This window comes from Camellia sinensis, chromosome 8 (assembly GCF_055761805.1).
Source record: "Camellia sinensis isolate YWXY chromosome 8, ASM5576180v1, whole genome shotgun sequence".
NCBI classification, from domain to species: domain Eukaryota; kingdom Viridiplantae; phylum Streptophyta; class Magnoliopsida; order Ericales; family Theaceae; genus Camellia; species Camellia sinensis.
Genome location: NC_138968.1, coordinates 131,117,635 through 131,189,723, shown reverse-complemented (window position 1 = coordinate 131,189,723; position 72,089 = coordinate 131,117,635). Strand labels below are relative to the sequence as shown.

Sequence of the window (72,089 nt, the reverse complement as noted above, 5' to 3'; positions counted from 1 at the left end):
CGAGACTACTGATGATGATCCAGATTGTTGCTTTTCTTCTTCTTTTTTTGTTGTTTTTTTTTTATTTTTTTTTTGCTGGTAGTTAGATTACCTTGTACTGCCGCGGGCAGATTTTTGTTTTCCTCAAAACTTTGTACTTAAAAAAAAAATATTATGAAATGAAACGAACTTTTTATCTGAAAAAGCGTTATATTTTTTTTTTATTCCACTGCATTGCATCATGTTACACCTCAATGTAAATGAAATTGATCTGTGGTCTGAATGTTGAACACTTGCATTGTAATAACAAGGCAACCAAACCAAGTAACAACAAAGCAACCCATACAAACCACTGCTTAACCTGAACGCACGGTCCATACTCTGTTGAGGATTAATCTACATACAGCCCGTAACACAGCATTTGGCTCATTTTGCACACAGCAAACTTTAAACAGAACAGCCCAATCTGACAAGACGGCCTTCAAAGGTGAAATCGGCTAGGGTTGAAACATGCTCAGATGCCCCAAATTTTCCCTTCCTTCTTTTGGTTCGCCCAAATGTAGAGAATGGCACAGCACTCCGAGCATAAACGATTAACTTTTGGAAAAGGGGTTTTCTTAACCGGGGTATCGAGCCTACAACTGGATACAGCGGAAAAGGACTCAACAAAGGTACACGACCTAAACACAATGAGACACGCTCAGGAAAGACTAAAAACAAAAGGCAAGACCGACAAATCAGAAAGACACGACACACGGACGTGCTTATAAACTGAGAGACCTCAAATCTCGAGGAGCTGGCTCCTCCGGGTAAATTTGCCACCCTTTCTGATTTGTGATTCTCACCTCACTCGACCCTCAGGCTCGGTTTTTCTCTCAAAACCCTTTTCCTCACTTTTTTCTCAACTTACACCTCTTTGTTCTTTGTTCTCTCATTTTTCATCCCTCCCCAGGGTGATTGATGGATAAATAGGAAGGTGTGGGTTCATGCTCAACACCGTTAGCTCACGGCTATTTCTTCTGGTGGATAGAGTGCCCTCCTGGCAAGTACGTCGATGACGGGGGAAAGACAGAACACCTGACTCAACTGTGCCCCTAGTTCATCATTTTGACCATTTTTTCGTTTTGGTTTTCTACTAAAACAGTTTTGATCAAGATGAGAGTCGGATTAACGTACTTGTTCGATTTTTGATTTGAAAACCATGCAAGTCAGGCTGTAAGCACTGAAAATTTTCCTTTTTGGGTCCAAGAAAGTGGTCAAGTTTTGGAAAATGGAATAGTTTTCGAGAAAATAGTCAACCTCAGTAAAAATTTTCAAAAACTATTTTGCGAACAGTCAATGCTCAACGAGCATGGAACTTACTCTTTGAGATGCGCAACCTCGGAGCGGAGGCAATGGGAAATTGCCCCTTGTTTGAAGGACACTGCACGGCAACGGAAAGTTGCCCCTGGTTTGAACGGCGACTCATGGCAACAGAAAGTTGCCCCTTGTCTGGATGATGCCGCAGCATGTTGTAAACAGTCCTTACTAATGATGATCACGACCGAACTTTCTCAGATACAGAGAAGACGAAGATGGTCAAAACCAATATATGGACACAGTCACTTTGAAGGTGTTGAGCGACTGGACTTTGGGACGAAGTTGCCTATGTATCCCATTGTCACAACCGAACTATCGGATTCGGGGAGGGCGAAAATAATCAAAACCATTACATGGACTGAGGCGCTATGAAAGCGTTGAGGGCTGGACTTCAGGATGAAGTTGCCTACGTATCCCAAACATGGGAATCAAGCCTTACGTAGTTCCGGTTAAGGTACACTCGGGTATTTTAACCATCACTTTCTCAGGCTCTAACTTTTGCCAAGGTGCCCGATGCGAGTTTTCGACCTTGCGAGCTTCTTTTCATTTTCCTTTTATTGGTCATTTCTTTTTCTTTTCTTTTTCGCATTTTTTTTTCTTTTCTTTTCTTTTTTGTATTTTTTGCTTTTTGTATTTTTCTCTTGCTCTAACCTTTGCCTGGGTCGCCCTTCCGGGTTTTCGGTCCAGCGAGCCTCTCAAAGGGTAAAAGTGTAACAAGTCCGTGCCAAATGGTTTTTGAAGTTGAAGCCTCTCTGTATCTAGGAGAACGGCTGTTGCAATGATTTACAGAAGAATCTGTCATGGTTGCTTCACGAGCTTCTTCTGGTGAGATCTAATCTTTTTGATTCGGCTTTGGTGCCTCTTGCTCGAGGGATGCTTCTGATCTGGCCATACAGACCTTGCATGACGTTTGACCGTTTGAACTTTCTGAATGGGTTCAAGGTTCGAAACGGACGGGTTGAATCTTGAGGTTGAGAGCGATCCTAGGCTGCACAATCTCAAGAACGGTTCCACACAGGTCTTCACAGGGCCGTGTAAAACATTTTTTTTGAAAGATTTTAAGAAAGCGACGAATCGCTCGTGCCGAAGATAGTGTGGAACCAATCTGAATCAAGCCAGGGTCCTTCCCAGTACTCACGCTGACAAGCATGATTTCATTCATTAAGGGCTTAGCATGCTTCCCTTTCTCTCAAAATGATCAAAATTTTGCAAAACCCGAGGAATTCCTTCCTCTTTGTTTTTATCACTGCAGTGTTCAAAAGGGGTTTTTGAAAAACTTAGGCTAATGCAATGAGTTTGGCGTGCAGGAGAGTAGATGAGATGTACTATCAGTCCATTCAAATCCTCTGGCATAACTAACTTACACTGGAAACAAGCATGAAAATGAGATAGCCACAGCTGTTTCATTCAGATTTGTTGGTATAACTGGCCCCTCGGCAGAAACAGACTCAAAAACAAAAATGGGTAATTATAAAACAAAACGGTGTTCGAGGCAACAACCTCGGAATCACCTGGTATTCTATACAGAGGGGACTGACTCGATACAAGAAGACAGACCCTTAAGCAAGAAGACTGACTCAAGACAAAGAGACAGACTCAAAACAAAAGACTGACTCGATACCCAAGCCAAAATTTACAAAGCTAGCATTCGCAGATGCTCAAAAATGCGTGCCAGACGCCACATCCAAAATATACTGAATGCTGCCCGCAGGTGGTTCACTTTCTGATTACATACTTGCAGTATCTGCGTCCTCAAAATCCAATAACTGGGTGGTAACGGACTTGGCTGAGGTGGGCGGGAGGATAACCTCGTTGTCAATCAAATCTTGCACCTCATGACGGAGGCGGAAACAATTGTCGGTTGCATGGCCTGTCTGCTGGTGGTACGCGCAGTATTGGGCAGCATCATGCATGGCAGAAAGATTCTTCGGGAGAGGCCGAGGCTCCAAGGGTTTAAGGTGTCCCCTCTCGGCAAGGATCTGAAGTGCCTTAGACAGAGGCATGTAGAGAGCATGAAAGACGCTGCACCCTCGGGGCAGGTATTTTGAAGTCTGAGCGTTCTTACTAGACGCACAAGCGAAAGGGTCGGCAGGCGCCACCTTGGCTTTCTGATCTTTCCCAGGTGCAGGGCTGGGAATAGAAGGAACTGTTCTGGCATGACGGGGCCTATCCCAATTTTCTAACTGATTTGAACTACCCTCAGGTGGAGTGGGAAAAGCATCCTTCACAGTTTTTGCCATAACTGCGGATATCTGTTGCTTATTCATCCCCCCGGCTTTCAAAGCCTCGACTGCCCGCAGCAGTTGTTCAATGGGATCGGCATCCGCCTTCGCTTTGTCTTTTCCTCTGGCCTCAGCCTAATCAAGGGTTTGGGTTGATGTTGATATGTCATTACCATAGCTGGAGGCCATCTCCGGTTGGCTAAGTTCAATCACAATTCGCCCCAACAACGAGGGCTCCTGGGGTACAAAACTCCCGGCATATGGTGCGGCTGGAGGTGAAGCTGACATTCCGTAGGCAAGATCCGCCACAGACCTCTGGAGATCACCTATCATCCCCATTAGTTCAAATGTAGTAGGCTCGCGAGCCTGGTATAGCTGGGGGGCCCAGGCCGGGTGCGCAACAGGCGACCTGGGTGGATGTGACATATCAATGTTGGTCTCACTTTGCAGAGTGATCCCTTGATCTAATGCAGCTGTCATAACCACGATCTCTTCTGAATTCTACGTCTTCATAAGTCCTGCCTCAATCAAAGGGGAACACTAGCTATTCTATTCCAATTCTCTGGATACTCTGAACTGAAAGGAAAAACAAACAGCATTTCAGCCCAAACAAATCAACCACAGGTGTAGCCGAACAACTGCACTCTATTGCTGATCACTGTTCCCCAAAATCACTGTTCCCAAAACTGAACCTGATACCCGCAGATAACTGATTCTCATAAACTGATGTTGATGCCCTCAGGTCTAATACTCAATCTTGCAAACTGATATGTATGTTCCTGTAGAGATACACTCCAAAAGCACATAGTAAGTAAAGAGAGCCAAAACACCCCTATGTTGGGGTAGGGTTTCCCTGTCCTATTCTGTCAAGAGCTAGGGTTTCACTATGCACGCAGCAGTTTCCAAACAACCTAACATCGGGTAAGCAACCTGTCCTAGCTTGGAATGGTCACTATGGATTTCGATATGTACTAGGTCGAATGGTCGAAAAGGGTGCCCCGGTAAAATCGGGGTTTGTGTTCCCATACTGTCAGAGCCCATAACCGGTCAGCCTTATGGTCATGCCTTGACAAGACAAGCCTCCGGCAAACCGTTCAGGAATGGCAGATGGCAAACACAGTGTCCTAGGCGCACCAATGCATATGCAATGCAAAGAGACACATAAATGAGATCAAAACAGGATATCATGAGCTCGGGTCAAGCTCTCTAAAATCCCCAGCAGAGTCGCCAGAAACTGTAGACGCGCCCGTGGGCCTCACTACAGTTCGGACTCAATTTGTGTCACGGTTCTTAATCTGAACCAAAGAGTCCAAATCCGGCAAATCATTTTGAGAAACAGATTTTTGAAAAGAAGTGCCAAATATGGACTGCTTTGCCAGATACAGAGTCACCACCTAAATATTTTAAAATGGGGGAATTTAGGAAACCTTGACTCGGTGCCGAAAGCCACATGTCCGTCATCACCAGAGTTGCCTCGGCTCGGGAGCTAGGGTACGATTGGGGAAGGTCAGCTATGAGCACCCCCTTTCGCCCGATCCGAAGATCGGCCTCTACTAATCGTGATATTTGTTTTTGAAAACGTTATGTATTCTTATCCCAGTTATTAGCCTAGAATTACTATGTTATGCGCACAGCAAACAAGTATAGACTAGATTGCCTAATTTGGAAATAAGCATTGCATATCCGTTTGTCTTGAAAAACACTTTGGAATTTGCTACTCGCAAGTATGCTAAAATACGGATTTCAACGAGTTTTTCCAACTCAGACAATACAACCTTTATCCACAGGCATTCAAACAGTTTATCACGTAAGTATCTAGTCACATGGTAAGCATGCCGTCATGATAGCATTCACACGCATGCGATATGCTAAAGCATGAAAATAATTACATCGTACTCCATGCCAAAACAATAAACTAGTTAGCCAACATGCATGGTCCTAGTTCATGTCAAATTGACTAATGCAACACATACAGGATGCAATTAGAGTAGACTCGGCTAACCTAAATATGGCATGTGAAATGCAATCAATTGATGCACGTATTCAATTTGGAATTGAAGTACAAATGTAGTTAGCACGATGTACCGAGCCCGGTGCATGCAAGACAAATGTATGGATGCACGCATGCATAGCATAAGGTATGCTAATTTAAACATGCCCTAATCTACCTTCATAAGCAGGTAAATAAAAGGGAAGAAAGAAGTGGGGATTGGAAGACATGCACACACACGCACACACACTTATTACAGATTCGCCCTCGCCCGGAGGGACCAAATAAATATTACAGATAATTAACCTACAAGCTAATTAAATATTACAGGCCATCTAATTAGCTAAGCAAATTAACTAATCTAGGGAAAACAGATAAATCGCCTCAGGAAGAGAGCCCAATGCAATGCATGCTCGGTCCTGCTCGGAAGTACACTGCCATGCGCAAGCTGCCTCTGTTTTCTCTGCTATACTCCTCTGAAGACTGCCAAAGTCTCAGGATGTGCTTACTGGATGTTGAGGAGTGCCACCGGCTGGTGGGAATCATCACCGGCTGTGATTTGGTGTCCATCGGCACACAATGAATCCATCGGCCGCCGATTTATTGCTGGTCGGCACTCTATGCAGTCGATCGGCAAGAAGTTCCTGCAGAACCTGTTTGACAGCAGCAGAGGACAGAACTTTGCATGGCAATGCAATTCAAGCCATATATGCACCAATCATGTCCCTTATCATGTGAGTGAGTCAAAGGGACATGCTCCTTGGTTCTCAGACCATCAATCGCGCATTTCCATACGTGATGGCCCAAGGGACCAAGTGTGCACATTTTGATGTCAAATGCAATGCAAACCAACAAACCAAAGCCCAATTCCTATCACTAGATCAAAGAACAAGACATGCATGCTAGATGCAATGCAACCTAGGCATGCAAGCTAAGGATGCAACATGGGAATGCAAGATGTACATGCAAGCATGCAAACAAACATGCAAGGTAAGCATGCAAGCAAGCAAAGGATGAACTTAAGCATGATTTAGGCAGCTCTAATTAGGCCCGAAACAGTGGCCATGAGTGCTATGAAATGAGGACTAAACACACATACACACATGCACATGTTAAAGGGCTAACACTCAAGCACAAAAGGGCAACTCTCAAGCACACTTGAAAGAGGCATAACATGGACTAATGGCATGCAAGGTAAGCATTGAAAATCATGTTACAAAAGGTGCTAAGCCAATTAAATAAGATAAACAAGGCATGCAAACAAAGCCAAAAACCCAAGACAAGCCAAGAGGCTTAAACCAAGACTAAGTCAACCAAGCCTCGCAAGGCTAAGAGGACTTAAAATAGGTCTAATGCGAACCTAAACAACACCCAAGGGACACCTAGACGGCATCTAAGTGGCTCAAATTCAAAAGCATGCACAATGACCAAAACATGGAGCATGCAAGACAAGCTTCCAAAGCTTCAAAGAGGCATCCAAGGCAAGCATACAAGCATGTTAAAGGGACTGAAATAACATGACAAATGGTCCCAACCCACTAAATCAATGCAAGGATGCATGCTATACATTCACACACTTAAGGCCAACAAACCAAAAATGCAAAGGGGCTATACTAAGCATGCCAAAGTCGACCCAAACAACTATGGACAGACCTCAAACATGGCAAAATAAGCACAAAAGCTTCACAAAGCTAGGCCTAAAACATGCTAGAACAATGGTTTACAACCTAAGGCATGTTAAGGCCTACACATGACATTACAAGGTAGGTATGCTAAGCATGCATGGTGTACCAAAACCAACTAAAAACAGAGGCATATTATGACATAATAAGCACAAAAATCAGCTAAGGCATGATCAACAAGAGCCTAAGCTAGGTGCTCCCTCAAGAGGCCAAAAATGGTCCTTTTCAAGGACAACAAGGAGAGAGGGTGACCCTCTCCTTCTTGGGACTTCAAGGCACCATCCTTACCACTGAAATCCCTCAAGATTTCAGTGGTGAGGAGGGCCAAACACCAAAATCCTGGAGCTCACTCAAAGTGGCACAAAATGCAGCCTCTCAAGGCTTAAGAGGGGTCAAAAACCTCCAAACCACAAAACACTCTAAACAAACTATTTAGAGGGCCTAAAAACAGAACTTTTTTATATTATACACTAAGCTCAAAAACAGTTCTAAGATAGGCAAAAATAGTATGCAAAAATGGGGAATAAAGGGATTAGTTTCTTACCCTTGTAGACCCTCTTCACAAATGAAGCTCCAGCAGCTTCTTTGAGCTCAAAACTGCTCCCAAGCTTCAAGAACAAACCTCTGGCCCTTCAAGAATCAAGCAAAGGTGTAACACTATGTGTTTGTGTGCAATAGTAAGACACAAACACACTTATACACACACAAGAGAGAGATATAGAGATAGGATATGTATGAATCCCTAACCCTAGAACTCAAACCCTAAAATGGCTGTCTAAAATGTCTAACCCTTTTTTTTCTTACCCTCAAGCAAGGAGAGGAGGGCTCCTCTTATAGAGAAGCCAATCTTGTAAAGCTTACTCAAGAAGCTAACAAGGAAGCCATCCCTCCATACACGTGTATGGAGGGGAACAAAATGCAAGCCAGCTATATTAAAATATCTGTAAAAGCAGATGAACAGTAGTCGGCTGCTCAAAATTGCCATTTTGACAAAATTGACTGCCGACTGGCAACAAAGAATGCCGACCGGCAATATACATCGCCGATGGCAACAAAACACCAGTCGGTGGCCTTTGGCCATGGCCGATGATGTGTGGGGATGCCTCACAAGGCATTCCCTGCCCCCTCCAAGGCAAAACGCAAGTGTTTGGTGCAAAACCAGACACTAAACAGTCGAGTTCGGAGATCCTGAGGCAAAGCGCGTAGCCGAGACCTCCGGGAACTCCAAACGAACACAAACATGGATGATCACCGGGTGTTCAAACGGTGACGTCCAAGTCTTGAGGACAGTCAAAAATAGGGTGTCTACAGTAGTGCCGCAGCTTCCTAGTAGCCCATACCAAGGCCAGACAAGTCTTCTCCAACGGAGTGCAGCGGGTCTCGTAATCCAGCATCTTCTTGCTCAAGTAGTAGATAGCTCTTTCCACCTTGTCCTCAGACTCCTGTGCAAGCATGCAGCCCATTGTAGTTTCAGTCACTGAAAGGTACAAAATCAATGATTTCCCCGGCTCAAGCGGTGACAACACGGGTGGGTTTTGTAAATATTATTTGATCTGTTCGAAAGCAGCTTGACATCGGCCGTCCCATTAGAATTTCTTTCCTTTCTTCAGGAGACTAAAGAGTGGTTCACAAGTCAAGGTTAATTTTGTAATAAACCGTCTTATGAATTGCACTTTACTCAGAAAGCCTCGCACCTCCTTTTCAGTCCTTGGTGGTGGCATTTCTAAGATGGCCTTGATTTTGGAAGGGTCGACTTCGATACCTCTCTTTGTAATCAAGAACCCCAGCATTTTCCCTGCTGTAACACCGAACGTACACTTCTGAGGATTCAGCCACAACCGAAATTCTCTGATCCTTTGGAAGAACTTTTGCAAGGCGGTGTAGTGGCCCTCTCTTTCCTTGGACTTGACAATCATGTCATCCACGTACACCTCAACCTCTTTGTGGATCATGTAATGCAATATCGTGGTCGCAGCCCGTTGATATATAGCCCCAGCATTCTTCAGCCCAAACGGCATCACCCTATAACAATAGGTCCCCTTAGATCGGGGGAGCGGGAATGCTCATTGCATGACCTTCCACTCTCGTACCCAAGTTCCCGAGCTGAGGCAACTTTGGTAATGACAGACACGTGGCTCTAGGCACGAGTCAGGGTTTCCTAAATTTTCCAAAACAAAAATATTTTGGTGGTGACTCTGTATATGGCAAAGCAGTCCATGTTTGGCACTTCTTTATAAAAATCAGTTTTCCAAAACGATTTGCCGGATTTAGACTCTTTGGTGATTTATCGATCTTGCATTATACTTTGCGAGATTAGATTCAGAACCGTGACATTTGAGTCCGAACTGTAGTATGCTAATGAACAAAATGGATTTTGCGTTGTATCTCGCAGCGCGAGGTTGGGACAGTCGGGCACGTCTACAGCTTCTGGCAACTCTACTGGGGAATTAGAGAACTTGACTCGAACTCATGATATCTTGTTTTGACTACACTTATGAGTCTCTTTGCATTGCATTCGCATTGGTGCGCCTAGGACACCGTGTTTGCCGTATGCTATTCTTAAACGATTTGCCGGAGGTCCGCTTGGAGAAACGTGCCATAAGGCTGACTGGTTACGGGCTCTACCACGACGGGAACACAAACCTCCATTTTTACCGGGGCACCCTTTTTTACCATTCAACCTAGTGCATATCGAAAATTGTAGTGACCATTCCAAACTAGGACAAGTTGCTTACCCGATTATAGGTTGTTTGAAACTGCTGCGTGCGTAGTGAAACCCTAGCTCCTGACAAAATAGGACAGGGAAACCCTACCCCAACATAGGGGTGTTTTGGGTCTCATTTTCTTGCTATGTGCTTTTAGAGTGTGTCTCTACAAGGAATGCACGTATCAGTTTGCAAGTCTGGGTATCAGGCCTGCGAGCATCAGATTCGAAGAATCAGATTTGGGGAATCGGTTTTACCCGCGGGTATCAGATTCAGATTTGGGGCAGTGATTTGGGGAACAATGTTCAGTGGTTGAGAACAGCTCTTTCAGCTTGTGTTTGCCAACTGGTGTTGTCTTTATTTAAGTTGTTATGCTGTCTGTTTTTCTGTTCATTATTTCCTTATTATGCTTTATTTATCTTTTTGCAAGGTAGTTTAGCACCATTGCATCTGACCAGGAAGATATCCCCCGAGCACTCTAGGTTAGAGGTCGTAGACTTAATCGATTCAGGGATCTGATAAATGGACAAGCAGTGTTCCTTTCTTTACCCACGGTTACCAGACGGAGGTCAAAAAGGCGCAGTGTGTCGGTACATCGGTCGCCAGATCCGTGGTCTACCCCACCAGTGAACAGTCAGACTGAGGTCTCAGCTTCTACTACAGGGACATATATACTGGTAGTTTAGGTAGATTAGGACAATATGGCAGGTCTGGAAGAGATGATGTGTCAGCTCCAGGAAAGTATGAAAACCATGCAGCAGGATGCTGCCCGTCAGGCAAAGTTTTCCGCACGCCAAGCCGAGGTTATGGCCCAATAGATAGAATTAATTGCCAAGTTACAACAGCAAACGGGGTGTCTACTTCGCACCAAGTTCCTTCCCTACCAATAGTTCCAATACTTGGGGAGACAGCTAACGTCCAGGACAACACAGACGACCCAACGGGGCCGGCTCTACCCCCGATCCTACCCCAGCTATCCAAAGCGCATATCAACCTATTGGATTCTCCCTTTGAGTTCGAGGTGGACCCTACAGCACTGAAGGTGAGCAAGCTCGAAAAGCTGTTCAAGAAGTCCCAGGGCGTGAATTCCATTCTGGATATTGAGGATGGGTATACCGACTCGGCCGTGACCCTGCCAGATCGATTTAAAATGTCGCATATAGACCGTTTCGACGGGTTTGGAGATCCTATGGTGCATTTTCGGCTGTTTTCGGACATACTAAGGCCGATGGGCCTCTCTAGATTGCAGAAGCTTTCTTTGTTTGGTCGGACCCTGTCAGGTGTAGCAGCTATTTGGTATGCAAAACTGGAGGACTCCGTCAAGAGGAACTGGAAGGAGATGGCTGAGGCCTTTGTAGCCCAATACTCCTACAATACACAGATCGAGGTCACAACTCGTGATCTCGAGACAACTAGGCAAGAGCCGAAGGAGAGCTTCTCCGATTTTGTGACCCGATAGAGGGCCAAAGCCTCGATGATGACCATCAGGCCTGTTGACAAAGATCAGATTCAGATGGTAGTGCGCAACCTCCAGCCCAAGCTTATGTAGAAGATGACCGTTCTCTCACTCCCCACCTTTGCAGATCTACATGAGATAGGGGTACAGATCGAGGACGCTATGAAACAAGGGCTCATTGATCATGAGAGAGAACAGCCCAAGAGGACGTTCAACCGCAGTACAAATGCAGGCACAAGTAGTGCTGCAGCTGCCAGAGCTTCAGATGTGAGTATGGTCACCACCACCACCACCACCCCAAGAACCCTTTCAACTACACCATTCACCGGTGGATCCGGAAGTAGCTCGCAAACAACCAAGTTTCCATCCCGAGGCCAAAGAACCTTCACCCCATTATACATGTCCCTGTCCAAGGCGTTGGAGGTTTTGATCAAGAAAGGGCACTTGAAGCCCCTAGAGCCGCGGCCACTACCAGATAGACTTCCTGCTTCCTATAACCCGACCAAGTATTGCGCCTTTAACCAGCAACATGGTCATGAAACCGACCTTTGCTTTAGATTGCGTCACGAGATTCAGGATCTCGTCGACAACAGGGTGATCGTGCCTCCGGAGAAACCGAATGTCACAACCAACCCAATCCCACCACATAACCAAGCTCCACCTCCCAAACGCATCAATATGATCCAAACTGGGGTTGTGTCATACGACCCTAGCATATATATCACCCCTTCTCACCTACCCAAGCCGGAGGTGTTCATTCCTGACAGCACTGACTTGTGTATGATAGACATTTCCCAAACCCAACCTGAAACGGTGGTGGTGGCCATTGAAGATAGAAGTGGGACAACTGTGGGGGCAGATAAGGATGATTCTACAGAGCCTGAGGGGTCTACGAGCTTCATGTACAGCCCGAGCAGTTACATTACATCAGCAGGCCAGGCTAGGCCGAATGTGGAATTGCCAGTGGGGGCAGGGATTTGTGTAGTACGGGAGGATAGACTTAATCAGGGGCTAGATGACCTAGCGGATCTGGAAGAGGACATTTCTAACCTTTAGTTTTTCAATGAACGAGATCCGGGGGACATGACAGTCAACTGGTTTGATGTAGATAGATCAGCAGAGTCTACTGGGTGGCTTGACGACTAGTCGGATGTTGTTGAACAACCTCAGCTAGAGCAAACTCTATCAGGGACAGGGACATCAACAGTGGCAGGAAGGGCCGGGAATCAGGATGCATCGCTGAAGAGCACCGGTGTTAAGAATTTCGCTCGGGAGCCGGGCAATTTGAATACAAGAGATGTTGAATAGCAGGCTACATTGAGACAGTTTGAGTGGGAAAGGATCGAAGATTCTGAGAGAACCAGAAAAGCCAAAGTCCCTGTCGGGACAGAACGTGTTGCGTGCATAGGAACGGAACGTGCTGCGGGCACAGGAACGCAAGGTGCTATGGGCATAGGAATAGTTGCAACGGAGCCGGACAGGTGTATGTCGACTGCCAATGGCATGTGGTGGGAAGATGACGACCTATGTCTCGCCCACACAGATGAAGACTGAGGAAATAACTAGTCGGATGATACTTGGTATATTGGTGAAGTTGACCACATGACTAGGAGCGGGCGGTATTTCAAGCCCCCACACTTAGATCAACCAGAGGCGTCCGGAAAGGATACGGAGGCGGAGAAGCAGAAGGATAAATTGCTCGAAGAGGAGGCTGTACTGAAGCAGCTGAAGAAGATACAAGCAGACATCTCCATCTGGGGACTGCTTATAGCTTCAAGAGTTCATCGACAGGTTGTCCTTTTTGCTATGGACAAGGCCAAACTTTCAATAAACACCACGCCTGAGCAGCTGGTATGATTGATTTTTTCAGGAGGAGCTTCCCCGACGTTGACCTTTTCTGACAAGGAACTGCCGCCTGAGGGTGCAAACCATAATAAACCTCTCTACGTCTTTGTCGATTGTAAAGACAAATGGATACCGGTAGTTCTTGTCGATACAGGATCCGCCATTAACGTGTGCCCGTCGAGAGCGGCATATGCAATTAGGTTGAAGCCCACGGATTTTGTGCCAACTGCCCAGGTGATAAGGGCCTACGATAACACTAGCAGAGAGGTGATGGGGACCGTGAAGATTCAGACTCAGGTTGGCCCAGGACAGCACGAGATTGACTTTCATGTCTTAGACATTCCCACAACCTTTAATCTACTCTTAGGGCGGCCGTGGTTGCACCAAGTAAAGGCGGTCTCTTCCACCCTACACCAACTATTGAAATACCCCCACGGGAAGGGGGTGACTATAGTTTTTGGGAATTCGTCAATCCATCTGCCGCCGGAGGTGTCTACACCAGTTTTGGAAATCGAGCATGGCACGGTGGATGTGTTCCTATCAGGATTTACGCTAGTCGAGGCTCTGGTTGTACAGAACATCTTAGTTGCTGATGAGGGGTTGTATGTCAGCGCACAGTCAGTGTACCTCATGAACAAGCTCCAGCACATCCACGGGATAGGACTAGGAAAAAGTGACCGGAAGGGCATTACTGTATCGGCTGAAGTGCCGCATAACCCACATACCTTTGGCTTAGGCTATCTTCCTACCAAAGAGGACTGGGTGAGGAAAGACCAAGAAATGATTGGGAGAGCCAGAGCCAAGCAGACCGGGAGGCATTTTGAGTTGATGCATCGGCCTATCCAAGGCACCCTGAACGGACTCTTTGTCCGGGAGGGGGAAGACTTTCCATTCTGCGGCTTCCCAGAGCCATGGCTAAACGCAGAGAAGAGGCGCCTGCCGAGTTTTGAGATATTCTTTGACTTACAGTTGTCTGGGGATGATGAGGCCGAGGAGCAGACAAACCCATTAGCTGAGGTTGAACAGTGTAAGGAAGTGGATTCCGAGAGCACCGAGATTGAAATGGGGTAGCACTGGCTAGTCTACTATCAGATCCTCCGAATCGTACATGAGTGCTTGGGGGGATGACCTCTCAGTGTCTATGATCAGGAATGAAACGGCTGCGAGCGCACTTTCAAACATTCTGGATGCTTCCATTGCACCCTCCCTTGTCTGGCAGTACGAGGAAGGATTCTTATCGAGCAGCACCGGGTCAGGTAGTGAGCTGGAATCTGATTCCACTGAGTCTGTGGAGTCGGAATCAGGTTCCAGCTCGTTTGAGTCTGAGTCCGGTATTCCTGGGGGTGATAACCCGGATGCCACAGTCTTGTCTAGGTCGTCTTTTTCTTTTTCCTTTGAGTCTACAGTAACAAAGGAATCAGGTGACTTGAAAGTGATTAATAAGAATGGAATGGCTATGGCCTTTGAGTATTTTTCTGTGCCTTTGATTTATTACATTAATTCAGACTTTCAAAATTTTGATGAAAACGAAGAGGAAGAAATTCCTCCGGTTTTGAAATATTTGCTAGAACAAGAGCAGGAGAGGTTTGTAAAACCGCTGGTTGATGAAATCATCCAAATTAATGTTGGTACTGAGAAAGACCCGCGGCTGGTCCAGATCGGGTCCATGTTGTCTTCGGAGGAGCGCGAGCGCTTAGTCACTTTATTAAAAGATTTCAAAGATGTTTTCGCGTGGTCCTACAAAGACATGCCTGGAATTGATTCTGAGATTGTACAGCACCGGATCCCTCTTGACCCAGAGACCCGACCTGTTAAGCAAAAACTCAGAAGGATCCGCCCGGATTGGGCTCTCAAGATCAAAGAAGAGGTCACCAAGGAAATTGACACAGGGTTCTTGCTGGTATCTGAATACCCAACTTGGTTGGCCAATATAGTTCCAGTGCCAAAGAAAGACAGCCAGATTCAGGTATGTGTGGACTTCAGGGATTTGAACAAAGCCAGTCCGAAAGACGACTTTCCTCTGCCGCATATCGACGAATTAGTGGATTTTATTGCCGGGCACGCATTGCTCTCATTCATGGATGGCTTTTCAGGCTACAATCAGATATTGATGGCGCCCGAAGACCGGGAGAAGACAGCTTTTACTACCCCGTAGGGGACCTATTGTTATAGAGTGATGCTGTTTGGGCTGAAGAATGCTGGGACAACATATCAACGGCCTACGACCACGATATTGCATGACATGATCCACAAAGAGGTTGAGGTGTACGTGGATGACATGATTGTCAAGTCCAAGGAAAGAGAGGGCCACTACACCGCCTTGCAAAAGTTCTTCCAAAGGATCAGATAATTTCAGTTCCGGCTGAATCCTCAGAAGTGTACGTTCGGTGTTACAACAGGGAAAATGTTGGGGTTCTTGATTACAAAGAGAGGTATCGAAGTCGACCCTTCCAAAATCAAGGCCATCTTAGAAATGCCACCACCAAGGACTGAAAAGGAGGTGCGAGGCTTTCTGGGTAAAGTGCAATTCATAAGACGGTTTATTGCAAAATTAACATTGACTTGTGAACCACTCTTTGGTCTCTTGAAGAATGGAAAGAAATTCCAATGGGACGGCCGATGTCAAGTTGCTTTTGAACAGATCAAACAATATTTACAGAACCCACCCATGTTGTCACCGCTTGAGCTGGGGAAACCGTTGATTTTGTATCTTTCAGTGACTGAAACTATAATGGGCTGCATGCTTGCACAAGAGTCTGAGGACAAGGTGGAAAGAGCTATCTACTACCTGAGCAAGAAGATGCTGGATTACGAAACCCGTTATACTTCGCTGGAGAAGGCTTGCCTGGCCTTGGTATGGGCTACCAGGAAACTGTGGCACTACCTGTTAGCTCACTTTGTAATACTGGTTTTGAGATTAGATCCCATCAAATATCTCTTCGAGAAATCGGCACTTATGGGTAGGCTAGCTCAAGGCTTTGGCCCTCCATCGGGTCACAAAATCAGAGAAGCTCTCCTTTGGCTCTTGCCTAGTTATCTCGAGATCACGAGTTATGACCTCGATCTATGAATTGTAGGAGTATTGGGCTACAAAGGCCTCAGCCATCTCCTCCCAGTTCCTCTTGACGAAGTCCTCCAGTTTTGCATACCAATTAGCCGCTACACCCGACAGGGTCCGGCCAGACAAGGAAAGCTTCTGCAATCTAGAGAGGCCCATCAGCCTTAGTATGTCCAAAAATAGCCGCAAATGCACCATAGGATCTCCAGACCCGTCGAAACGGTCTATGTACGACATTTTAAACTGATCTGGCAAGGTCACGGCCGAGTCGGTATACCCATCCTCAATATCCGGAATGGATTTCACGCCCTGGGACTTCTTGAACAGCTTTTTGAGCTTGCTCACCTTTAGTGATGTAGGGTCCACCTCGAACTTAAAGTGAGAATCCGGTAGGTTGATATGCGCTTTGGATAGCTGGGGTAGGATCGGGAGCGGAGCCGGCCCCGTTGGGTCATCTGTGTTGTCCTGGACGTTAGCTGTCTCCCCAAGTATTGGAATTGTTGGTGGGGGAGGAACTTGGTGCGAAGCAGACGCCTCGGTTTGCTGCTGTAACCTGGCAATTAATTCCGTCTGTTGGGCCATAACCTCGGCTTGGCATGCGAAAAACTCTGCTTAACGGGCAGCGTCCTGCTGCATGGTTTTCATACTTTCCTGGAGCTGACGCATCATCTCTTCCAGACTTGCCATATTGTCCTGACCTACTTGAACTACCGGTATATCTGTCCCTGTAGTAAAAGCTGAGACCTCAGCCTAACTGTTCACTGGCGGGGTAGACCACTGATCTGGCGACCGATGTACCGATACATTGTGCCTTTTTGACCTCCGTCTGGTAACCGGGGTAAAGAAAGGAACAATGCTTGTCCGTCTATCAGATCCCTAGATCGATTAATTCTATGACCTCTAACCCAGAGTGCTCGGGAGATATCTGCCTAGTCAGATGCAATGGTGCTAAACTACCTTGCAAAAAGATAAATAAAGCATAATAAGGAAATAATGAATAGAAAAATGGACAACATAACAGCTTAAATAAAGACAACACCAGTTGGCAAATACAAGCTGAAAGAACTGTTCTCAAGCACTGAACATTGTTTCCTAAATCACTGCCCCAAATCTGAATTTGATACCCACAGGTAAAACCGATTCCCCAAATCTGATTCTTCGAATCTGATGCCCGCAGGCCTGATACCCAGACTTGCAAACTGATACGTGCATTCCCTGTAGAGACACACTCTAAAAGCACATAGCAAGCAAATAAGAGCCAAAACACCCCTATGTTGGGGTAGGGTTCCCTGTCCTATTTTGTCAGGAGCTAGGGTTTCACTACGCACGCAGCGGTTTCAAACAACCTACAATCGGGTAAGCAAACATTTCCTAGTTTGGAATGGTCACTACAGTTTCCGATATGCACTAGGTCGAATGGTCAAAAAGGGTGCCCCGGTAAAAACCGGTTTGTGTTCCCGTCGTGGCAGAGCCCGCAATCGGTCAGCCTTATGGCACGCCTCTCCAAGCGGGCCTCCGGCAAACCGTTCAAGAATAGTATACGGCAAACACGATGTCCTAGGCACACAAATGCAAATGCAATGCAAAGAGACACATAAGTGTAGTCAAAACAAGATATCATGAGTTCGAGTCAAGTTCTCTAATTTCCTAACAGAGTCACCAGAAACTGTAGACGTACCTGAACGTCCCAGCCCCACGCTGCGAGATACGGCGCGAAATTTGTTTTGTTCATTAGCATACTACAGTTCGGATTCAAATGTCACCGATTTGAATCTAATCTCGCAAAGTGCAATACAAGACCGATAAATCACCAAAGAGACCAAATCCGCAAATCGTTTTGGAAAACTGATTTTTATAAAGAAGTGCCAAACATGGACTGCTTTGCCAGATACAAAGTCGCTACCTAAATATTTTTGTTTTGAAAAATTTAGGAAACCCTGACTCGTGCCTAGGGCACGTGTCCGTCATCACCAAAGTCGCCTCGGCTCAGGAACTTGGGTACGAGAGGGGAAGGTCATGCAATGAGCACCCCCACTCGCCTGATCAAAGATCGGCCTATACTAAGCATGATATCTTGTTTTTGAAAACACGTGTTCTTATTCCGATTTATTAGCTAGAATTACTATGTGATGCGCACAACACACAAGTATAGGCTAGATCGCCTAAGTTGGAACAAAACATTGCATATTCGTTTGTTTGAAAACGGTTTGAAGGTGCTACTCATAAGTAGGCTAAGATGTGGATTTGCCACCCTCAAGTGGGCTTAGAAAAACATGATTTTGCCACTCTTAAGTGGGCTTAAAAACTCGCATTTCGGTGATTTGTTCCAATTCAAGTAATCCAACTTTCACCCACAGGCATTTAGGCAGTTATATCATATAAGCAGTTAGCCTCATGGCAAGCATGCTATCATGGCAACACTAACACACATGCAAGATGCTGAAGCGAAAACACTTACAGTGTACTCCCAGCCAAAACAATAGCTAGTTAGTAATCAATGCATGATCTTAGCTATGTTAGGATGGCTAATGCAACACATGCAAAATGCAACTAAAAATAGGCTCGACTATTCTAAAATGGCATATGAAATGCAACTTGATAATCATGTATTCAAGTAGGAATTAAATACAATGCAGTTAGCATGACGCACCGAGCCCGGTGCATGCAATACAGATGAATGGATGCAAACATACGAGCATAGGAATGCTAATTGAAACATGACCTAGAACTAACCATCGAAAGCAGGTAAGTAAAAGGGAGAAAGACGTGGGTTTGGAAGACATTCACACACTCACGCACACTTATTACAAAATTGTGCCCTCTCGACGGAGGGTTCGAATAAATAATACAAACCAACTAATTAGTCAACTACCTTAGCTAATTAATTATTATAAAACCTTAACTAATTAAGCAAATTAATTAAGTTACAAAATAGACTAAGTATGAAAACTAAAGAGGCTGCCACAGGTCTGCCTCGGAATGATTGAATGATGCATGCTCGATCGCTTCGCTCGGAAACTCGTTGTCGTGCCTCATGTTGCCTCTGTTTGCACTGTTTTGCACCTCTGAGAACTGTGAAAATACCTGTGATGCTTCTGAACCACTCCATGACCATGCTGAGAGGCCATCGACCAAATGGTGAAGCCATCAGCCAAAGGAAAGGTGTTATCAACTACTTATGAGGCTATCGGCCAAAAACTTTTAGCCGATCGGCACACTAGATAGCCGATCGGCCATCTCTTCCTGTAAAATGCTCATTTTGTTGCAACAAAGGACAAACAGAGGTATGGCAATACATTTGCAAGACAATGTTTGCAACTACACCCCTTATCATGTTTAAGACTCAAAGGTGTGTAGTGCTCGACCCTCGGGCCACCAATCACGCATTTTGATGCATGATAGCCAAAAGAGTCAAGTGTGCAACAATCAATGTGGAATGAATGCACAAAACACATGAATGCCTCACACTCTATCATGTTGGATCAAAAGTGTCAGTAACCGAGGATTTGAGGCACATTTCGTCACTTCAAGTACGAAAAGTCCCTCAGTCCTTGTGGACGTGCCCGAACGTCCCGGGAAAATCTCATTTTGTTCATTTGGGCTCACTACAGTTCGGACTCAATGTTACAGTTCTTAATTTGATCTCGCAAAGTGCAATGCGAGATTGATAAATCACCAAAGAGTCCAAATCCGACAAATCGTTTTTGAAAACTGATTTTTGTAAAGAAGTGCCAAACATGGACTGCTTTGCCAGATACAGAGTCGCCACCTAAATATTTTATTTTGGGAGAATTTAGGAAACCCTGGCTCGTACCTAAGGCCACGTGTCCGTCATCACCAAAGTTGCCTCGGCTCGGGAACTTGGGTACGATTGGGGAAAGTCATGTAATGAGCACCCCCGCTCGTCCGATCAAAGATCGTGTAACACCCCGTATTTTGAGGTATTAATATTTAGTGAATGGTATTGGTGGTTTATTATAATAATTTAGTGGTGAGATTTTTATATAAGAGTTTACTTTTAAATTATTTATTTGTATTTATCTCACCTCTTTTATATCTATCATATTGTTATTTAATAAATCAATTTATCATTCCCCATCACGTGAGAAGAAAAAAAAAATACAAACAATCAAACCATGGGCAAACAACCCACAGTTCCTGACTTGCCACACCAAACCCACCATCCATCATTCCATCTTTTCATTTACTTTTAATTTTTTAATTCTCTTTCTCTCATTTATCCCTCTATAAACTAGCAGAGTGAGGGCAGTTCTCACAATCCTTTCTTCATTCGACTCTCCTCCTCTCATAGATTGTGTAGAGTAGAAATATTAAGTTTAGATATGGGAGTGTTTTGAGTGAAATTAAGTATTTTATAAAATAAATAAATAAGTTGAGAGTTGTAGATTTTATTAAATTATACATACTTTATGTTTTAGAAGTTTGATCAAAGCTATTTTTGGAGATCCATGGAGCAATTTCAGATTTATGGTGATGGAATTAATTATTTTATGGTAAATTCGAGTTGTATACAATATGCTCTATTTAAATCTCTTTGCAAAGAGTTCTCTATTTTTAATTATCGTCAATTTGTAATCCACTTGATTTTTGTGGTTATTAATAGATTTTGTAAAATCATCTCATAGTCGAATCGTTGATATTTTGATCATTTGGTAAAATTTCTTACAAATATTTATGTGTTAAAATAGTGATTTGTCTGACTGGATGACATGGAAATACTCTGTACATGGATCGAGTGAATCTTATTAATTGTTTACACCAATATGCCCGGATAAGCATGGAGCTTGGGTGAGGTGGGTGAATAAATGAATCTATTCACTGGTCATGTACTGAGTAGGACCGGGTATTTGGTCCAGATAAATTATAGTTGATTTGTTGTGCAATTTGATAAATTGCTTGATTATCATATCGTTGATTAATGTCATAAATTGCTGGATTCTTGTTAATTTATTCTTTATCTGAGCCTTGTATTCTTGTCGTATTGTATACTTCCCGGATTAATTTATTTTTCAGGTGCGGAGCAGACTTTAGTGGAGCTCAAAATTGAGATTAAAAAGATTTATTAATATAGAGATTTGGGACCCACCACTGTAATTATTAAATTTGGAGATAGTTGTAATATTGTTTATTTTGGAGGTAATTAGAATATTTGGAGGATATTGTACCATTTGGAGACGATTTTGTAATTATTATTTTTGGGAGAAAAACTTGTATTTTTTTTTAGGCTATTTTAGTGTGTTTAACGGCCCGGGAGTGGGGCGTTTCAGATCGGCCACTACTAAACATGATATCTTATTTTTGAAAACATATGTGCTCGTATTCCGGTTTATTAGCCTAGAATTGCTACGTGATTCGCACAGCATATAAGTATAGACTGAATAATCTAAGTTGGAACAAAACACCTCATGTTTGTTTTTTAAAGCGGTTTGCTACTCGCAAGTAGGCTAAAATGTAGATTTTTCCACCCTCAAGTGGGCTTAGAAACCATGGTGATTTGCCACTCTCAAGTGGACTTAAAACTCACAATCGATGAATTGTTCCAATTTAAATAATCCAACATTCACCCACAGGCATTCAGGCAGGTATATCACATAAGCAGTTAGCCTCATGGTAAGCATGCTATCATGGCAGTCACTCACACACATGCAAGTATGCTAAAGCATAAACACTCACCGAGTACTCCAAGCCAAAACAGAAACTAGTTAGTAATCAATGCATGATCTTAGTTCATGTTAAGATGGCTAATACAACACATGCAAAATGCGACTAAGATAGGCTCGGCTATTCTAAGATGACATATGAGATGCTACATATAACATGTATTCAACTTGGAATTGAAATACAATGCAGTTAGTATGATGCGCCGAGCCCGGTGCATGCGAGACAGATGAATGGATGCAATCATGCGAGCATAAGGATGCTAATTGAAACATGCCCTAAAACTAACCATCATAAGCTGGTAAATAAAAGAGAGAAAGACGTGGGGTTGGAAGACATGCACCACTCACACGCACACTTATTACAAAATTCGCCCTCTCGACAGAGGGTCCGAATAAATAATACAACACCAACTATCTAATCTAAGCTAATCTAATTAAGCTAGTTATTACACAGCCAAAATGAATAATAAATTACAGCTAATTATTACACAACTCTAATTAATTAACAAACTAACTAAGTAAGCAATTAAACTAGCATGCAAACTACATGAATGTGGACTGCCTCAGCTCTGCCTTGAATGATAAATGATGCATGCATGCTCGAGTCGCCTCGTTCGGAAATCCTTCGCGACGCCCCAACTCGCCTTTGTTTGCAATTGACCTCAAAACACTGCACAAGGCTCCAGAAGGCTGAAACTCTACCCTGGGAATCTGTAGGAAGGCTGCCGACCAGCTATTAGCCTTGGAGACCATCTGCCGACCACCTTTTGTGAGAGAAACCAAAAGGGGTGGTCGGCCTGCCAAAAAAGCTGGTCGGCCGACCCGTTTCTGCCTCTGGTTTCTGGTTTTCTATAATAAGGAGCAAAAGAGAGGCATGGCAAGGTATTTTCAACATGTGTGTGCACGACCACTCTCCCCATCGTTGTACAAGCTCAAGGGAGTGTAGGTCTCGATCCTCGGGCCACCAATCATGCATCTCGATGCATGATGGCCGAGGAACCGAATTGCACAACTTAATATGGAATGAATGCACATATGAACACATAAATGCCTAACTCCATCATGTGTAGTCAAGAGTGTCGGCAACCGGGAGTCGAGGCACGTTTCGTCACTTTGAGTACAAAATGTCCCTCGTTTCCTGTGTTTGGGCTAACTCCTATCCCAAACACAATGCAAAAAAAAATGCATGCACAAATGCAACCCTAGCATGCAATCTTAATACAATGCAACTAAGTCATGCAAACATGCAAGGGATATCATGCAAACATGCAACTAGTATACACAATGCTATGAACTAATAATGGCATACTCAATGCACATGACACTTAGCATACACAATGCACGTGGAAACTAACATACACAATGAAATGAACAAGGCATGCGCAATGCAATAATCAATCATGCGACAACATGGCATACTCAATGCTATGAACTATAATAGCAAACTCAATGCAAAATGGACTTAAACCAAGATGGATAGGCCTCAGTCATGTCCAAATCAGTGGCCAAAGATGATAAAATCAAGGCAACAACACACATGCAAGCATGCACAATGCAAGAGCTCCAAGACTAAGGCACAAGATACAACTCTCCAAGAGCATTGAAAAGGTTAAACATGGAATGCAATGGCATATGTTCCAGCTCTGAAATGGCATACAAAATGGCTCTGAATCATGCAAACAACTCATGCAATGCATTTTGAAAGACTCAAGCACCGAAACTAGTGAAGTGCATCATACTAGAGGTATGCAATACAATGTCCAAATGACCAAACCAACCCCAAAAAGACCCTATGAAGGCCAAAATAGTAGCAAAAATGAGTTGGGATAATGGCTTGAAAGGCACAAAAATGAAGCTCATGCAATGGCTCACAAATAGGGCATACAAACACAACTCTCAAACACATTGAAGGAGTGATAAACATGAGAATATGGCAACCTTATATGCTCTGAAATATCATGCTCAATGATGCCAAAACATGAAAAACACCTCAAGTTAAGCATGCAAGGGACCTCAAAACTCGAAGCTAGTCAAAGCTATTACACTACAACCATGCCTGGCAAGCATCATTCGACCAAGGGACCTCAAAACAGAGCTAGGGCAACCCAAAATATGAACAAAATCATGTTGGAGCATGGCCAAAATATGCTAGCATAGTGAGCTAAAACATCATGCATTCTAAGCTAGTGAACATGATTTGCACTACAAGCATATGAAGCATGTGAGAGGCTACCAAACCAGCTAAAAACAGAGTCATGGCATACCAAATGATGGCCAAAAACCCACTGAAACATAGTCAAAACATGCTAGAATGACATGCTCCTTTGATAGGCCAAAAAGGGGGTTACTCTACACATGCAAGAGGCAAACTCAAGGTGACCAAACCAACCCTAGAAAAAGTCTAGGCAGGCCCTAAAAGTCACCAAAAAGGGCCTGAACTAAGCCTTGGAAGTATGAAAATATATGCTCCTTTGATAGGCCAAAAATGCAAGTAAATGAAGCAAGAAGAGAGGGGGTCACCCCTCTCTGATTTAGGGCCTCAAAACTACATGCCAACCACTGAAAATCCACTGGATTTCAGTGGCTAAAAGGGCAAGAAAAGATTAAATCAAAGGTCTTATGTCATGGCACAAAACAAGGCCAAATAAAGCATGCAAGAGGGTAGAAGACCCTTAACACCAAAAGGGCCTTAAACAAACATGTTAATTACGCAAAAATAAATCTTTTTTCAGTTGAAAGTTAATCCAAAATAAGCATGTAAATATGGCTAAGAGTGTAGTCAAAATAGAGCTTAAAAAGGGAAAAAAATAGAGTTACCCTTGAAGCACTGCAAAACCAACCCAAAATCTAAGCCAAGACCAGCTTTTGAAGCTCAAAATGGACCTCAAAGAACCTCAGCCCAATGGTGGTTGACTTTGATGAAGGATGCCTAGGCAAACTAGAAACATTTCTTCACTTTCAAGCACTTTTATGCACAAAATGGGCAAGGGAATGGAGTATATAGAGAGAGGGGCAGAGATTCAGCCCTAGAAGTTGTAGAGAGAGAGAGACTTTTTAGAGTGAGAAGCTCCCAAGCTTCTCCAAGAAGATTGTCCCTTGAAAATGAGAAATATAGCCTCATATATAGCAAAAATGAGAGTTGGCTCGAAAATATTTGTCTATGGGACAGCTGGAGGTTATGGAAGACAGCTGGAGGATAAATATCTGAGTTTGGGACCTGTAGACCACTTTTCTAGTCGGTCAACCACTTTTTCTGGTCGGCCGACCACTTTTTCAGGAGAAAGTGGTCGGCCAGCCACCTTTTCTGGTTGGCCAGCTAGTTTTTCTAGTCGGTAGGAAAATTTTGCTTTTCAAGTCCAACTTCAAATGGCCATAACTCCTTCATCTGAACTCCTTTTTAGGTTATTGTTGTGTCCAAATTGAAGCCTCGGAAGTTATTTTTCCAATGGCACCATCCTTGCATCAAAATTCCAACTGTGCAAAAAGTTATTCCTATTTTGGTGAAGCCGCACAGTTTTGGTCCTACCCGAATTCATGCCGAACTTCTCCCTAACTAGTTTTCTTCTCTCCTTTCCTCTTTTCTTCAGCTCCAAACCCCTAAACAAAGTGTTTTGAAAGATTTTTGAAAGATTTTTCAAAGATTTCATCTCTCTTTCATTCATTTCTACTTTGTCCTTGCTCGGTTTACCGAAAAGCACAACATTTAACGAAATACGAGCATCGAAACATCGTAGGAACTTCATTTTCAAAACATTTTGAAAGAGAGGGTTTCAAGGTCTAAAATCTTTTGATTAAGATTGTTTTGGTCAAAAAGGGGTATGAAGTTGAGATTTGACTCTCTCCTTACCGAAGAAACTGAACCTTTGCCCTACGCACCTTCATCATCGAGTAAACCATTAGTAGTGCCCAAGTCTTAAGGGCGGTCAAAAATGGGATGTCTACAGTCCTCATGTTTGGATGTTTGGTTTGACACCCCAAACCAAACATAATGCAATGTACATGACAAGGAGGAGCTATGCAATGCAATGAGGTTAATGGTATGCAAACAACTCTAATGCAATATGAGCATGCAAGTAACCATGCAAACAACTCAAGCATGCAACAAGTATGCATCAATGCCATACAATGCAACTAATATGCAATAGGCATGCAACCTAAACATGCAAACATGTAACAAAATAGGCATTCAACGACAATATCAACAACAAGCATGCGACAACGTATAATGCGATAAGCATGCAACAACACACAAATCGCATGATCTATGGGCTTATACTGAAAATGGATAGGCCTTAGCCATACAAAAACAGTGGCCAAAATGCAAAAAAATGAAAACAAAAGCACAAACAAACATGCATACACTTTGGTCGCCAAAGAAGGCATGAAGATACAAACTCTTAAGAGCACTTAAAGAGTGAAAAGCATGCAAGTGTGACAACACTACATGCTCTGAAATGATGCTAGGAATGGTGCCAAACCACACAAACAAGTCAAGCATAACATGCAAGAAAGCTCAAGGCTTAAGGCTACCCAAGGAGCTTGTACTAAGGTCACATGAGTCAAGCCCCAAAGAGCCAAGGACAACCAAAACAGTCCTAGATCTTGCTAAAAGGAGTCTAAAACATGTAAGGGCCAAAGCTAAAATAAGCCAACACGAAGGGCGTAAGGCATGATGCAAGTAAGGCCAACAAAGGGGATTGCACTACACTTATTACAACCAAGCATGGCATGACTTAATCAATTAAAAACAGAGTTATGGCATGTCAAAATAAGCCCAAAAACTCATTGAGTTGGCATCCTAAAGACCTAAATATGATGGCTTGCACAATGATCCAATCATGAGGCATAAAACACCAACTCTTCAAAGCTTTGAAAGGATGACAAATGCAAGTGTATGGCTATACTACATGGACTGAAATCACATATGAGATGATGCCAAATCATGAGAAAGGGTCCAAGTAGTGCATGCTAATGACTTGGACACTCAAAGCCAACAAGCTAGAATGTATGGTAGCTATACAAAGCAATGCTTGTATGATCAAAACAACATGAAATAGAGCTTTAGCATGCTGAAATATGAACAAAAACTCCTTTGGGTCGAGCCAAAATCTTGCTAAAATCATAGCTTAAAGCAAAAAATATGTTAAGGCAATAGAGAAAATCACACTACAAGTGTATGGTGCATGCAAAAGACCACTAAACCAACCTTAGATAGAGGTATAGCATAACAAAATAACACCAAATACTTGCTGAAATGAAGCCAAAATCAGCTAAGCAAACATGCTGCTATTATGAGTCATCAAAGCAAGCAAATGAGACACAAGGAGAGAGGGGTGTCCCCCTCCTATACAAGACTCCAAAACCACCTCTCCACCACTGAAAATCCTCTGGATTTCAGTGGTAGAAAGGTCAAAGCAAGATGGTTCCAAAGCTCAAAAGGGAAGGCACAAAATGAGGCCAAACAAGGCCTAAGAAGGGGTAGACTACCCCCAATCAAAAAGTGACCTTAAACAAATATCTCAAGCACACAAAAACAGAACTTTTTGTAGCTTCGAGTTAAGCTTAAAAAAATATGCAAGTAGGTCTAAAAGCTTAAGCAAGAATGGGGGATCAAAAGGTTAAAAACTCACCCTTGTAGAACCTTTTCAAGAACACACCTCCAGCAGGTTTTCTGAGTTCAAACTAGCCCAAGAACACCAAAACCAACTCATAAGGATCTCAGCAACCAAAGGATGGTGTATTACTAGGTGTTGTAGTGCAAAAGTGAAAACAAAACACCCTTTTAGGCACAAATACACACACAAATATAAAGAGATATATATATATATATATAGAGAGAGAGAGAGAGAGAGATATTCTATATCAATTTTCTGAACCCTTGAGAAGGGAGGAGGAGCTCCCTTCTTATAGGAATTCAATTCCAAAGCTTCTTGGAGAAGCTAGAGCAAGGTGCAAATCCCTCCATACACGTGTATGGAGGATGGGAATTGTGCATGCCAGCTATGACAGCTGGCATAAAATATCTACATAAAGCAGATGAACAGGGCTCGGCCAAAAAATATGGCCGATCGACCAACATAAGTGTCGACCGACCAAAAAAAGTGCCGATCGGCCAAAACTCTTGGCCGATGGCAAGAAAACAAGGCCGATGGCTTCATGCCTTGGCCGATGGGTTGAGGGGATGACCAACAAGCCACCCTCTTCCCTCAGAAGTAAAAACACAAGTGTTTAGTCCACAACCAAGCACAAAACAGACAAGTTGACAAATCTTGAGACCAGGTGCGTGACTGAGACCCCCGAGAACTCAAAACGAACACGAGCATGGATGATCATCGAGTGTTCAAACGATGACGTCCAAGTCTTGAGGACGGTCAAAAATGGGGTGTCTACAACATGGTTCATTTCCAAGCAGCCTTCTGCCGCACATGGTTCCTTTCCGGTTGAGACTTTTGCTCCTAGCTTCTTTTTCAACGGTTTGACATGACCTCACCAAATCCAGCGACTCTTCCCACTGCAAACCCCATCCCACTTTCTCCTACCAGCAAACCCCCTATCTCACCATCGCTGCCTCGCGATGCCCACCCTCATGATCATCCTCTTTTCTTCTTCAAAAACCCTCACCCCCGTTGTTGGACTCTTTCTCTTTTGAGCATAGGGAGGGCTACTACCCTTCTCTCTCTTCACTCTTTATTTTATTTGTTTTTATATTTTTCTAATAAAAGAAAAAACAATTTTTTTTTTTTTTTTTTTTGTGCTTCTGCTCTCTCTTAGTTCTCTCTCTTTCAAGCTCAAATATGTTTATATCTTAAAATTTATTTGAGTTTGAGGCGGGATAATATACCTATATCATGATAAGCATGGTGATACACCAGGCAAACCACTCAAGCCACCCCTTGGCGCATCATCCAAGCCGCTCCTGGCACACATGGTTCCTTTCCAAGCCACCTTTTGGCGCACATGGTCCCGTTCTGGTTGAGACTTTTGCTCCCGACTTCATTTTCAACAGTCCAACACGACCTCACCAAAAGCTATCTCCCGGCATTAGCTCCGGCCAGTTTCTTCAACGCTCCGGCACGACCTCACCAAAAATTTTCTTATGGCATTAGCTTTGGCTAGTTTCTACAACTGTCCAGCATGATCTCACCAAAAATTGTCTTCCGGCATTAACTCCGGCCTTGCTTCTACAACGGTCTGACACGATCATAAACTATCTCCCGTTATTAGCTCCGACTGCTCCTACAACGGTCTGGCATGACCATAAACTGCCTTCCAACATTATTATTTTTATTTCATTTTATTTTCTCTAGCTTCTCTTTCCAAACTCCTATTCATCTCTTTGCAACCAACTTGAGTTTGAAGGGGACTATTAGTGACTATGGTATATATATATAATTAAAAGTAGTGATTTTCTTATACTTAGGTGGCACATTATAAGGGCTTACTTTTTTTTTAAGAGAATCACGTCAGCAAGTATTTTTTTAATTACATATAGAGTTCTATATAAATCCAAACATAATTTAAATTATATTAACTTTACCTATTATATATAGATTCTATTTGATAAATATTTCTTTTTCATATATTTTTTTGATGAAAAATTGAGATAATCCCTGTAACTTAGAAGTTATGATCATATTGAACCTTTTCCAAGAAGATTTGTCCATGATTGTTACACGCTTGCAGGCACTTCCCGAGGATCTTCGGGTTTGTAATTTATACTTCCTACAATTCTTAAATTTTGTTCTCTCAAAATGTATTTTTGTTCTGTGAAGTTGGTCAATATTTACCTTGGCAATGTATAAGTTTGAACCAAATTATTCATGATTGTTGCATTTTTATAATCTTCTCAACGCTCAAAAAAATTAATATATAATTTAGATTCATTTTAATTGTAGATTTTATTGTATGAGTTAAATTTAAACCGCAAATAATCTTTCTCATAAAATTTTAAATATAAATTCTAAACAATTAGCTTTATTGTTCTGCCACAAATGAAAGACTTAGTCCTATTTTAGAAAATAGGTTAAAAGTGGATTTTTTTATTTTTTTTATTTTATTTTTGAAAAAAACGTGCAAAAAAAAAATAGAGAGATGATTTGATCTATAAAAACAAGAAAAACCACAAGAGTATTAGGATTTTTTTAATGCTAAATTGCCCCCTCCCCCCCCCCTTTTTCTTTCTTATTTTCATGTGTATTAATCTATACCCAATACTAATTCTATATTATAGATTTGTCGTTTAAATTTTAGAGTGATTCTATATATAAAATTATAATTCATTTCCTACATTATTTATATAATCACATCTTATAGGAGGAAAAACCTGCACAACAATGACACTCTTGGAGAACCTTTAAAGTTTAGATTTACTGCTTGAGATGTATCTATCGTTTAAATGTTTTTATTATTTTTTCTTTTTGGATTTAGATGTTATTTGATTCTTTCTTAGTTAGTCGTTGTTGAATTTTTTTTATATAGTTGATATTTTAATTTAACTAAGAGTGTTTATTTTATAATATTATAATTTAATATATATCATATAAAATCATTATATGATAATTTAACTACAACATATTTATATTTAATTTTTTTAATAAATTTTATATAATTTCTATTTCTACATATTTTTATTTTCCAAATGAATATAAAAGAAAATTAAATAGTTAGAATTACTTTTAATTTTATGTTACTAATTCTTCATCTAATTTAATTATTATTTTTAATAATGAATATTTATTTTACTATTTTATAATTTAATATATATCATACAAAATTATTATATGATAATTATACTTTTATAATACAATAGAACTAAAATTATCAAAATACACAAATAATTCAAGTAAAATTAATATATATATATATATATATATGTATGTATTCAAGTAACAATTTTACAGAACGATAGCGCCAATATTATCAAAATCAATAATTAAAATCATACTTTAATTTTAATTTTAAAAAATTATTCTTTTATAACACACATTGTAACATCAAATATTTTTTGAAAAAAAAAATAACACGTGCATTGCATGGGTCAACTGCTAGTTAGTCACTATAGCCCTGTTTGGCAAAGAGGCTTTTTGATTTTTTTTTTTTTTTTTTTTTTGCTAAAATTCACAAAAATACAAAATAGGTTAAAATAGCCAATAAGACAAAATGTCACATTAAATTCATAATTATTTCACTTTTTCTCTCACAAACATCAACTTCAACTATAAAAAAAAAATTCAATCACCTTTCCAAATATAAAAATTTTAGTCTACTAACATAGTCAAAAAAACTAAAATAATCTACTAAGATAGCTAACTTTCCAAACAAGACCTATATATATTAGATGCTATAATTAGGTTTTACTGTATTACGATATTTCTATAGCTTTCTTGTTGTCCACTCTTCATTGTGTAAGATACACACAATGTTGAATATACACATAATATAATATTATCTCCAACAAGTGGTATGCGGGAATGTGAAGGGGTTGCGGCAAAGGGGGTTGCGGCAAAGAGGGTATCGGCTGACACTAGAAGGTGACGAAGAGGATTGAATGGCAACAGAGGTGTGAAAAGGGGTTGGGTTTGAGTTAGGTAGGGGTAACCGGAGGTGGGAAGGTACGTAACAATTGGGGGCAGTGGTGATGGCCGGTAGGGTCAGGTTTGGAAAATTAGGATTACAGAAAGGTAAAAATAAAATTTTATGTTAAGATAAAATTAGAATAAAAAAAATAAAGTGGGATCCTGAAAAGAAAGATGGGTGCAATAGCAGCACTCGTTATAAAATCTTTGTAATTTTTCCCTATGGGATTTAGAAAGGACTTGGAGTTAATTACGTCATTTTTAAATATGATTGTGATGCATAGAAGAGTGAAATCGATACCTTAGGCTCTTTGGGTACATAATGTCAAACATTTTTGAGGCCATTGAGGTCATTAGAAGCTTCAACTTTGAGCCCAAAGTGGCTACTTTTTGAAGTCCCTGTGCAATTTTAATTTTAGGAACTTTAAAGAGCGAAGTTTGGACTTCAATTTTAAGGTCTGTAAAAGACCAAATTTTGGGCCTTTCTAAAAAAAAAGCATTGAAGGCATCCATAGGCAAAATTGGGCCTATGCGAGCCAAGAATTGAATGGCTGTAACAGGCTATTTAGAAGGCCATATAGGCTAATCCATTTAATGGCCTGTTAACTGTGACCTTCAAAGGGGTGTGTTAAAAGGCTGTAGACTTTTGTAGTGGGGGCTGAAATTAACAGCAGCAAAGAGCTGTTGGTATTATTATTGGACAACAAAGTGCTTTCCATTTGCGGCCATGTGGGGTGTCATGAACAGAACTTGTGGAACAAATTGGTAAGACCTTGAGGGCCATTGGTGGCATGTTGGCTTTTGACGTGAACTGGACTGCAAATTAATGGGCATGAAATCATTTGGGGGCTGTTGAGCTTGTGTAAACAGATTTTTGGGTCTTGGGTAAGTTTCCCCACTCTTCCTATTCTTCAAGAATTCCATTTGGATTTGGGAAACTTCGAGTTTGAAGTTGTTCAAACTTTTCGTGGACCCACCTTGTGGATACATATAAGCAAAACAAAGCAAGCAAATATTTTGTAAAAGAAATTGTCTCTGAAGTGGGTGACCAAACTGGAGAAGGCACAAAGCTAACTCCAATTTTGATTTCCCCAAAAGAAAGCAATAAGAATTATTCTGAAGTTGCAGACGGAGAGAGAAGGTTCGATTTTGGGTTTGATCCATGTAAGATGTACACCCACATCAACTTCGAAAATAATGTTGAAATACTTGAGGGAAGATTTGCAGTAATAATTTTTAATAGAAAGAAGTAAGAGGAAAAAGAGAGGGAGGGAACATTTATCTGAGTATTTTTCAGTACCTCACACGGGTATATCTATAAACTTATATCTCTGTATTTCCTTCAGCCTTAAACTGAATGCTTTTTCTGTGACTAACGTCTTTTTATTTATTTATTTTTTTTTTATGCCTGATTGCTCTTATGTATCCGCACGGTTCTTGGTCCTCTTCTACCCAAAAAAGAAGAAAAAGGGGTCGACTTTCTTACAAACTGCCCTCAGTGTGTGCTGATCCAAATGCTTTTCCTTCTCCCCCACTCTTTTGTGTATCCTATCTGAAGTGGGTAAAAATTGATCAAGTCTTGGTGCTAGGCCCATTGTGATACTCACTCCAAGGTGGAGTTAGGTCGGACCTCAGCCCTATGGCCAACACTTGCTCCGAAGCAAGACAATCATAGGAGCTCGGCCCAATGTACGAATATCACTCCAAAGTGGGCCGAGCAGCACGGTGGACCTCCTGGACGGACAGCCAACCACTCCGAAGTAGGTTGAGTAACATGTTGAACCTCCTGGACGGACAGACAACCACTCCGAAGTGGGCTGACCAACATGTTGGACCTCTTGGACGGACAGCCAACCACTCTGAAGTGGGTTGAGCAACATGTTGGACCTCCTGGTTGGACAACCGTTCTAGAGCAGACCAACTTAGAGAAGCCCAATTTACTAAAGATCTTTCTTGGGCTCACAAGAGACAAACAACTCTGCTCCTCTCCCTCTGTATGAACAGAACGTGGAGACATGGAGGTGCAGAGGGACAATGTGCATATATGACAGACCTGCGTCTGAATGGCAGGCGGAGTGGTCGTCCTCTTCCAATGAGAGATGTCCGCTAATGAGACAAACAAAACAGACCTGCACCCGAGTGTCAGGCGGAGTGGTCGTCCTTCTCCAATAGGAGACGACCACGAATAAGACACGTTGGACAGATGGCGGAGAGAGAAGGACTTGAACGACAAACAACCTTCTCCTATAAAAGATGAACACTATTCACTCTGAAGGGATCCGAAATCCACACACTTAACACATACACTCTTTGTATTCTCTCCTCTCTTTTTCCTCTCCCTGAGTCCCTGACTTTACCATCGGAGGGGTTTCCGACCAAACCCCGGTCGGGCAGCCTCACCGTTTGTTATTCTGTGCAGATCTTCAATTCCCAAAGCCTGCTGTTCATCCACGAAGTTCAACCCTTCTTCATAGTGCGGAAATCACCCCCGCACAATTGGCGCCGTCTATGGGAAAACCACTGTTTGCTTCGTGACGAACTCCGGCGATGGGAATCGAAGACACACTCCACTCTGGGCTAGCAGAGAGGACTCCAATGACGGAGAGAACCAAAGATAAGGGTCTGGCATTCCCTTCAGCGCACGATGACCCTATGGACCACGACGATCAGACACCCAACGCGGCGGAGCGACGCCGTGTCATTACCGTTGAGTCATCTCAATGTCTTTTTGTTGAGAAAGACCACCGTGACCGCATCATTGACTCAATGGGTTTGGAGATCACTGAGCTTCGAACCCAATTGTTGAAGTTCATGGCGACCCCAGCGGAGCCAAGAAAATCCATTGGTGGACCATCGCAAAGGAGACATACTCCTCCGCCGCCTCACAAGGAGCACTCCAGCCGTGGCCCTGCTCATAGAGAGCGTAGCCGGCCGATTTCGGTGCATAGTGAAGGGGCCAGCAGTAGGATGAATAACCTTAAAAATAACCCACGAGGGAATTCTCGTAAAAGGCAGAGGACTGTCAGCCGCCTGTCTGGAACCTTTCATTGTCGCCACGACGAGCGGCCGCACGATTTGAGAAGTTGGCTGAACGATAACAGAGAAGAGGCACGACGGCTATGCCGGAAAGGAGAACGTCGAGGAGATAAGGAGGAGGACCGCCGGCTCAGTAGGAAAAGGGACCAGTTAGACCGGTCCATACACCAACAAGAGCGTCGTGCTTTAGACCGGTTGGTGTCCACCCCCTTCTCCCCAGAGGTAGAAGCTGTAGAACCTCCACGGAAGTATAGCCCGCTAAAATTCATTCTCTATGATGGGAAGACGGACCCTCTGACCCACATCAGCCATTACCGCCAGATGATGTCCCTCTGGAATCGTAACAACGCACTCATGTGCAAAGTCTTCCCCTCTAGCCTTAGAGAACTTGGCCTCCGATGGTTTGACAAACTCCCCAATGGCTCGATTTATGACTGGACGCAGCTCTCGGAGGCGTTCTTAGCCCGATTCGTCTCCAACAGTAGAGTCCCAAAGCAGTTAGATACCTTGTTCAATATCCGAAAGGACAGGAAAGAAACCCTATGCCAGTACGCGCGACGGTATTAGGAGGAGTATGGTGACCTGGAGGAAAATGTTTGCAATGAACAATTGGCCGTGCTATACTTCAAGCAAGGCCTACCTCCTTCGCACAAGCTAAGACATTCGTTGACGAAACGACCTGCCTCCACCATGAAGGATTTGAGGGCTCGAATAGAGCAACAAGCTCGCGTGGAAGATGACGCTGCTTCAGTACATGTTGCGGTTGCTGAAGAAGAAGTCAGACCACCTCAACCGCCTAAGACTGAGCAGCCAAGGAGGGATGAGCAGCGCAAGAACTATGGCCAAAGGAACCGCTCCACGGTAGAAAACGAGGAGGAAAAGGCCAAGTCTTATGAAGGCATCACCACCGTCTTCAAAGAGCCAATATACAGGCTCGTCGAGAAACTTAAAGGGGAAGCCTTCTTTGTCTGGCCAGCTAAGATGCCTGGAGACCCTACTTGGCGCAATCAGACACTGCGTTGCACCTATCATCGAGAGAAGGGACACAAGACGCAAAATTGCAGAGCTCTCAAACAATACTTGGAGGACTTAGTTACGGCGGGACACCTCCAACAATGGATAGACGTTGATAAGACGAGGGAAAGAAAGGACTAGACCAAGCCCCCCTCGAAGAGAACCATGCCCCGAGGTTGGTCATCAATGTTATCCATGGAATGACTGACCCCGAAAGAGAAAACACCATTCGAGGAGAAATCCAACGAGCCACCCACATTCAGCAGGTAATGTCGGTAGGACCTCCTCCCAAAAAGTCCAAGACAGAAGCTAGACCTTCTCGGTTTAACGTCGTGTTCACCGAAAGGGACCTAGAGAGAATCCAACACCCCCACACCGATGCCCTCATCGTTACAGTTGGTGTGGCCAACAAGTTCGATGTGAAGCGAGTCTTGATTGACCAAGGGAGTGCCGCAGACATCATGTATTATGAGCTTTTCAAGAAACTTGGCCTCCGTGAGTAACACCTGACACCTGCCACCTCCCCTTTAGTTGGCTTTAACTCGCAAACAGAATGGCCGCTCGGCCAAATAACTCTGCCTATCATAGCTAAGTCCAAGGTGGTCTCTGTTGACTTCTTGGTGGTAAACACCCCATCTGCCTACAATGCCATCCTTGGTCGACCTTGGATTCACCAGATGGAGGCAGTTCCTTCCACCTATCACCAACTCGGTCGCTTTCCAACCAAGTATGGAGTAGAGGAGATTCGTGGAGACCAAGTGGCAGCCAAACACTGCTTCATTGCCGCCATGAAAACCACACAAGTCTGCGACCAAGTACAAATGGTGGAAGTACCTGACCAACCAGTTTTGGAAGACGTCGGCGGAGTGCCGACCGAGAAGATGGTAGAGGACCTAGAGACGGTCTTGGTAGAAGAAGGAAACCCAGATAAGTTCTTCCTGCTTGACACTTCCCTCACTGTTGGAGAAAAAGAGCAATTACTGGCTCTACTCCGTAAACACATCGAAGTGTTCGCCTAGTCGGCCTATGACACTCCTGGGTTGGACCCCAACTATGCCTGTCATCGACTCAATGTCCAATTAGGAGCGCGGCCGGTTATTCAGAAGAGTAGACGATCATCCGCGCAACACACCGATGCAGTGATCGAAGAGGTGGACAAACTTTTGGCTGCTGGAGTCATTCGAGAAGTGCAGTACCCAAAGTGGCTGTCCAACACCGTCGTGGTGAAAAAGAAGAATGGAAAATGGAGAGTCTGCGCTGATTTCACTAGCCTTAACAAAGCTTGCCCCAAGGATAGTTTCCCCCTTCCACGAATAGATCAACTTGTTGACGCAACGGCTGGACATGAGCGCATGAGCTTTCTAGACGCCTATAGTGGCCACCACCAGATCCCTATGTTTGGTCCTGACCAGGAGAAAACGGCTTTCATCAGCCCTAGAGGCATTTACTGCTACAAAGTGATGCCCTTCGGCTTGAAAAACGCTGGTGTGACCTACCAACGAATGGTCACCAAAATGTTCAAGGACCAGCTTGGTAAAACCATGGAAGCATACATTGATGACATGGTCATCAAAAGCAAGTTGGCCATGCACCATCTAAGGGACCTTGAGCAAGTGTTTGGAATTCTGAAGACTCACAAGCTTCAATTGAACGCCTCAAAATGTGCCTTTGGAGTAGGATCAGGGAAGTTCTTGGGGTATATGGTGACTAGGCAGGGCATTGAAGCCAACCCCGACCAAATCAAAGCCCTCCAAGACCTTGAAGCACCTACAAAGGCTAAAGAACTCCAGAAACTCGCTGGTATGGCTGCAGCACTTAACCGTTTCATCAGTCGGTCCTCTGATCGGATGAAGCCCTTCTTCCAACTTCTAAGGAAGAAAACCAGTTTTGAGTGGGGAAGTCAGTGCTCCGAAGCGCTAGAATATTTGAAGAAGTATTTGTCCTCTCCTCCCCTTCTATCAACACCTGTCGCCAACGAAGAGCTTTTCCTTTACTTGGCTGTTTCTGATCATGCTGTCAGTTCAGTGCTAGTCAGAGATGATGGGAAGGAGCAAAAACCAGTGTATTATGTTAGCAAGACACTCCTTGATGCTGAAACTAGATACTTGCCATTGGAGAAATTGGCATATGCACTATTAATTGCCTCTAGGAAGTTTGTTCACTACTTTCAAGGACATACCATCAACGTCCTCACTAAATTCCCCCTCAAGTCGGTGTTCAGTTGAGCAGATTCTCAGGCCGAACAGCAAAGTGGGCGGTGGAGCTTGGAGAGTTTGATATCAAGTTCCAACCTCGAACAGCAATCAAAGCTCAAGTTCTGGCAGACTTTGTTGCAGAATTCACCCCGAGACCGGCTGTCCCCTCTGAAGGGAGCTCTGCTTTGGTCACTATGACTGCCCAGCATAAAGGGCAATCCCCAGCCGAAGCATGGAAGCTTTTTGTTGGAGACGTATGGAAGCTGTTTGTGGACGGTTCTTCTAACCAAAAAGGCTCTGGGGCAGGAGTTGTCCTTATTTCTCCTGAAGGATTCATGTGGGAGCAAGCCATTCGGTTGGGCTGGAAAGCTTCTAATAATGAAGCAGAGTATGAAGCTCTACTAGCCGGCTTGCGAAGTGTCGAACACTTCAACGCAGAGGAGCTACTCGTCTTTAGTGACTCCCAATTAGTGGTCAACCAACTCTTTGGAGTTTACGAGGATCGCGATGAACGGATGGCCACTTATGCAGAACAGGCCAAAAATTTGATCAGAAAGTTCCAAGCCATCAAAGTCGAGAAGATTGGCCGAGAGGGAAATGGTCATGCTGATGCTCTAGCTTGCCTAGGTTCCTCGGTCAACTCCAGAGACGCCCGCAAAATATGGGTGGAATATGTACCCCAACCAAGTATTCAACTAGTCAAAATGGTCCTCTGCACAGATTTGGGCCCAAGTTGGATGGACCCACTCCTGGCCTTCTTGAAGAATGGTACCCTTCCTGAGGACAAAAAAGAAGCGCACAGGACAAGGCATAGAGCTGCTCGATTTTGGGTCTCTCCATCTGGTAAGCTTTACAAGAAGTCCTACATGGGCCCTTATCTACTCTGTGTTCATCCAAGTCTAGTGGAAGATGTGCTTTATGAGATCCATGATGGAATCTATGGAAGCCACACTGGTGGTCGGTCCTTGGCACACCGAGCCCTAACACACGGGTATTGGTGGCCGCGCATGCAAAAGGAGGCCCAATAGTATGTCCGCAAGTGCGACAAGTGCCAAAAGTTTGCTCCTCTCATTCACCAACCAGCCAAAGCCCTAACCCCCCTCACCAGTCCTTGGCCATTCGCTCAGTGGGGCTTAGACATTGTTGGACCATTAGCTAGGGGAACTGGGAATAAAAGGTTTTTCATCGCTGCAACTGACTACTTCACCAAGTGGGTGGAGGTGGAGGCCTTATGCAAGATCAAAGAAGCAGACACTAAGAGGTTTGTTTGGCGCAATGTTGTGACTCGATTTGGCATTCCTAGAGTCCTTCTCTCTGACAACGGTACACAATTTGATGGCAAGATCTTCAGAAGATTTTGCGCTGACTTGAAGATAGAGTTCCGAAACTCCACTCTGGCCTACCCACAGGGCAATGGCCAAGCTGAAGCGTCCAATAAGACGATCATTGATGGGCTAAAAAAGCGTCTTGAAAAAGCCAAGGGCAAATGGATGGAGGAGATACCGAATGTCCTCTGGGCTTACCGAACTACTCCTCGTCGGTCAACCGGTGAGACACCTTACTCTCTTACCTATGGGATAGAAGCAGTCATCCCTTTAGAGGTTGGCCTTCCTACCATCCGTTCTGAGATCTTTGAGCCAGCAGACAATGATAAAGCCATCGCCCAAGCTCTGGACATGGCCGAAGAACATAGGGAAGCTGTCCTTATTCGGTTGGCGGTCTACCAGCAGCAACTCACTAAGAGCTTTAACAAGAATGTGCGTCCAAGGTAATTCCTACCAGGTGACTTGGTACTCAGGAAGGTAATGGATCACAAGAAAGTCCCTAGGGAAGGGAAACTCGGTGCTAACTGGGAGGGGCCCTACAAGGTTACTTCAGCACTTGGCAATGGCGCATACTATCTGGCTGACTTATCAGGGAAGGCAATCCCTAGACCATAGAACGTCGCCAATCTAAAGAAGTACTTCCAATGATATGATTCTTAGGATGAAGTACTTACAGTAATGTATTTCTCAGAACATGCCTTGATGTAATCAAAAGTTACAAGTATCAATGAATGAAAATTTGTTTTATAGTTTGTCCTTATTTACTTGTGTTGTACATTTATGCTCGGTGGAGCAAATTGGCCACGGGTCTTAACTCAAGCCAATCCCGGATGCTCAACCCTTTGGTTGGACCGGGGTGCCAAGTGGTATAACTTGGTGGAATTTGTGCCAAGTATCGTTACTTAAAGCACAGTCCAAATTCACAATTCGCGCTCGAAGACGGGCAGAATTACACTCTACGAAGGGTTAAATCACGCCAAAACTTAATCGAGTCAGGTGGCGGCCGACCAACATGATAAAAAACTTTCACAATTTTTTCTCTACGAAGGCATAAAGCATGGTCTGACCGAACAGACAACCTTCCGAGCCACAGAGCTCATGCTCGGCTGGGGGCATCAACAAACTCACTCAATTTTTTCTAAGGCACGAAGCCTGATCAGACCGAACAGATGGCCTGCTAGGCCACAGAGCCTCTGCTCGGCCGGGGGCAAACATTACATACAAGCAAAAATTGAAGATAAGTAGTTCAACACTTACGAAAATGTAAGATCGAGTGCATTGAAGTGAAACTTCAATTACAAAAAGAGTTCGGCCTTACAAAAGAAGAGGTCCAGTCGACCGAACTCCAAGACAAATAAAAAAGTACAAGTTACAAGTTCGACAGTTGGCAAATTTAGAAGGCACTTCATTACAAAAGAGAGCTCGGTTTGTATCATAGCCTATCCAACCGAGTACTAAAACAAAAGTCGAAGATACTTCATTAACTTCCAAGTTTCATTACAAAAGAACTACTAAAAAGCAGAAGTAAAAGCAAAACTTGAGGCAACCTAACAACTTACTCCTCGCGTTGCTCCTCCTCGTAGTGTCCATCCTCGCGATGCTCCTCTTCTGCAGGATTGACAGTCTGTCTAACCAAGGAAGAGCTCGGCAGGAAAGGAGAAAGGCTAGAAGGATCAACATCCATAGCTCCACCTTGGCGAGGCCTTCTCATCCTAACCCTCGCAGCGGTCTTCGAAGGGACTGGGATATCATCAATATCATAAAGAGGAGAAGCCTCTTCCACCTTAGCAGCGCGCAGAGCCCCAGTCCAACCCTTAGTAAAGATCTTGTCCCTCAGCTTCAAAATCTCCTCCGAATAGGTCTTTTCGGCCTCGTCATAGCCCCTCTGTTCAGCCTCGTCCACCATTCCTTGATAATTAGACTTTAAAGACTTCAAAGCAGCATCGGCATCTGCAGCCCTCCGCTCGGCCATGAACATCAGTGCTTCAGCTTTCTTCTTTGCATCTTTCATCTCCTTTATATCCTCTCCGGCCGCCTTTAAGGACATATCAGCATCAGCCAACATGTTAATCGTCTTGACCCTCTCTTGCTCATCACGATGCCGCTTTTCGTCCATAATGTGCGTCATCTGAATGCACTACATCAACCAAAATGTCATATTCTCAACAACCAAACTTAAGGAAATGACAAAGACATAAAAGAAGACTTACTGCGGTTAGCATCTGCACCGAACCCTTGATCAACACGTCGCTTGAAATGTTTTGCTCCGCCATATCCAAAGGTAGTAGCAATGTCTTTGATAAGTCAAAGGCCAAGTCGCTTGAGTAGATTGTGCTATCCGATGTAGTGATTGCTCGGCCGTTATGCTCCAAGGGAGGCACCCATTCTTCAACTGAGCCCTGCTCATGAGAACCCCCGGCAACTTCTTTACCTTTGGACCTCTTCCTCTTTGAGGCCCTATCAGCGGGAAGAGCAAGAGTAGCAACAGGAGGAGGAGGAACAACAACATCCTTTTTTCCACCCTTAGACCTCTCCATCGGTGGAGAGGAAACTCGTGTGTCGACCGTCGAAACAGCTAGAAGGTCCTCATCATCAGATCCAAAGACTAAGGCATCAAGATTGAGCTTTTGGCGACGAGCCATTTCGCTTGCTAAGTCTGGCGACGGAGAGTAGCCTCTACTGAGTGGTCCACTTGATGAACAAACGACTGCGGAAGAGGAAGCTCCAGCAGTTTGGCCAACTTGTTCTTCGGTTTCAATCTCAAGTGAGTCCCTCGAGAAGTTGTTTACTTTGGGTTTCCGTTGGATGACATGTCTGTAAGTTCGCACATAGTTAAGCAACTGCGAGGCCGACCGATCTTCGTACCTTAGTGCAACTTTGATATCCCTCGGATGCTCTTTCTCCGACCTCCTTTTTAGCTTCTTTGAACCTGCAAGTACGAACAATAACACTTTAACAAAGAAAAAAGTCATAGGCGATAAGCGAATGGATAAAAGGAAACTAAAATAAAGAATGACCTGGGTGGCCGTTCTCTCGTGGAACCCGCTTCAATCGGCCTACCTCCTCGGCCGCAAACTCCCAATTACCTCCGACTTGAAGGAAATCAGAGCAATGCTTGTCATTATCAGGAAGTTCAGTAACGAGTTGGAGGTCCAACGACCGAAATTTGACATAATAAGTTTTACCGCCTTTATTATGACACAAGGAGTAGCAATGAAGGATATCCCAAATACCCAAGTCCAAGTCTAAGAGGTCGTTCAAGACCGAGACACCGTTTACCACTCTAAATGTGTTCATTGATATTTGCATTAGTGTAAGTTCAAAATAAGAAAAGAATCGACGCAACAAAGGGTTCAACGGAAACCTAACACCCTCCTCTACGATGGAGGCAATTCAGAAGGGCATTGTGGTGCTTGTACACGACCGATCCGCGTCAACCGCCGCCAATGTCAATGTGACATCATTGGGAATGTTATATCCTCGGCGGAACTCATCCATTCCTGCCAGAGTGTCCACTAGGTTCCGAAACTTACCCATTGGAGGTGCGACGTTCCACCAAGCAATTACACTAAGGATGACTTGCAAGGTTGGAGGTACAATGGCCGACCGAGCAACCGTGTGTTAAACGACTCTCAACGTTACACTTAACCAAAAAAGTAATGGTGAAGGTGGAAAGGAAATACATGGGTTCTATGACTTACCGTGCCAAAATCAAGGGGAACTTGATGGCGAGCCTCTCCGATGAAGCAGTCCCACTGTGGCAACCAAGGGAAAAATTATGAGTTAAAAAAAAAAAAAAAAGGAGAGCAAAAAATAAAATAAAATAAAAAGAGCAAAAAAAAAAAAGATTAAATAAAAAAAAAGCAAAAAAAAAAAAAAAAAAAAAGCTTATTAGAGGTTATGTCAAACTTGAACAAAACAGTGTCCACAAAAAATCAGTAAGAAAAGCTTATTAGAAGGAGAGAGTTCAAAAACTTACAAAATCAAAACCCAGTGAACAAGAGGCAATGAGATGCTCCCACTGGAGGAACAGCTTGAGATTGCTCACCAGATTAGAACGACTCGGTCACAGGTTATGTCAAACTTGAACGACCTAACTCTGGGCACAATCTTCTTGTAAGCATGGATGGACATTCCAGATTCTGAACTGCAGCCAAGGAGCATGAAACAACTAAAGTGACTAGCCACATGTCGGTGGGCCTACGTCGTGTCATATCTGATCAAATCCGAACATATTTGTTGTAAGATGGGCTCTTTGTTTGCCAGTTGGTGAAACCCGACTTGATATAACGGCGAGGATAATTTTTTGTTGCAAACAACGAAGCCAGAAGGTGAAGTTAGAAGAAGAGAATGCTGGGTTTGTCTCCAAACTATGAAAATCTAATTCTCTAGGGTGAGAAAGTGAGGAGACCACGTTGTTGGTGCAAGCTCCAACCTTTCTAAACAAAAGTTTGGGATTTATAGAAAGAGGACTAGAGGTCAAGCTCAGATTTTTTAAATTGTCTTAAAGTTCCAACGAAGGAAAGTGTGAGAATAAAAACAAAGTCAGAGCTTTGTTCCAAAAATGGGTACTGCTGCTCCTGGAGTCAAAAAGTGAGGCAGCAAGGAAATGGGAAAAATAGGCCTGGAATTCAGATTTCTAGAGTGAGAAAGTGTTAAATAAGGTGGGTTTGCTTGTTTTCATTAACAAATTCTGAAATGGGCTTGCCTTTATGTCATGTTGACAGCCCCCAAACTAGTCAAATGTGGACACGTGATGGCTCGACAGTCGGAGTAAGGACATTAGTCAGGGCCGAGCTTGAGGTCTGGTGGCAAGGCCAAGATCATGGACGACCGAGCTGCGATGCTCACGGATGAGTCGGCCGAAGCATTTTAGACCGAGCTAAAGGGCACTTGAAATAACGATAAGTGTGAAGTTAGCCCAGCTCCGAACTTTCCAGGTGAGCCGTGCAAGGAAGTTGAGTGTCCGAAGCCTCACTAGGCAACTCTGCCAAACTAGCGAGCAAACAAGTTCAGGAAGTCTAGTTCCCTAGTATGAAGAAGATAAGCAAACTAAGTCGTAGATGCGCCGACCGATCTAACGACAACGAAGGCAACTGAACAAGAATGAATCGAGCACAAATTGGAGATCACTGAGCAGCGTGAAAGCTGGTGTGAACCAAGCTACGGAGTAACGACAACCGACCGAACTCATTCGTCGATGACAACGAATCAAGCTAGCGACTGAGCTGCGAATTTGGTGGGTTGTTCTTCTAAGGCCGACCAACAGCAAACCCATAGCCGAGCAACAATCCAGCCGGGCTAAAGTGTACGGGACTCATAAATTGGCCCCACGTTTCGATATGAACAATGGACCAAGCTTGTACCGCGCACGACCTCGGCTGACCGAACAGGCCATGGCAACTTCGAACTAGAAACGGAAGTTGCACTCTGTGATGATTGAATAACAAAGGCCACGGAATAAATAATCTGCTGGATATGAAAAGAGATGACCACCGAACAAAAAGGTGACCGAGGAAGAAAAATACTCTGAAGAAAGTTGATAACCGACCAAGGAAGAAAAACAGTGTTAATCATGGCCGAGCAAAGCAAAGGAATAAAGTCTGGACGACCAAGCATAGAGGCAGTGGGACCGAACAAACAGAGCCAATGTTTCTCAAGTAGGGACAGAATAAGCCTATTAAATAATGTTGAATTGTTCGGCCTCCAATGTCCTGCTCGGTTAACCAACGTGCAAACCAACCAAGCAAACACATGCATACTGTGATTAAAGCATGAAGGACGACACATGGTCCACCAAACTTTTCCATGGCAAGCTTAAAAGTTTGATTTAGTGGAGCACCAAGTTTGTAGGCCCCACGCCAATTTCACCAAGAGTAACACAATGTCAACTCCCCAGCAAATCACATTGGCATCCTATAACCATGCATGGCATCAAGGTAGGGCCCACAAAACATTGCCCATCTACATTATCAAACCAAGTTAGAAGTTGGCTATGTAAGGCATGCTTGAGCTATTGTGAAGCAGATTGTAGTGCGCGGTTCCATTGTCCAACTTTAGAAATATATATATATCCAAAAATAAATAAATAAATAAATAATGAAAAAAATGAAAAATTTGTGTATATATATATATGTATATATTTTTTCAAGTCAAGCAACGACGCTCAGCCGACTGAAAAAGCACTAAGCTAGACAATTACAAGGCTAGTAAAGACACATTTAGTTTGGGGGCACAAATGAGCTACGAAACATTGGGCAGACGCAAACGTTGGACCAAACAATAATTTTGAATCTAACTCACACAGCTCAAATTAAGTTATGATCGCCCAAACTTTGAAGTTTGTGACAGAATTGGCTTCCGCTTCGCCAAACATAAGCGCAAGCCAGGGGGCAAATGAAGTGGGTAAAAATTGATCAAGTCTTGGTGCTAGGCCCATTGTGATACTCACTCCAAGGTGGAGTTAGGTCGGACCTCAGCCCTATGGCCAACACTTGCTCCGAAGCAAGACAATCATGGGAGCTCGGCCTAATATACGAATGTCACTCCAAAGTGGGCCGAGCAGCACGGTGGACCTCCTGGACGGACAGCCAACCACTCCGAAGTAGGTTGAGTAACATGTTGAACCTCCTGGACGGACAGACAACCACTCCGAAGTGGGCTGAGCAACATGTTGGACCTCTTGGACGGACAGCCAACCACTCTGAAGTGGGTTAAGCAATATGTTGGACCTCCTGGTTGGACAACCGTTCTAGAGCAGACTAACTTAGAGAAGCCCAATTCACTAAAGATCTTTCTTGGGTTCACAAGAGACAAACAACTCTGCTCCTCTCCCTCTGTATGAACAGAACGTGGAGACATGGAGGTGCAGAGGGACGATGTGCATATATGACAGACCTGCGTCTGAATGGCAGGCGGAGTGGTCGTCCTCTTCCAATGAGAGATGTCCGCTAATGAAACAAACAAAACAGACCTGCACCCGAGTGTCAGGCGGAGTGGTCGTCCTTCTCCAATAGGAGACGACCACGAATAAGACACGTTGGACAGATGGCGGAGAGAGAAGGACTTGAACGACAAACAACCTTCTCCTATAAAAGGTGAACACTATTCACTCTGAAGGGATCCGAAATCCACACACTTAACACATACACTCTTTGTATTCTCTCCTCTCTTTTTCCTCTCCCTGAGTCCCTGACTTTACCGTCGGAGGGGTTTCCGACCAAACCCCGGTCGGGCAGCCTCACCGTTTGTTATTCTGTGCAGATCTTCAATTCCCAAAGCCTGCTGTTCATCCACGAAGTTCAACCCTTCTTCATAGTGCGGAAATCACCCCCGCACACTATCCACTACCATATTAAGAGAGGCAATGCGGTAGTTTTCCCCTACTAACCCATGTTGGGCAGTGGGGTAGTTGAATAAACCAAACCCCACTTTGTGAATGGGTAGTTTCTGCAGTTTGTTGCCTTGTTTATGTTTATATGTGAAATGCTTTACTTTCCAACACGGTCCCTCTCTTTGAGCCGGTCGCCCTCTTCTGCGGCCTCCTTGCGGTATCCCAAAACGACGTCGTTTTGAGGTTAAATTTCAATTAAAAAAAAGATAAATTACACTGACACTCCATGAGATTTATATTTATTACAGTTCTCTCCTCATCTTTTGAAAATTACATCTCCCTAACTGAGGTTTAAAGTTTCATTACAAATTTCTCCCTTCAGCAATTTAATTTTTTTAAATACCAATTTTGTCCTCTGTGGGTAAATTACATTGACACTCCTCACATTTTAAAAATTATAATCTCCTCCTTAAGGTTTAAAGTAGCATTACCAATGCCCCCTCTGTTAGTATTAGTTAGAAAAAAAATTCAATGAAAAAAAAAATTAATTGGAAAAAAAATTATTTGAAAAAACAATTAATTGAAAAAAAAATTGTTAGTAAAATTTTTAAATTTCTGATTAAAAACCAACATAAACTCATTTTTTGATTAATTTATATTTTTTATTTCTTAAAAAATGATTTTACGTTGGTTTTTAAACATAAATTTAAAAATTTTATTAACAAAAAAAATTTTCAATTAATTGTTTTTTCAAATAATTTTTTTTCCAATTAAATTTTTTTTTCAATGAATTTTTTTTCCAACTAATACTAACAAAGGGGGCAATTGGTAATGCTACTTTAAACCTTAGGGAGGAGATTGTAATCTCTAAAATGTGAGGGGTGTCAATGTAATTTATCCAGTGAGGGAAAAATTGGTATTTAAAAAAATTAAATTGCTGAGGGGGGAAATCTGTAATGAAACTTTAAAGTTTAAGGAGGGAGATGTAATTTTCAAAATGTGAGGAGAGGAACTGTAATAAATATAAACCTCAAGGGGTGTCAGTGTAATTTAGCCTAAAAAAAAGACGGAACAGGAGCAACCTAAAGAGGGAAAAGAAGAAAGAAATGAGGAAAAAGAAAGGCAGAGAAAGAGAGGAGAAGGAGGAATGGAGAAGGAGGAAGAAGAAAAAGAGAAGACGTCGGAGATGGCTTCGCCGGCCTAATGGGAAGCCGCAATCTGGCCACATCGGAGAGGGAGAAAGAGAAGGGGTAGAAGTAGAGGAGAGGAGGAGGATTGAAACTTTTTTTCCCTTTAACAATGGAGTTCGCAGATTTACCCAAACTCGGTACCAATTTCCAACCCCCTCTGCCCTCTCAACGCGAAACCCTCGACGCTGCTTCGCCTTCGCTGCTGGAGAAAGAGATTTTGGTGTGTGGTGGTTGCGGGTGAGGGTTTCATGTGAAATGTTTGACAACAAAGACATCTTCATGTACAGGTTTGTTCCATTCTCTCTCTCTCTCTCTCTCTCTCTCTCTTCTTTTGAATTTGAGAACCCTAGTTTATGTTTCCGTTTACTGTGTTTGGATGTGGAGAAAACCAAGTCAAATGAAAGGGAAAATTTGTAGTAAATGTTTCTTATTTTGGTCTTTGAAAATTGAGAAATGCCAAAAAAAAAAAAAAAAAAAAAAAAAAATTGATTGGACCCTAGAGAGTTTGCTCTCAATATGGGAAATTCAAACCCAAAATTTTAATTTGATCTATTATCATTACATTTTCTCTGCAACCAAACAGGATTGATTTTTTTGTTCTCTTACAAAATTTTGATCTTTGTTTTTGGGGTTATTCAAATTTGTATGATTTGCAGAGGGGACACTTCATTAGTAAAGAGTGCAGACAACAGTAGATAGAGATAGATGAAGCCAATGAGAAGAATTAGAAGATCTCTGCTTCCATGAGAGCCTTGAGAGTTGATCAGAAGAAACCCAACAAATCCTCATCCCCAAGGAAGACCCATTTCCTTCTCTGTCTCTTCTTTTTTTTCTTTCTTTCTTTTTTTCTTTTTTGGACCCCAAAACGACATCGTTTTGAGGCGCTGCAGGAAAGGCCGCTGGAGAGGGCGATCAAGGATCCGAACTCCCCTCTCTTTTCCCTTCTTTCGCTGGTTTTTAAACCACTTAAATTACACTTACAATTGGGCTCTTGATTCATTTGGTTGTTTTGAAACCAACATTTTAGCAACTACTCGGGTGATGTGTAGCAATTAGAAGGGTTCTTAAGATTACTTCAACCAATGCTATTTTTCGTTACTTAAACTATAAAAGTATACTTTTTTTTATTTGGGGTATTTACGTGTAGATTCTAATAAGTAGACTTGTTGTCTTATAGGCCCTAAGGGAAAAATTTATCATAAAAAAAGTTACTAATTGTAAGTTTTAACGACAATTTATAAAAATCATGACAAAAAAAGTCACTAATTGTCAATTTTTAGCAATGTATGTAAAGAATTATCACAAAAAAATTATTTTTAGTGACAATTTTACCAAGACTTATTTTCAATAGGACTTGGTGGGAATTAAGTTCAATTATTATGACCTATTGGTAATTTATCCTTTTTATTTTACCTAAATATTTTTTCCCCTCCATTTATGTGCTCCAGCGTTACTTTTTATTTTACTTGCCGATCCACACAAACTGTTTAAACTTTAAAGAACTTCCAAATGCTCTCCAAATAAAAGCTAGAAGAATTTTGTTAAAATAGCTAATATAATAGCCAGCTCGTTGGAGGGATTAAAATAGATGAGTGAGCTAGCTACAATCACTACAAAAAATTAAGGTTTTAGAAATCAAAATTTAAGAATAAAATTATTTTTTAGGGACCAAATATTTTTGTTGCAAAAAGTGTCGTTATTATATTTTTAGTAACGAAAATTAGACATTAGTGATGAATTATCATCCTTTTGGAACCAAATTTTTTGTCTCAAAAAATAAACAATTTTGAGATCAAATTATTTTGTCCCTAAACTCTATTTATTAGTGATATTTTCAAAATTTTGTCGCTAAAAGCCTTATTTTTGACTTTTCGGGACGACCTTTTAACGACTATCTTCATGACAATAGAAATTGATCCCTTAATATCTTTTGTAACAAAATTTTTACTTTTAAAGACTAAAACATTTTATCTCTAACACTCTTTTATGTTGTCGGGAATAGTCAACAAATCTCTTTTGAAGAGCTTATTGGAGATCCATTACCATCTCCTTTGAAGAGCCTATTGGAGATCCAATAAGAGTGAGAGCGGCAAAAGAGAATGAAGTATTTCCATAATTTTTTTTAGGAAAATTACAATTGAGTGTAAGTTTTCAAAAATAATTGCAAATCAATGGGAAAGCTTATCAATTTTCATAATTACAGTTATAAGTTTTTTCATGAATTTATAAAAATTTTATAAAAGTGAAACTTATTTTTAATTTTCCTTTTTTTTTTTTTTCTTTTTTTGTTCAATTAGTAAGGAAGTTGTGAGACTCGTATAGTTTTCTCTCAAAATATGCCATGCAAAAAACACAAAATTTGAACAATACACTTTCCTTTTCTTGACAAATGGAGACACGCTGGAAAACAAGTTAACTTTTTATTTTTCCTACTTTGAATACTTTTTCTGGGAACAATTTTTGACAAATGGATGAAGCATAAGAGTTTGCTAGAAAATGGTGCCTGAACTTGCTTATAAGCTCCAGAATTACAACATTTTTTAAAGGGTTAATAACACCAAGACCCCTCAACTATCCCTGAATATTATTTTAACTCCTTCATTTTTGAAAATTATGAAAATTATGAAGGCATCACAAATACAAATACACTTCTTTTGGAGGTGGTCTAGAGGGATTGAAAGTAATACAATTTTATAATTGGAGTTAAAATATTCATGTTCAGAGACAAGAAGGGTGAAGTGATATTCACTAATTGAGGCGTTTTCGGTATAATAAACTCTTTTTTAAAAATCAACTCGAATTTAATGCCCTTCCTGCCCACAGCTCAGCTCAGCATAGTGGAGTTAATGGGCACGGAACCCCCACAGTTTTGCTGTTTTCTATCTTTATGTTTGGGGTACACATGTCATACCGTGCATTACGTACATCTGCTTCACCATTATTTGCAGTGCATTCTAATATCTTGTATACAAAATATGATGAAACACGTCTTTGTAGAATTTTCAAATATAATTTTTAAATTGAAATCAAAATGATAAATTTTTAATTAAAAAACTTGTTAATTTTTAGCAATTTTTTTGGTATGAATATATGTGTGCGTATTTATACAATTTTTCAAAATGCCACTTTGGGGACTATCATGAAGATGGACAACTGAGGAGCAGTGTAATTTATCAAGGGTTCATTTCGACATCACCAAGCAGTCTTTATATTACAAATCAGAATTTATGTTTTAATAAGGTACTCCTTTCCTTCTCTTTATCTTCGGTTTGGTTGGTATGCATTTATTGTTTGGGTAATTAAAATCCTTTGTTTTGATTTGAATGCATGCAGTATGATAGGCAAGATATCTAATGAAGTTAGGTATGCCATAAATATGTTGTATTGCTTGCTACAGTTCCTACCTCCTGATAAAAGATAAAGAAGATTTTCTGTAGCCTTACTAATTAAATGTACTCAGGCTCCGTTTGGCAAGAATTAAACGGGGCTTTTTTGGTTATTTTAGTTACAAAAGACAAAATAGGTTATTTTAGTCACAAAAAACAAAATGTCACATTCAACCCATAATCATTGCATTCTTCTCTCACAAAAAAAAGCTAAAAAAGCCAAAAAGTCCTTCCCAAACCAAACTTTTTAGCCCAGGCTAAAATAGCCAAAAAAATCAAAAAGCCAAAAAGCCAACCCACTTCCCAAACGGAGGCTCAGGAAGTATGACCCTGGTTTGACTGTTGAACTTCTAGGTCCCGTTTGTTTTCAGAGGTAAAATAGAAGGGATTTATAGTGAGGGGATTTATAGTGAGAAAATTAAGTAAAATTATGTTTATTTTGATGATAGTTGTTAGTGTAGGAATTGTTAAATTATTTTTATATAAAATAATAAAAAAAATAAAAAAATATAAAAAATATAAAAAATTAAACATTAATATTTATAAAAAAAATTCCTAATATATAACAAATAAAAAAAATAAAAAAATTTATACTCCCCTCACTATTTTTCTAATACCATCTCCACAACCTCCATCTCAATACTCTCCCCAACCTCCATCTATATCACCTCCACCATCCTAATCCCCTCCACAACTCTACAAACAAACACAACATTAAATAGCACCTCCACCATCCTAATCCCCTCCCATCTACTTAACCCAAAACAAACGGCCCCCTAAAAGCTTGTGTATCTGGGATCTAGAATTTCTTATGATACTTCTAAAACCTTTATTTTCATTCAACATATAAAGGAAAATTTTGTCAAAAATAAACCATTACATATCACAAATATCAAAAAAAAATTAATATAGGGTAAATTAAATTGACCATCTTTGAGATTTACAAAAAAAATCAATTCACAAATTTAGAATAATTACATCAATCTCTTTTTTAGTGAGACTAAAGTGATCGAAACTAATTTAAATGTGATGTAAACACAAGATAGTCAATAATAAAAATATATATTATAATATAAAAGAGATGTTAACACCATTTTTATGCTCATTCTACAAATGAATAACTAATGAAAATTGGACAAAGTGTTATATAAATTAAAATTTTAAGGGAGTATGGTGTAATTATGTTAAACTTCTAAGGCTTGATGTATTTTCTGCAAACCTCTTAGGCTCTTAGGAAGTTAGTGTAATTTACCTTTTAATTTAATAATGAATAGATCATCCTTAAAAAATAAATAAGCACAAGTTAAATGTGTCTTGAGGCTTGTTGTATGATGTCCCCAAAGTGTTAAACCAGAGAAAATAATAAAAAGAAATGCCAAGTGGCGTGTTTCACATGTGTCTTAGCGTGTCACTATTAATTTGAAGTGCCCATGCTTTATAGGTTACAGTTAATGCCTACTTAACTTCATGATTGGCCTTACTGAGTAATGTGGATAAGGAATTAGTTGCATTGTACTCCCCAAAATAAATAGTGAACAATTTAGAAATATTAGCTGCCTGTAGAACCATGTAGTCCAGTTTTGACATCTGAGATCTGTGGTCATACAATAATCTGGGCATGATAATTCTTGACATTTAGTATGATTAATGACACATTCCTAGTGTTTTTAGAGTTGTTTGAATCAGCTTGAATCTTACAACAGCCTTAAGCCTACTCTTCATGGAATGCCTGAACATTAAAGTTTAATTAATTTCCTTCAGGTACAGGTGCTTTTTCACTTGGAGTGAAAGTTGAATTTCATTAACAGGCAAACATTGTTTAGGACAGCATATGATCCAAGTTTGATTAGTTGGCTATTTTCCTCTGATTGGTTACCTTTATTTCTAGCAAGTAATATTATTATTATGTTGGCATAAATAGAGATAGCACAAACCAAACCACTAATCTTATTTATAACTGAAAATCAAAACATAAAGTTGGTATCCGTCGTAATAAAATGTAACATCATAGGTAACTAAGAAAGAAATAAGCATAAAATCCCATCCTAAAAGTGACCCCGCAAACGATGACCTAAGAAAATGCATATAACAAAATATCAGATTGAAAATAGCTAGATAGACACTGAGAAGTGACTGACTGACTGATTGAATAATAGTTTGAACTTTTAAGTTCTTGGCTTGAGTCTACCCTCATTTGCAAGCTTGAAGAGACGGGCTTGAGTCGCTGCAGCCTTGTTTGAGCCAATTGCCGCCATGAAATTGTCTCTGACTTGCTTGGTCGTTAAAGGAAACTTCGTATCCACCATGGAGTTCAACAACGAAGCCGTCCCTTCTCGGTAGAGCGCCCCGAACCCATCGGTACGAGCATTCAAAAGTGCTTGTTTCAAGCTAAGATTTGATCCAAACCCCGGAACACTAGCTGTACCAAACGCTCCGCCCACGGTCCCCCAAAATCCCAACACGCTCCATATGAGTCCTGGGTGAGTCCTCCAATAACTGCAGTGTTCACAAACAAAATATTAAATTTTGTTGATGCTTTATATTGGAACAATATATTGTTTGTGATTCACAGGCTCATGCGTGCTGTTATAATTATAACTTACTTGCATGTAAAAGGTGGTGAATTTGGATCATAGACAAATGGTGGTGAGGGTATTGTGGGGGTGCCAGGATCAATGATTGGGGTGGTTGGTGGAGTTTCAATGATGGGTGTTGGCGGAGTTTCAATGATGGGTGTCGGCGGAGTTTCAATGATGGGTGTTGGTGGGGTATCTCCGCCATAAGTTGGAGGGGAATTGTAGTAACCACCACCACCGCTTGTTGGAGGGGCTGGCGTAGGATCATAATGTCCTCCGCTTGGTGGGTTTCCACAGTTCGAAGGTGGTGTACCTCCATAGCTACCTCCGCCTCCATGAGAGGGTGGTGTGCTTCCATAGCTACCGCCTCCATGTGATGGGGTTCCGTGAGAGGGTGGTGTGCTTCCATAGCTACCTCCACCGCCATGTGGTGGACTTCCATGTGAACCTGCAACCAGTAAAACCACCGTCTTAGCCCGAGTGTCGTTCTTTTCTTTTATTATCTTTTATTTATTTTTCATTTTCCCCCTGTTTTTGGTGGGGCAATTAAAACTAACAATTTTCATCAGCGGGCGATTGCTAAATTTAAAACTATTATTATAGAGGTATCTACAGTATTCAGTCTTAGGTTGTGTATTTAGCTATGGGAGCTGCAAATCTATGGTCACTCACCCGTAGTTGATGGTGACAAATTTTCTTCCAAATACAGCTAAAATAGTTAGAAAGAACTAATGAAAGACATGTCTATCTAAAAAAGTTGCTATACTGCAAGAACTAAAAACAGTGATAAAACAAACCATGAGACTCCCAAGTTGTGTGTTTGTGTGTGTGTGTGTGTGTGTGTGTGTGTGAGAGAGAGAGAGAGAGACCGGATGGAGGGGTTCCTGTATGTGGGTCTGGAGAGTAATAGTTCTTTTGATCATCAGCACTAATAATAGACATGACAGGAATGAGCAAGTTCTGAGACAGCAAAGCAGCAACCAAAGTCCACATGAGCAGAGAAGTCTGTTGAATGTTTCTCTCCCTCTCCATCTCTGTCTGCTTTCAAAGATACCTCACCGAGAAGAAAAAGCAAGGAAAGAAGGGAAAGAGGTGGTCTGAGTGTGAGAGATGAAGAGTGCTTTCAGAAGGAGAGGTGAATATAAAGAGTGGACAGAAGAGGGAAGTAAATAAGCAGGTAGAGGAGTATGTGGGTTAGTTGATTATTTGCAGCTGCATTTAAAGGACCATTCATTGCTTGCAGTGAATATATAACATACAAAAGATGAGTCTCAAATAAACATTTCTAGCACGGTCTTGGTACTCCACAGATTCAAAATCTTAGCATAACTAAACTATGATTTAAACAATTCTAACATGTTTCTCATCTTATGTCTCTCTCTCTCTCTTTCTTTCTTTTTCTCTCTCTCTCTCTCTCTCTCTCTCTCTCTCTCTATATATATATATATATATATAAATTTATATTATGACCATACTGCCAATACTTGACATGGGCATGCACAAATGTCACATTCCCCTATTTTTTTTTTTTTATAGGCAAAAAGAAGACTTTATTGATGGAAAAAACAATTTACATCAATAAAGAGGAGCTTGGAGCTATAAGAAGCTCCAACATCCTAGTTGGTGAGAAACCAACGCACAAAGCAAAAGCAAGAAAACCAAAGAGATTAAAACCAGCAGCCCTTCCAGGCTGTGGCTCTACAACAGCCCAACCAAGCACCAAAACCTCCAAAACCTCCAAACACCAAACAGATCAGGAGATAATCTACCGCAGCCCTTCATTCAAAACAACTCCATCAGCCCTTCAATCAATCCAAGCCCCATTTTTGTTTAATCGAACACAGCAGCAAAAACATCTGACGCACCTGATCGTAGCATTCACCAAGAACACCTCATTCACACAGACCAACAGCACAGCACCACAACAGAACAGGTAGATTAGACACCAAAACAGCACAGTTGCAGCATTCCAATTGTATGCATCACTCCTCAGAAGATTCATCAAAACCAGTTGCAGCTCAAATTCCATTTCTGATGCAACACCAACCAGTGTACCTGATGCAGCTCAGCCTACCTTTCAACATAGCATGGCAACCTCTCCACCAAGCAGATCAGATTAACCAGGATATATAGCATCCCCCAAACCTTACTGCCGACAGAGCATCCCCCATAAATGACCCAGTCCAAACATGACAATAAGGAGATAGAACCCAAACAACCAGAGCACCTCATCAGCATGCAACCAGAACACCCCAGGGCTAATCATCAAGACCAGAACAACAGACATCAACTCTGTTGAGCTACCAAAAGACACCATAATTCCAATCCTATATTACCTTCCAGCTCTATAAGTTACCAGAGCAATCTGCTGCATGAACTCCTGAGGCAAGCACTTTCTAATCTGCTGCAGATTATGCACCAGATCATGGACAGTGTAGTTCAAAGCTGGGACATAGGATTTAACCCACAAAGCAATTCGTACCTCAATGGTTTCACACAGAGCAACGAAATTAGGTTCCACCCCATTGAACACAGAGTCGTTCCTCTGTTTCCATATTGACCAGAAAATAGCATATGGTATTACACTCCACAACTTCTTTTCAATTTGCCTTATTCTACAACCATACCACCATTGAAGAGCACTCTGAACCGAACCAGGTGAAACCCACTGCATCCCCCACCTTTTGACAAAATAAGACCAAATCAGCCACACATAAGGGCAGTGAAGTAACACATGATTAATAGTTTCCTCCCCTTCTTTGCAGAAAACACAGCAGACATCAACATTGGCATTGAGGATACCAATCCTATGCAAATAACTAGCAGATTTGATTCTTCCCCTCCAAACCAACCAACCAAAGAATAGTGCTCTTGGTGGAGCAGGGGCCTTCCACAACCAAGTAGAGATCAAACTATTAGACCCAAAGCCCAATTCAAACCACTGATAGACAAATGATACACTAAAGCCGCCAGATGAAGTAGCATTCCAAGTCAGACAGTTAGCAACATTAGCTCTGAGCAAAAGGGGGCTACTTAGATGCTGTAGCAATCTACTTAATTCTTTTTCCTCCTAGGCAAAGAGGGGCCTCCTAAAATTAAACACCCAATTCCCATATACATCTCTATTGCTGTGAAACATGAATACAGACCCTTGCTTGTCAACTGATAGGGAGTATAGCCTAGGAAATTCATCTCTAAGACAGACGCCCTCTGCCCAACAATCAGACCAAAATCTAATTCTTCTGCCATCTCCAATCTTGACCATAGCATTGCTCTTAAAAAACTGCATAAGCTCTGCCCTAGAAGCCACAGTGTAAATAATGTCAGCCCATATCTTGGAGAAAGTGCTACCCTCTCATTAGAAGGAAACCATGCCCCACCTAACTCCCTGTACTTACCACATATAACATCCTTCCAAAGAGAGTTCTCTTCAGTACCAAACCTCCACCACCACTTCAGTAAAAGGCATACATTCATAATTCTAATTCTCTTAACACCCAACCCTCCTATGTTTTTACTTTTAGAAACATCCTCCCATTTCACCAAATGCACTTTCCTCCTCAAATCTGAGCCACCCCAAAGAAAACCAGACTGAATGCTTTCCATCTTTTTTGCTACCATCTCAGGCATCTTAAATATTAAGAGATAAAATATAGGTAAGCTGGTAAGGACAGACTTAATCAAAGTTAGCCGACCTGCAAATGATAGATATCTCCTCTTCCAAGAAGCAAGCCTTTGTTTACACTTATCAATCACTGGCCGCCAAGTTCTGCTACTTCTTGGGCTGGCCCCTAAAGGCAGCCCCAAGTATTTGATGGGCAATTTCTGGAATTTACAATTCAACCTACATGCAAAATCTTGACCCAACTCATCTGGAATCCCTACCCCACAGACCACACTTTTGTTAAAATTAATCCTGACAAGACTTCAAAACACCTGAGAATTCGTTTTATATTGACCATTTCCCCCAAATCTGCTTCACAGAACAAAATGGTAACATCCGTCACATTCCCCTATTATGTGATGGATTACGATATCAATACTATATAATGGTCTTTGGTGAAGTTTATAAGATTACTTCTAACTTTTTTAGTTTGAAAATATATCAGAATGATTAGTATAGCGTTTGCTTATAATTTTGTGAGACATAAACAACTTATTTAAGTTTAAAAAAAAAAGGACCATGCAACCTTAGAGGCTGACCAGGCAAGGCTAAAAAATACTAAGGTCTCATTTGGAAACAAATTATTTTAATAATTTTTTAATTTCTTACAAAAAGATATCAGAAAAGTAGAAAGAGTGATATAACAACTTATAATGATTTTTTAACTTTTTAATTAAAATATATAGTTGCCGAAGGAGTTCTTAGTTGCAAGCAAAACCAAAGAGCCAAATGAAAAGAAGGTACAAACTACATGAATTATGTGTCTTTTAATTCTCACACATGAAGCTCAACCCTGATTCATGAGAGAAATGAAGAATCACATAGCTGCCAGTGCATGGTGGGTGGTAATTACCTCACCATAGCATGAGTTTTTGTGTGTTTTAGGGGGGTTAAAATGTACAATCTTCTAATGGAGACGGTAAAATAATATTCAATGATAGTTGAGGGTGTGTCACAGATAATTTACCCATTAATTGTTAAACAGAAATGTTTAAGACTTTCTTTTTTAGGGGTTCCATGACCCCCAATTTGATCTTGGCTCTTGATGTGTGTGTGTGTGAGGCTCATCGATGAAGGGGCTAGATATGAAATGGGTCGAATCCAAGCCTTGGGCCGATCCAATCTCCTAAGCCCAAATCCAAATCGGTCAGATGAGCATGTGGGCAACCCAACCAAGCCCAACCCCATTACCAACAGTCCACCCAAGTCCTCAAGCACTTGGGCTCAACTCGCAGTGGAAAGGCCAGTCCAGCTGCGATACTAGGCTGGAGCCGAGCTGTAGGACTCATTCTATGGGCCGAACTAATGGGTCGAACCCATCATCAGAACCAAAGTGGGGCCAAGTTCCATACACAGATATCAAAATGGGTGAACCCATCCCTACAGTAGTCTCGCAAAAGGCCGAACTGAGGTACAACGGTACCGAGCCGAGGGAACCTTTCACAAAAACGTGGAAGCTGTGAGTATATGCATGTGCAAAATGCCACCTCAGCTGGTCCCCTACACCTAGAATTACGAAAATAGTTAAACCAGAGGAATGTGGTTTGTTATCAGCATGACTACAATGAATATATGCACCCTTTGACAACTACCAGATGATCCTCCACCTTGATGAATGCTAAAAGGAAACTTGGCAGCACCAGAGCTCCGTGAAACTATCTTGGACAACAAGCAAGGAGTTCTATATAAACCACACTAACTTCACATTGAAGGTAACTAATCTAAACTGAACTCTCTACACTTAGGGAGCATCTTTCTCCTTCCTCGATTACTTATTCCCACACCGGAGGGGCTATTCGGCCAACCCCGGCTGGGCAGCTCTGACGGTGCTTCTTGTTGCAGGGCCTCAATTCTTGGACAGTCTAATCAAGTGCGAAGCTCCGATCCACAATCATCAAGTACGGTATTCAGTACGCACAATTGCTGCGGTGAACGTGGAAACTTTGCCTCAGAGCTCTGCACTCGATTCCGGTGATGGGGATTGTGGACATCCCATATTCGGCACATACTCCATAAACGGAAAAGACAAAGGACAAAGACTTGGCACTCCCAACAGTCTTAAAAGAAAAAATCGGGAACAATAACTAGATCCCCGAATCTGTTGAGCATCGACTGCCCTTCGCTGGAGGTTCTTCTCGTCACTTTCTTCTGGAAAATGATTACAAAGATCGAATCATAGACTCCATGGGGATGGAGATACAGGAGCTAAAAGCGCAACTCAAAAGGGTGCTGACCCGACGGAGAAGAGGACCGATGTAGAGACCTCTCACCTGCGGCAGAGACCTCTCGCCTGTGACAGAGAAGCTCATCTAGAGAACCACCGGTGAAGAAGATCCCTAGAAATGAATCTGGGAAACAGAGCCAGCCAATCCCAGTACAAAGTGAGGTGGCGAGCAGCCACACCCGTGGGTCATGCCGGTGAAAGGCTAAAAGGCAAAAAATGGTTAGCCAACAGACTGAGTACCCTCCTCAAGACCTTCGTACTTGGCTGATTGGCAACAAACAGAATTAGCAACGTCGAGATCATCTAGACCGTACCATCCTCCAGAGAGAGCACCGAGCGTTGGATAAGCTTGTCTCCTCCCCCATTCTCCCTTGAAATCGAGGCCACGAGACCTCCCAAGAAATTCACCCTGCCAAAATTCACGTCGTACGATGGGAAGCCAAACCCATTGACGCACATCAACCATTATAGATAGATGATGTCCCTATCGAGCTGAGAGGAAGCACTGATGTGCAAAGTCTTCTCGTCCAGCTTGGGAGAATCCAGACTCCAATCGTTCGATCGACTCCCCGCTGGATCAATTTATGATTGGAAGCAGCTCTCTGAAGAGTTCTTAGCCAGGTTCGTCTCCAACACAAAGATCTTGAAAGAGCCGGATACACTGTTCGGTCTCCGAAAGGAACAGGAAGAAGCGCTGCGCAATTATGCTATGAGGTATTGGGAAGAGTACAATGATTTAGAGGAAAACGTTTGCAGTGAGCAGATGGCTGTTATGTCCTTCAAACATGGTCTGCGCCCGGAAAGTAAGTTGAGACAGTCACTTACCAAGCGCCCGGCCATAGCACTGAAGAATTTGTGTGCCAGGATTGAGCAGTACGCTCGCCTCGAAGATGACCAGATCCCTATCAAGGTAGCACCAGCAGAACAAAGTGCTCGGCACAAGAAGAGAACGAACTGAAGGGAACACCGGGGACTCATAGTGAACGAGGTGGACAAGTCCAAATCTCACGAAGCAGTCGTGACCGTATTCAAAGAACCAATCTATCATACCTTGAAAAAGATCAAGAGAGAGCCCTTCTTTATTTGGTCACTGAAAATGTTGGGAGATCCGGCTCGGCGTAATCAAAAGCTCAGATGCACTTATCACCAAGACAGGGGCATATGACTAAAAATTGCAAAGTACTGAAGCAACACCTGGAAGACCTAGTAGCAGCTGGACACCTCCGAGACTACATTACCTCGGCTGGTAATAAATGTGATTCATAGAACAACGACCCAGAAGCGCGAAGAGGCGCTAGAAGAAGAAATTGCTAAGGCTATGCAAATTCAGCAGGTCATGTCAGTAGAGCCCGCATCAAAAAAGGTACGCACAGTACCCAAGTCCCCTTTGTGCACTGTTTCGTTTACTAGAAAGGATTTAGAAGGCATATAGCACCTACATACTAATGCACTGATTATAACTGTGGGAATTGGAAAACGGTTTGACGTAAAACAAGTCCTGGTAGATCAAGGCAGTGTAACAGACATATTGTATTATGACTTGTTCAGAAAGCTCAGTCTCTCTGAGTAGCACCTCACCCCAGCTGTAGCTCTCTTAGTTGGCTTCAATTCACAACCAGAGTGGCCACTTGGCAGAATAGTGTTGCCGGTTGTGGCAGAAACGAAAACCCTCCAGATAGAGTTTTTAGTTTTTAACACACCTTCTCCTTACAACGCCATACTCGCCCGACCATGGATTCACCAAATGGAGGCGGTCCCTTCAACCTACCACCAGGTCATCCGTTTTCCAACAGAACATGGAGTAGAGCAGATTTCAAGGGATCAGGTTGCGTCCAAACATTGCTTCATGGCGGCAATGAAGGCTAAACAACTTTGCAACCGGGTACAGATAGTGGAAGTGGTCGAACAACTAGTCTTAGAAAATGTAGGAGAAACCCCAGAAGAAAAGATGGTAGAGGATTTGGAGAAAGTCTTGGTAAAAGAGGATGATCCAGAAAAGCACTTCTTTATCGGTACCTCGCTAGGCACTGATAAGAAACTTCAGCTACTTGAATTGCTGAGGGAAAATATGGAGGTATTCGCATGGTCAGCATATGATACTCTATGGTTGAATCCAGAATTTTCTTGCCACAAACTCAACATCAATCCCTCTGCTCGGCCTGTTGTGCAGAAAAGTCAGAGATCCTCAGTTGAGCACACTGAAGCGGTAATTGCCGAAGTCGAAAAGCTCCTAGCATCAGGAGCAATTAGAGAAGTTCAATACCCACAATGGCTGTCCAACATAGTTATAGTAAAAAAGAAGAACGGAAAATGGAGAGTCTGTGTTGATTTCACCTGCCTGAATAGAGCTTGTCCCAAGGATAGTTTTCCTCTACCTCGCATCGATCAACCAGTGGATTCAATAGCAAGCCATGAGCATATGAGCTTTCTAGATACTTATAGTGGTTATCACCAGATACCACTGTTCGGCCCAGATCAGGAGAAGACAGCGTTTATCACTCCAAGGGGCACTTATTGTTACAAAGTAATGTCGTTCAGCCTTAAGAACGCCAGGGCAACCTACCAGCGAATGGTCACTTGAATGTTCAAGGACTAACTTGGAAAAACCATGGAAGCTTATATAGATGATATGGTAGTAAAAAGCAAGCTCGCTACAAACCACCTTGGAGACTTAAGAGAAGTCTTTAATATCCTGAAAAACCATCAACTTCGCCTTAATGCCTCGAAATGCGCTTTGAAGGTAGGAACATGGAAGTTCTTGGGGTACATGGTCACTCATAGAGGAATCGAGGCAAATTCGGACCAAATCAAAGCAATACAAGAGCTTGAAGTACCAACAAAGGCTAAAGAGCTACAGAAGTTGGCCAAAATGGCGGTCGCCCTGAATCGGTTCATCAGCAAGTCTTCAGATCGGATGAAGCCCTTCTTCCAGCTACTAAGAAAAAAGGTAGCATTTGAATGGAGTCCTGAGTGTACCGAAGCATTGCAAAGTCTCAAAAGATACCTCAGTGCACCACATTTTCTGTCCACTCCAGAACCAGGGGAGGAACTGTACTTATATCTGGCAGTCTCAGACCATGTCGTAAGCGCGGTATTGATTCGAGAAGTTAACAAGGAATAGAGGCCAGTATACTATGTTACCAAGACTCTACTAGATGCCGAGACACGGTATCTACCCTTGGAAAAGTTAGCTTACGCATTGCTTATCGCCTCAAGAAAGTTGCAACATTACTTCTAGGGGCATACTATCAATGTCCTCACTGAATTCCCCTTCAGATCTGTCTTCAGCCGAGTTGATTTCTCTAGCCGAACAACAAAATGGGCGGTAGAACTTGGTGAGTTTGACATTCGATATCAATCCAGGACAGCAATCAAGGCCCAGGTCTTGGCAGATTTCATCACAGAATTCGCTCCCACCTAGAGTACCAAGCCTGAGAACTCCATTGCGACACAGGTGCCACGCACCACCGAACTGGAAAACAATGCACTTCAGAACCATGAAAACTCTTTATTGGAAACATTTGGCAGCTCTATGTCGACGGATCATCCAATAACCGAGGTTCGAGAGCAGGGGTAGTACTTATGTCACCAAAAGGGTTTATTTGGGAGCAAGCTCTTAGGCTCGGCTAGAAGGCTTCTAATAATGAGACGGAATACGAATCACTGTTGGCTGGTTTACGCAGTGCCGAATACTTCAGTGCAGAGCAACTTCTTGTTTTCAGCGATTCTTAATTGGTGGTAAACTAGCTTTGTGGGGTCAGTGAATCACGAGACGAAAGAATGGCTATGTATGCAGGCAAAGCCAAGGATCTGCTCAAAAAATTTTGATCTATACGAGTGGAATGAATTAGTCGGGACAAAAATAGCCATGCTGATGCTCTGGCCTGCCTTGGCTCATCAGTAGATAACAAAGACACTAGAAAAGTTTGGGTTGAGTTCGTGCTAGAACCAAGCATTGCATCTCCAGTCCTCTACAGCAACCCAGAGCCAAGCTGGATGGATCCGATACTTGCTTTTCTGAAATCTAGCACTCTCCCCGAAGATAAAAAGGAAGCCAACAAAATCCAACATAGGTTAGCTCGATTCTGGGTCTCACTATCTGGAAAGTTATACAGACGTTCTTATCTCGGTTCTTACTTTTTATGCGTGCATTCAAATCTGGTCGAAAATGTTCTCTATGAAATTCATGATAGAATTTGTGGATGCCACGTTAACGGAAGGTCGCTGGCGCACTGAGCCCTCACTCACGGGTACTGGTGGCCACGGATGCAACAAAATGTACAGTAGTACGTTTAACAATGCGATAAATGTCAGAGGTTTCTTCCACTAATTCATCAACTAGGCAAAACTCTCACTCCACTCACCAATCCATGGCCCTTTGCCCAATGAGGTCTGGATATTGTCGGACCGTTGGCACGAGGCACTGGGAACAGGCGATTCTTCATCGCTGCAACTGACTATTTCACTAAGTGGGTTGAAGTCGAAGCCCTGGCAAGTATCAAAGAAGCAGACACAAAACGGTTTGTCATGAAGAACGTCGTGGTCCATTTCGGCATCTCGCGGGTACTGATTGCAGATAATGGAACACAGTTTGATAGAAAGATCTTCAGAAAGTTTTGTGCCGACCTCAGAATCGAATATCGGAACTCTTCTCCAGGCTACCCATAAAGTAATGGGCAGGCAGAAGCGTCAAAAAAAACCATCATCAATGGAGTAAAGAAGCGGCTCGAATATGCAAAAGGAAAATGGGTTAAAGAGTTACCCCACGTACTATGGGCTTACCAAAACCACAGTACAGCGCTCAACGGGGGAAACACCTTACTCTTTAACTTATGAAATGGAGGCCATTATCCCACTCGAAGTAAGTCTCCCAACCCTCCGGTCTGAACTGTTTGAAAGCACAAGTAAAGCATTGGATATGTCAGAAGGCCGAAGAGAAGCCGTACTGATCAGACTTGTAGCATATCAACAGCAGCACATCAAAAGTTTCAACCAAAAAGTTTTCCCAAGACAATTCACACCTGGAGAGCTGGTTTTGAGGAAAGTTATGGATCACAAAAGGGTGCCTGGTGAAGGAAAACTTGGCCTTAACTGGGAAGGTCCATACAAAGTCACAGTTGTTTCTGGAAATGGAGCTTACTACCTAGAAGATCTCAAAGGCAGAGCCATACCTTGGCCCTGGAATGTAGCAAATCTCAAGAAATATTATCAATAGAATTGTACCTCAACTTCTCTATCAGAATGTAAAGACATTTGTCTCTTGACCAATGCATATGCCTCTCCACTTCCCTCAAATTTATCAAAATTTTTGTAATTAGCTTTGGTGTTCACCAAACGGAAATAGGTTTGATGTTTATCAAACGGAATTAGCTTTGGTACTTACCAAACGGAAATAGCTTTGGTGTTCACCAAACGGAAATAACTTTAATGTTTATCAAACAGAATTAGCTTTGGTACTTACTAAACGGAATTAGCTTTGGTGTTCACCAAACGAAAATAGCTTTGATGTTTATCAAACGAAATTAGCTTTGGTACTTACCAAACGGAAATAGCTTTGGTGTTCACCAAACGGAAATAGCTTTGATGTTTATCAAACGAAATTTGCTTTGGTACTTACCAAATGGAAATAGCTTTGATGTTTATCAGACGGAATTAGTTTTGATGTTTATCAAACAAACTCAGCTTTGGTCTTAACCCAAATGGACTTAGTTTCAGAACGATTGAATGAAATTTAATTTTACTTAGCACTCAAACATGCCAAGTGGAATTGCTTAGTGGAATTATGTTTGGCAACTAGATTGGACTTTAGCCAAGTGGAATCGCTTGGTGGAAATTGCACTAACATACTTTAAGTAAACATCTTCTGAGCTCACAGAATTTCTTAAGTACCATTACATCAACACTTCAGTATTGATGCGTACAAACAAAGTTGGAACAAACTTGGCTAAACTCTATCAAGAGAAAACTTCCAGCACTAGTCTTACTCAACTCCAGGTGGGGGCAAACAATTGTTTTTCAAACCAACCTGGACCTGAATAAGATACCTCTTTATACCTTTATCCCATTCAAATGCACTTATGCTATCAAAGTTGTAACAGACTCAAGCAGACTCTACCTAAAGAGCACAGTCTTCAGTACCGATCTTACTTAGCTCTAGGTGGGGGCAAACAATTATTTTTCAGAACCAACCTGGACCTAAATAAGACCCTCTTCTTTCATTACAAAACCAAGCATAGCCATGCAACATATTCGTTAACCAGACCGAGCATCTATTCGGTCCTGCGGTCCCAATAGTGCTCGGCCGGAGGCAAACAGTACAGAACCAGACCAAGCATCTATTCGAAACAATACAAAATCAGACCGAGCATTTATTCGGCCCTGCGGTCCCAACAGTGCTCAGCCAGGGACAAACAGTACAGAACCAGACCGAGCATCTATCGACCCTGAGGTCCCAACAGTGCTCAGTCGGGAGCAAACAGTACAGAAAACATTCAAACGTAAAAACAAGAAAACATCAGATTACAAAATCAAAAGGAAAATCCCATCATCCAATAAAGGCACAGATGGCCTCACAACCAGCAACAAAGAAAAGAAGAAAAATTGTCTTGGCAAACATAAAGGGGTAACTCGTCAAAGAAGACGGAGCCGCAATACATCAGAAACATGAAAACAAAAACTTCGAATCATTCCAAAGAAGACTTTAGCTCTCATCAACAGAAGGAACCTCAAGAGCAGCGTCCATAATCTTGTCCAGGCCGTCTTAGGGAGGAAAAGTAGAGGCAGCTCCAACTTCTTGAAAAGTAGAAGCTTCCTTAACCACATCTCCCACGGCTTCAGCCTCCAGGGTTCCATCTCCTTCAACGTTCACTGTCTCAATAGCAACATCACTCTCCTGAGTCTTGTTCGCAGGATCAATTTCTGGGGAAACCTTAGCCGGAAGAACTGCAGGGGCAGCGACGATCTTTGAACCCAAGGACCTTGAGGGAACATGGACATCCTGAAACAAGGGAGACCCTTCAGGACCCTAAGCAACGGCCAGAGCACTTGACCAACCTTTAAGAAAGAGCTTGTCCCGCAGCACCAGCACCTCCTCTTTATAAGCAGCCCTAGCCTCGTCCCAACCTTGTTGCCAATACTTGGCCTCCAACGCAGAACATTCAACGGCCATCACTACAATAACAGCCTCCAGCTCTGCCACTTTTCCTTCAAGTTGAGCCTGTACCCCAATGGTAGCCTCCTTTCATTTTTCAACAAAAGTAACAACCTTGCTCAGACGGAACGCCTCCCTTTCGGCAGTTTACGTCCTTCTTTCTTGGCCTCCAGGCTCACTATCAGTCTCTCTACATTCATAGCGGCCTCCAATACGGCTTTCTCCAGTTCCTCCGCTCTGGTGATGGACAGATGCATCCTCTGAATACACTACAATGGATTGCAAAGTATTAAGTGAAAGAAAACAGTAGCATAAAACAAAAAATGACAAAACAAGAACGCGCTTACAGCAGTCATCATCTGAAGAGTCCCCTTCAGAATAGGAATATCGCGGGGCTCGTTATGATCAGCCATGTCCACCGGCATCAACAGGGTCTTAGTCAGGTCAAAAGCAAAATATTTAAAAGCAACAACCGAATCAGAAGTAGAAATGGGTCTGCTTTGATGCAACATTGGAGCACCCACTTCTCAAATGCCTCATCCTCAATAGGATCTTCAGAAGGTTCTCCCACTACCGCCTTGTCAGTCTCTCTCATTCTCTTCTTTGCTCTTGCAGCAATCGAAGCAGAGGGTTCGACAGCAGTTCTAGAAGCTCCCACCTCTAATTTCACATCCACGAGGCTCTTCGCTTCGGCCTTCACCAAAGGAGCCTCCAAAACATCAAATGAGCTAAAAGCCTCAGCCTCCAAATCCACTAGCACTCTTCTTTTCGACATAGACCCATCCATTGTGAAACTGGGGGCAGGAAAAGTGTCCTTTCAAACTGTGCACCCTGGCTTCGATGACGATTCGTAACCAGAGGGGTGAGGGATGTATCAGTCTCAATGTCAGAATCTAGAAGGGATGCAGCAAGCCTCACCTTCTTTGGAATGGTGGAGCGATAAGTCGCGTGATAATCCAATAGCTCGGGCGCGAACCTCTTCTTGTACTTCAAAACGACTTTGATGGCCTCAGTGTTCTCCTGGTTCGGCCTACGTTGAAAGCAGCAAGCCTCTGCAGAAAAGAAGAGCAACATAAGAGCAGCATTCAAAAGAAAGCAAGAAATACAAAAAGATGAGAAAATGAAGGACTCGAACTTGGGTAGCCATCCTTCTGGGGCATCCGTTCGGACTGGAACTTAGTCCAAGCAGGGAATTCCCAATTACCTCCAACTTGTAGAAAATCATCATTATGTTTGTCTGAGTCAGGCAAACCAGTCACCAAATAGTAATCAATCGAACGGACATGAAGGTAGTACGTGCCATGATCCATGTTGTGTGAAAGAGTGTAGCAGCCTAAAATGTCCCAGATGTTAAGATTCAAACCCAACCGCTTGTTAAGGGTAGACACACCGTAAACGACTCGGAACAGATTAACAAACACCTGCATAGGGGTAAGCTGGACTTCGTGCAAAAATCGACGCACCAAAGGGTTGGAGGGAAACCGAACCTCTCCCTCAACAATGGCCACAATCGAAAAAGCGACAGTACTCTTAGTACCCATCCATTTGGCATCAACTTTCGCCAGCGAAAGGGTCACATCATCAGGGATATTATAGTCTCGGCGAAACATGGCCATGGCCTCAAGGGTATCAACTAATGAACGAAACTTCCTCATTAAACAAACCTAATGAGACAGAGACAAAACTCAGACAATAAGATGCTGGAGACAATTTCGCAAGAGCCAAATAAAATGATTAAAACAGAGAAAGACAGGAAGAGAAGAGTCCCAGGGAAACTTACAGAGATCATAACAGCAATAGCGAGCAGGTGGCGCTGAGATGAGAACGGCAGCGGTACGTCTGGACAGAGCACTGACGAGACTGGCTCAGATGAACGGAAATGGTTTTTGAACTCTCTAAAAGATTGAAAATAGACGAAAGGGTTTTGGATTGATAGCTCCAGCGCATTTATTGCACCAGTCAGCGTGAAGGTACACGAAACACAACCATCGATATGGAGTCGGCACACTATCTCTACGCACTAATACCACATCGCCACGTGTCACCATGAAAGGACACATACAGGAGGTGTGTATGTTAAGAACGAACCGTCACCAAGGCCGAACTAGGGCGGATCCGAAGCGACGCGACGCTTGGAGTACAGGACAGTAGCTCCCCTCAAGAGGAACCTTAGCGCGAGCTAGGGGGCAAATGAAGGGGCTAGATATGAAATGGGTCGGATCCAAACCGTGGGTCGGTCCAATCTCCTAAGCCCAAATCCAAATCGGTCAGATGAGCATGTGGGCAACCCAACTAAGCCCAACTCCATTACCAACAGTCCACCCAAGTCCTCAAGCACTTGGGCTCAACTCGCAGTGAAAAGGCCAGTCCAGCTGCGATACTAGATTGAGGCCGAGCTGTAGGACTCATTCTATGGGCCGAACTGATGGGTCGAACCCATCATCAGAACCAAAGTGGGCCGAGTTCCATACACAGATATCCGAATGGGCCAACCCATCCCTACAGTAGTCTCGCAAAGGACTGAGTTGAAGTACAACGGTACCGAGCTGAGGAAACCTCTCAGAGAAACGTGGAAGCTGTGAGTATATGCATGTGCAAGGTGCCACCTCAGCTGGTCCCTCACACCTAGAATCACGGAAACAATTAAGCTAAAGGAATGTGGTTTGTTATCAGCATGACTACAATGAATATATGCACCCCTTGACAACTACCAGATGGTCCCCCACCTTGAGGAATGCTAAAAGGAAACTTTGTAGCACCAGAGCTCCATGAAACCATCTTGGACAACAAGTAAGGAGTTCTATATAAACCACACTAACTTCACATTGAAGGTAATTGATCCAAACTGAACTCTCTAAACTTAGGGAGCATCTTTTTCCTTCCCCGATTACTCATTCCCACACCGGAGGAGCTATCCGGCCAACCCCGGCCGGGCAACTCTAACGATGATCCTTGTTGCAGGGCCTCAATTCCCGGACAATCCAATCAAGTGCGAAGCTCCGATCCACAATCATCAAGTGCAATATTCAGTACGCACAACTGATATACGTGTACGCCTCACATTATGAGCGGTTGGGATGAGAATGGGGGTTGTGGGGATCATATATGTGTGGGGTCTCTATCAAAATTGAATTGTTAAATTCATAACATCCTTTATGACCATAGTGACCAATATTGACAGCCCTATCCCATTCATAGTCTTTTCTTTTATGATTAGGCTTTTCGTTGTTCGTCGAAAAATAAATAAAAATAAATTAGAAAATAGAATTTGTAAACTTAATGATCTAAAAAAAAAAAATCATCAATTTCAGTATGTCAAAACCAGGCCTAGTCCATATAGTTTTGGGTTCTAATGGTTTTGTACATTGGGCTAGCCCAAACCCAACTGCTAATACCTTTTAGTTTATTTTGTTTTTATATTTATTTCTAACCAAAATTTCCATTTACACCAACTTATGCAATAATGATAGAGATCACTAATTTTAGAGTTTTAAAAAAATTATTAATTACATGACACTCAATAAAAAAAATTATAATACTAAGGCTAAAACATTAAATCATTCATAATGAAACCCATTACCACATCATTAATAATAACACTAATTAATACTCTCACTCATTTTCCGAAACCTATATGTGTTTGAAATTTGAAGTTCCAAATTCCAAATAAACTGGTAGCATAATAAATGGCTGGCTGGGCTCAAATGGGGACACGTGGCTGATAATGGGAAATGGACCCACAATACTGGGAACTAGATATATGTGACGTTGTTTGTCACTTCAATTACTGTGACAGAGAAGTAGTTGAGTTGAGGGGACTGAAAGAAAGTTATGAGGGACAGGGAGGAACATTGATGAATTTCGGAGTCTATTTTTCAAAAATTAGCTATTTTGTTTAGTTTTGGTTTCTAAAAAATATTTTTTAAAAAATTTAAGTTCCATTTAGGAGGCAATTCAAATTATAATTTCATCCATTGATTTGAGTGTGTTGTTTATTTTGAACTTTCAAATCATAATTTTACACTTATTTCTCAAAACTCAATTCAAAATATAATCATTATTTTTCAAAACTCATGACTAAATACATAATTCAAAACTCAATTCAAATCAATATTTTAATTTTTTAAATATTTTAAATAATTATTATTTAAATATGTTACGATTTTTTGAATATTTTTAAATAATTTAATTTCAAAATATTACGATTTTAATTTTTTAAATTTTCAAATATTTTATGAAAATAAATTTAAACTCTATTTTATAAAAATATTTTTAAATATTTTAATTTTTTTGTTATGTATTTGGTTAGTGTAGAGTTGTGAAAGTAGTATAGAGTTTCGAATTATGTATTTGGTTATGAGTTTTAAAAATAATTTCTTAATTGAGTTTTATTTTATGTGTTTGGTTACGATTTGAGTGTAGAGTTGTTTTTAAATTTAAAATATTAACATTTTAAATTATTCAAATTTTTTAAATATTTAAATTATTTAAACTTTTACGATTTAAATTTTTTGAATATTTATTTTAATTTTCTACTTATTAAATTTTTTAGATTATTTAAATATTTATGATTTAAATTTTTTGAATATTTATTTTGAAAAAAAATTATTTCCGTTGTAGTATTTTCAATTAAAAAATTGATTAATGAATAATTTTTTTAATTAAATTTTAAAAAGAGTTTGGTTATGAGTGTTGATCAGAATTTTCAATAATGTGAAAGTAGTGTGTTTTGTTATGAGTTATAAAAATTTGAATTAAGTTTTAAAAACTCTTTCCAAAGCTCATAACCAAACAAATTTTTTTATTTCATATGTCAAATCAAACTTTCAAAACTCAATTTCACGCTCAATTCAACACTCTATTTAAAAACCATAACCAAACAAATTTTTTACACTCAAATCATAATTCTACAACTCACAAATTCAAAATACAACTCATACTCTCAAATTATATTTACAAAACTCTACCAAACGCAACCTTAATTTTTTTATTTTTAGTATTTTTTATTTTCAATATTTTTTTTAATATTTTAAGCATTTTTTTAAAATTTTTAGACACACCTAACATAAATACACTTAAAAAGTATAATATTTGTGATTTTTTAAAAAATTTTTGTACTAAATACTAAAAATACAAAAAAAAATATAAAAATTTAATATATTTTTCGTATTTTTATATATTTATTACTTTTTAAAAATATTTTTTGTACATATTTTATTATTTAAATACATCTAAGTAAAGTGTATCTTAAAAAGTAAAAAAAAAAAATTGCTTAAAATTTTAAAATCATACATTAAAAACAAAAAAAAAAATGAAAAATAAAAAACTTAATTTCTAAAAGATTAAATTTAGAAAATTGAAATCAAACACACTTTTTAAAAAATAAAATGAAAAAAAAAAAGATTCATTATTTTTATATGAAATTTTATTTTTTGAGCGAAAAT

General features: G+C 41.9%; 4 protein-coding genes across 5 annotated transcripts; 3 read left to right on the top strand and 1 right to left on the bottom strand.

Moving 5' to 3' along the window:
- The first annotated feature begins 36,279 nt into the window (after positions 1-36,279).
- LOC145798050 (uncharacterized) lies at positions 36,280-39,569 on the top strand. Its single transcript, XM_082885504.1, has 4 exons — positions 36,280-36,595; positions 36,686-37,754; positions 37,832-38,788; positions 38,957-39,569. The coding sequence occupies exons 1-4, from the start codon at positions 36,280-36,282 to the stop codon at positions 39,567-39,569; spliced, it is 2,955 nt and encodes a 984-aa protein (XP_082741630.1).
- A 13,386-nt stretch (positions 39,570-52,955) lies between these two features.
- PDF1 (protodermal factor 1) lies at positions 52,956-54,822 on the bottom strand. Of its 2 annotated transcripts, XM_082883490.1 has the most exons (4): positions 54,477-54,822; positions 54,024-54,055; positions 53,635-53,972; positions 52,956-53,527 (listed from the first exon to the last, which is right to left on the bottom strand). In XM_082883490.1, exons 1-4 carry the CDS (start codon positions 54,637-54,639, stop codon positions 53,197-53,199), a joined length of 864 nt encoding a protein of 287 aa, XP_082739616.1. In that variant the 5' UTR covers positions 54,640-54,822; the 3' UTR covers positions 52,956-53,196. The 2 variants fall into 2 exon arrangements, with proteins under 2 accessions (XP_082739616.1, XP_028085887.2); XM_028230086.2 differs by having other exon boundaries at positions 53,635-54,055.
- A 5,181-nt stretch (positions 54,823-60,003) lies between these two features.
- On the top strand, positions 60,004-60,453 carry LOC145798049 (uncharacterized). Its single transcript, XM_082885503.1, has one exon. It carries the CDS (start codon positions 60,004-60,006, stop codon positions 60,451-60,453), a length of 450 nt encoding a protein of 149 aa, XP_082741629.1.
- A 3,774-nt stretch (positions 60,454-64,227) lies between these two features.
- Positions 64,228-64,710, top strand: LOC145798048 (uncharacterized). The gene has a single exon (XM_082885502.1). It carries the CDS (start codon positions 64,228-64,230, stop codon positions 64,708-64,710), a length of 483 nt encoding a protein of 160 aa, XP_082741628.1.
- Positions 64,711-72,089: the final 7,379 nt, after the last annotated feature.

Bases quoted from the DNA above. Each gene is read 5' to 3' on its own strand.
- LOC145798050 (XM_082885504.1), top strand. From the start codon at position 36,280: ATGGAGGCAGTTCCTTCCACCTATCACCAACTCGGTCGCTTTCCAACC. The intron at 36,596-36,685 runs GTAAACACATCG...ATGTCCAATTAG, and splicing joins GCAATTACTGGCTCTACTCC to GAGCGCGGCCGGTTATTCAG. The intron at 38,789-38,956 runs GTATTGGTGGCC...ACCATTAGCTAG, and splicing joins CACCGAGCCCTAACACACGG to GGGAACTGGGAATAAAAGGT.
- PDF1 (XM_028230086.2), bottom strand. From the start codon at position 54,639: ATGGAGAGGGAGAGAAACATTCAACAGACTTCTCTGCTCATGTGGACT. The intron at 54,056-54,476 runs GTCTCTCTCTCT...TACTGGTTGCAG, and splicing joins TACAGGAACCCCTCCATCCG to GTTCACATGGAAGTCCACCA. The intron at 53,528-53,634 runs GTAAGTTATAAT...TGAACACTGCAG, and splicing joins TCACCACCTTTTACATGCAA to TTATTGGAGGACTCACCCAG.
- LOC145798049 (XM_082885503.1), top strand. From the start codon at position 60,004: ATGTGCAAAGTCTTCTCGTCCAGCTTGGGAGAATCCAGACTCCAATCG.
- LOC145798048 (XM_082885502.1), top strand. From the start codon at position 64,228: ATGCAAAAGGAAAATGGGTTAAAGAGTTACCCCACGTACTATGGGCTT.